The 72,089-nt window shown below is 31.3% G+C and overlaps 2 protein-coding genes, 1 long non-coding RNA gene and 3 pseudogenes across 5 annotated transcripts; 4 read left to right on the forward strand and 2 right to left on the reverse strand.

Moving 5' to 3' along the window:
- The first annotated feature begins 4,796 nt into the window (after positions 1-4,796).
- Positions 4,797-7,911, forward strand: LOC114181166 (cystinosin homolog). 2 transcript variants are annotated; one of them, XM_028067525.2, is made up of 8 exons: positions 4,797-5,019; positions 5,117-5,249; positions 5,339-5,428; positions 5,535-5,659; positions 6,253-6,295; positions 6,669-6,786; positions 6,873-6,922; positions 7,527-7,911. In XM_028067525.2, exons 1-8 carry the CDS (start codon positions 4,901-4,903, stop codon positions 7,716-7,718), a joined length of 870 nt encoding a protein of 289 aa, XP_027923326.1. In that variant the 5' UTR covers positions 4,797-4,900; the 3' UTR covers positions 7,719-7,911. The 2 variants fall into 2 exon arrangements, with proteins under 2 accessions (XP_027923326.1, XP_027923327.1); XM_028067526.2 differs by having other exon boundaries at positions 5,339-5,386.
- A 2,445-nt stretch (positions 7,912-10,356) lies between these two features.
- Positions 10,357-10,853, forward strand: LOC146886849 (uncharacterized; annotated as a pseudogene).
- Positions 10,854-39,602: 28,749 nt separating this feature from the next.
- On the forward strand, positions 39,603-49,100 carry LOC114180535 (disease resistance protein Roq1-like; annotated as a pseudogene).
- On the forward strand, positions 42,578-44,659 carry LOC146886850 (uncharacterized). 2 transcript variants are annotated; one of them, XR_014994281.1, is made up of 2 exons: positions 42,578-42,898; positions 43,047-44,659. It is a non-coding gene; the product is annotated as an uncharacterized LOC146886850 (long non-coding RNA). The 2 variants fall into 2 exon arrangements; XR_014994282.1 differs by having other exon boundaries at positions 43,495-44,659.
- Positions 49,101-50,385: 1,285 nt separating the features above from the next.
- On the reverse strand, positions 50,386-53,942 carry LOC114180536 (early nodulin-like protein 6; annotated as a pseudogene).
- Positions 53,943-54,310: 368 nt separating this feature from the next.
- On the reverse strand, positions 54,311-58,746 carry LOC114181719 (putative membrane protein At3g27390). Its single transcript, XM_028068251.2, has 10 exons — positions 58,517-58,746; positions 57,713-57,821; positions 57,427-57,622; positions 57,202-57,338; positions 56,088-56,376; positions 55,692-55,798; positions 55,472-55,616; positions 55,187-55,382; positions 54,824-55,070; positions 54,311-54,716 (listed from the first exon to the last, which is right to left on the reverse strand). The coding sequence occupies exons 1-10, from the start codon at positions 58,608-58,610 to the stop codon at positions 54,476-54,478; spliced, it is 1,761 nt and encodes a 586-aa protein (XP_027924052.1). The 5' UTR covers positions 58,611-58,746; the 3' UTR covers positions 54,311-54,475.
- Between the last annotated feature and the right edge of the window lie 13,343 nt (positions 58,747-72,089).

Below are 72,089 nucleotides of genomic sequence, written 5' to 3' on the forward strand. Positions count from 1 at the left end.
AAAGAAGATCAAAAGAGATGGTAGAGTAGATCCACTAAAGTACAATGGAATCAAGAGTGGTCCACTATTCGTGATCAATCTTAGTTCGAGTTGGACGTTCTTTCCCGGGTTGAGGGATAATATGGCGGAGAACTCTAGTAGTTTGAGCATGGGTTTCAAAAAGTTTAGCTCACATACCATAATGGTCATTCTCCTTTTCCAGTACAAAGGGCATGCTATTTTTGATATTAGAAATAGTGAGTGCCGGGTGAAATTCAGGCTTACCTAAGGATGATTATGGCGAAGTGACGGGTGAGTTGAGTGAAGACATGGTATCAACAGTGAGACACAAATCACGGTTGCGAGAATAGAAAGGGCAACGCGCAAGTTGAAGAAGAAAGGAAAGGAGGGTGTGAAAGCGGGTTAGTGGTGGAGGAAAGGCGCGGCGGCGTTTAGGAGCAGCGACAATGCAAGAGAGAGCCTTAGAGCGTGAGGCGATGCGACAAAGAGAGTAGTGCACGATGTCAAAAAATGTAAATAGGTGAGGTTTGGATCAGAGAGAGACTCGTGATACCATGTAAGAAAGATATATGATTTGAATGTGTGTCTTATTATGCATTGGAGATACGTTTTTATGCACAACATGATGATCTCCAAAAGGTATGTAATTATGCTATGCATAATTGTAGAATATTTGTTAATCCTAATTACAGAAATTTGATTAACATAATTTTAGAAGAATCATTTCTAATGGCTTAATTAGTGAAAAATAATATATTTTCTATTAGAGTTTGATAATAAAAAATCACAACAATCTCAATATAAATATGATAGACTTTGTTAATATTTTAATATATATATATATATATATATATATATATATATATATATTACTCAATTTCATTAAACAAATGGATAAAATAAGATTTATACTCAGTTATATCCTATAATTTAACTTTATCAAATTGATATAAAATTTTGTATGATAATTATTCGAATTAACATTGTAAAGTTATTCTTAAGGGAAAAAAATATAGCAACCTAACATTGAAACCATTCCCATGCACCTTATGAAGTTTCATTGATCTTGAAACCAAATTTGTAAGATGACTTCAAACACTAAAGAAAAAATAGTTTGTAGAGTCACTTATTTAGTGGCAGTTTAATTGAAATCCCACTAAGTTAAAAGAAATTAAAAAATTATATAAATTTATAGTCAGTTCACAACCGACGAGATATTTTAAATGTGTATACTGTAGCTAAATCTTACAAAAATTATAAAAAATGAGTATTCAGTGCCTAAATCAGTTTATTGGCGCGTTTTCGTTGCAAAGTATTTCACATAGCTAAATCTCTTCTTTACCTAGGTCATTTTTTTCTTTTGCTAGAAAGTATTTTCTTTCTCTCTACAAGTCATCTTCTCTCCCATGGAAGCCGTTTGTAAATCTTCTTCTTCTCGTGCAATTTTCTTTTTCGAAGTGTTTTTCTCCTCTCAGTAAGTTGATTTTTTGCTCCCATAAGTTATTTTTCTCTTCATCTTAGATTTTCTTTTGAAGTTTTCATAATCCCTAATTTCAATCACTATGCGTTTTTGTATTAGATTCAGGGCAAAGCTCAAGAACGACATTTAGGTTTTTCGTTCTCCTTCGCTTTCAATTTTCGATTTATATCCGTTTCATTTCTTTTTTCCTCTTTTATTCTCTTGTATTCGGTTATCTTTTTCCATAATCATTTTCATCTAATTTCAATCTAAGTCTTTCATCGGCACCACCAATAGAGGCATTGGACGGCTATTCCAGCAAGGTTAACTGCAATGGCATCCGAGTGGGCGATTTGAGGCACATGGATACTTTTCCCCAGAAGCTTGATGTTATATTGTCAGATCCAGAATTGAGGTTCAAAGATTTCAACTATGGTTATTCCAGTTTATGGAAAAAAGCTTATCTAATTGGATTACTTTGATAATAGTCAAGTTTTAGTGATGAATTTTAGACATTAATTGAAACTTAAATTATGTTGATAAATAAATTTTTGTATTGACAATATCTATTGTAATCTTAAGCTTTTCTACATCAATATTTGATACTCCAAGAATATCAAGCAATATTGGTATTATTCATAAACCATGACTTTGATGTGAAAGGTTCACAGAGGATTGTTAGATATTGTTGAAGATATAGCTAGACTTAGATTTTAAGCATATCTTATATAGCAATGGAAAATGCTTTAGTCACATTATTTTTGCTTCCTAGATTGGGAATTGGGACTATCACAAGGCTAAAGTGGACTTACATGTCATCACAAAATTTTATGTTGTTATGTGCAAAGATCTTAAAAGGAAGGATAAGATCATAAAAATAGTTGATGCTCCGCCATAAGCTTGTGAATTTACTTGATTTAGTTTTTCTTTTATTTGCATTTAGAACTTCGATGCTACACTTGTCCTTTATCTGAGACATATGTCACATGACTCACTAATAGCACTTGTAAAATTTGACAAATGTAGAAGTTCCTGGTGCATACATCATATTAATTGGCTTGTTTGCCTTTCACGTTATGGCACAAATAGGGTTGGCTTTTTATTTGCTCCCATAGTTTGTATGTGGCTATTCTGCATCAGTGCCATTGGTCTATAAAGCGTTATAACCTTTTCACTTCTTTACCATTTATAACTTTCATTTAGTTTGGTTTATGTCTAGTTTACATGCCAAAAAAGTTATCACAAATTAGATTATCTGATTTATTTGACGAGATTCAAACATATGCAGATACTATTGTATTTAATCTGTTAAGAATATTCATCTTCAATGTGTTGGGAGTCAATGGTCACTCTTCATATCAAATTGCTTGGTAAAATTCCTTAAGTGATGCAAATTATAAATTGTAGAGAATACCCAATGGTGTTGTTGTATATAAATTGTACTTTTTTTCTTTGTATAATATTTATCAATGTGTCTAACAGACAATTATACTAAGCAGTAAATTGTATACTTTGGCTTACGTAATGTGAATAAAATTATTCCTATATTACGATTAGACATTCTCTTTTTCTTTCTTTTATTTATATTAACTATTAGTTCACAAGCATGCCACTTAACACCACTTGATTTTTTAGGATTTAAAAATCAGTGGGAGAATAAAATTATTCCTATATTACGATTAGACATTCTCTTTTTCTTTCCATCACCTTTTAGTTTTTTCACTCGATGATGTTTCCTTTTTAACTAACAATCTCATTTTGTATCCCAAACAAATTGAGTTTTCTAGTTCCTTTCTATGAAGCTTGAAGCAGGTTAATTCAAGGATGAACATGAGCCCTAACATAGATGGGCTTCCTTTAAAAGATGTAAGTCTACCAACTTTGATGATGATCATATTGACTTCTAATATTCAATTAATTTCTGATTGCATAAGATTTAAACATCATGCAAAATTGTATGTGTTGGCTGCTGTCAGCTTTTGGAATAATGTTGAAGAAATTCATCCTAATGCTTTGTCTGGGAATTGTGTCTCAAATTATTCTTCTTAACTACTTCTATTTGAAAAGTCACAAACTAATAGGATAAAGTGATTTCTAACTTGTAAGTTTATGGATCTGTTTGTGACATTGTTCTCACTATCAGTTGGCAAAGATTAATTGAAGTGAAGTTGGTATGGAAGAAGCATACAAGGAGAAAAGAAAGAAAGGAATTGATGAAGGCATGCAAAACCAGTTTCAAGTTGGTATGGAAGAAGTAGAGAGGGAGAAAAGAAAGAAAGGAATTCATGGAGGCATGCAAAACTAGTTTTGAGTTGGGAAACGAATAGATCAGAATGGGAAAACAGATTATCAAAAGATTTCTTTTTTCTTTTTTAAATTAATTTTGCTGACGGTTGTAACTAGCGCTAAATATTAAATGATTTTTTTTTTAAATTATAATTTTGTTGGCAGTTATAACTGCCGTTAAATATTAGATAGTTTTTTTAAAAAAAATCATGATTTTGCTGGCGGTTGTAACTGTCACTAAATATTAGATGATTTTTTTAAAAAAAATATAATTTTACTAGCAGTTATAACTGCTGCTAAATATTAGATTTTTTTTAAAGAAAAGTTATGATTTTGCGTACGGTTATAATTAACTTTAAGAGTATTAGTGGCTATTATTCCGGTAGTTATATTAATCCAATAATATAATAATTTTGTGGCATTAAATTCTATGTTGATTGATTAAGTGACGGAAATAAAAATAGTGGCAGTTTTGATCGTCACTAAACCTCACACTTAATTCACGCTAAAAATCAATTTTTTAGTAGTTAAACCAAAGTAGTGGAGATATATTCTAGCTTTCTTAATATAAAGTTTCAACCATTTGTTTTAGAAGTTTCAACGTCTCAATACTTTTGAATATACTATTTAATTGCTTTGATCCTTAAACCATTCAATCAAGATAGAAAATTATAGGTAAAGGGCTCTTTCAATACTTTTTGTACAGTTATGCCAATTATTGAGCCCTGGACCATATCATCATTGATATTTTATTGGAAACTATACACCAATTTATACATTTATATGTGAATTTTATATTTTGACTTAAAAATAATATTAAGAGTAAAATATAACAATTTATATATACTAAATACGATAAACTCCTCATATGTTATAATAAATAAAAAATAATTATATAAAGAAAAAAGTATAATAAAATATAAAATAATAATTAAAAAATGTAATTTTTATTAATTATTATAAATGAAAACTACTTATTTCATTATTTTGTGGGTTAATAAATACAAGAATTCGACCAATAGAAAAGATAATATACATACACGAAAAAACAAATCTAAAGAAACAATTATTGTTATAATTATAATAATCAGATTGTAAAAATATGTAAACGATTGAGTCATCCATTCCTCTGTTGCCAGAAACAGAGACAAAGAAATGGTTCCTTGGAACTCATTTCCGTTAGAAGTGAGTTACCAAGTATTAGGTTGGTTAGCTTTTCTTTCATGGGGAGTTGCAGGCTACCCACAACTCATCTTGAATTTTCGTAGGAAAAGGTTGTCTTTTTCATGTTCTATACTCATTTTTTGTTGCTGTTTTTCCTCTGGGGGTGGATTCTTAAATGGTTTGGTTGGTTTTTGTGATCAAACTCAGTGTGGTGGGATTAAGTTTGGATTTTCAGATTCTGAGCTTAACCAAGCACTGTTCATATCTCATATACAATGCTTCCCTCTTCTTTAGCCCTCTTGTTCAGAAGCAGTATTTTGAGAAGTATGGTTATGAACAGGTATGTTCTTTTCAACAGAGACTTTAACTTTGATGCCCTCATACATAATTTCTTGTGCAATTTTGGTTGATAATCTATTATTACTGCAGATGATTCCTGTTGCAGCTAACGATGTTGCTTTCTCCAGTCATGCAGTGGTATTACATCTAATTATAATTTGCCAATTTGCTATGTTTGAAGTAAGTATTATCACAAGCTCTTAGTAAGAGATTTTATTTTCTTCTCATCACTATACTTTTAGCTCCTGATCTTCTAAATTCAGAGATAGTGAATGTTTATTTGCAGCGTGGAAATCAGAAATTCTCCATCTATACCATTGCAATAGCTGTTGCAGTGTGGTTTACTGCTGGTGTTTGCTTTTTCATTGCATTGCCAACCCAATCTTGGCTTTGGCTAGTTTCCATCTTCAAGTAAGTTTCACTCTTTACATGAAAATTTTCTTTGACCCTATTCACTAGGGTTTGCTCCTAGTTCTAATGATATAGATAAATATTTGATTCTTGCACTTTTGCACTTTCTAAGATTCACATTATGTGTTGGGGTAAGCAAAGATGCCACTGAACATAGAAAATTTAAGTAATGATCAAGCTCAAACTTGGTTTAAAGAAATTTCGCAGAACTATGAAATAGAGGCTGTGATTGAATAGTATGCAGTCTTTTCACATATTTATGACTACTGATATAAAAGAGTTATAGGAAGTATACATTTGAAGTGTGATTATTTCTCATATATATGAATGAACTACCTTTGAGGATTTTAACTTGTTCAAAAGGGACTGTGTTGTAAATTGAGTCTGGTATCGTTTTGGAAAAGTTGAGTCATTTCAGTGTATGACACAGTGCAAAGCATCAACATCTTGAAGAACCTTTGAATGGAATGTTGATATTCTTCTGTCTCTTCATATTTCTTTATTTTAATATAATTGTTAACATTATAGAGTTCTTTTTCTGTGCAATTATTCAGTTTCCCTATAATAATTTGTGGAAATCAATTATACTGCAGCATAATTCAAGCAATTATGACCCTCATCAAATACTTTCCCCAGGTTAGAATCCCTTAACCTCCTCCATATCATGTTCTATGTATGGCATGCGTTGAAAATTGATACTCATAAGCAAATAGCTTCCCTATTTTGTAGCATAATTGACCTGATTTCAGGCTTTTTTGCAATGAGTTTTCAAACATGCATATGAACTTAGAATTTGGCTGTTTTTGCATACTTCAGATTTTCATACTTATGCTTCACTCATTGGTGATATTCTGGCAAATATTTAGTGTGTTTTCCATATATACTAATCTTATTAGTTTCTTATAATCTTTGGAGTTTGACAGAATAACACTGACAAACAAAAAGAGTAAGGAAAGGATACTTATTTGGTGTAGTTACTGAGTAATGACTACTTGCTTATGAAATCTAGACACTCCTGAACTTTTTGAGGAAGAGCACAAATGGATTTAGCATTGGAACTGTCCTACTTGATTTTTCTGGAGGTGTATTTAATTATTCACAAATGGCTGTGCAGTCCATAGACCAAGGTTTGTGAAGTAATTAAGAATTAGACCCTGTCATCAGATTTTATCTTTGAATATGTAAAATGAATTTCAATTTTATCTGAATGTAGGTTCCTGGGTGAACTTCTATGGAAACATTGGGAAAGTACTTATATCCTTGGTATGAAATCCTATGCTACTCTATATCCTTCTTCTAAAATCATTCAATATCCTTCTTCAAACTTGTTCAACATATTATTATTTATTATTACATTCTTTTAGACTTTGAAATTATTTGAAGTCTCACATCGACTAAAGATAAGATCAATTTATAATATATAAGTGGGTACATATCTCTTACAGGCCGGTTTTGTAAGGTTGAGTTAGGCGTAAAGTCCACTACTTAACATTGTACCAGAGTCATGAGTTAAATTTTATCTTAACAAAATTTATTGTTTGTTGAGTCTATTATTTCACCCGTTATCGGTCTGCTATCAGATCATCCGTTAATGTCTAGTTTTACACTTGGGATGTATATGCCTAGAGATAAAGTCAACTTACAATATATAAGTGAGTGCAAATCTCACCTTATAAGTAAATCTTGTAAAGTTGAATTAGGTTTAAAAGTTCACTTATTTTTGTTTTTTCTTTATCATTTCTAAAAGTGTTTGTGAAGAAACTTATCCGAATTAACTAAAATTCTTAACATTTGTGAAAATTTATGCTAAGCTTACTAATTTTGACTGATGAATTCTGATTTGTTTCTTCTTCTGTTACCATTGCAGGTAACAATATCCTATGATTCTATCTTAATATGTCAACATTATGTACTGTACCCTGATAACAAGAAAGGGCTTCCTTCTAAAAATTCTGAAGAAATCAAACAATCACTAATCTGTGCAAGTCCAAGTCCAATAGATCAGCAACAAATCAAAGGTTCTGTTACATCTTCATATCAGTCTCCACCAGAAGTGTGAGGTATACATAACTTGGATCATGCAGGGTACAAATTTGTATATATATAATAAGAAAACATTTATTGAGAGAAGTGAGGTATTTCAAATCACCCATGTATATTCAGGAATTCATTCCTAACTTTCCATTCTGTATTGAAAAAATGTAATGTCCTCAATTCATACATTAAACCAATATTATTTAGCTAAAATGACAGTGATTTGTGTTTCTTGGTTAAATAGTTTAGGGTTAGAATTTAAGTCATACATTCTTCATATGAAATAAACGTTTAGTCAGCATAATAAGTGCATCAAAGGATGACAGTTCAGCAGGAATGCCGAAACCACAGCCATATAAAGCATGACATATATATATATATATATATATATATATATATATATATATATATATATATATATATATATATATATATATATGCAGTGCCTTGTGGCAAAATATATCTACTTTGATATACATATAAATGAATATTACATTTTAAAATAAATATAATTGAATAACAATAATAATATTTTATAAAATTATTAGAATAGCATATTATTTAGAAAAGTTGAGGTATATAAGTAATTCAAAAGCATAAAGTTTACGTACAGTAATATCCATAATCTATGATGAAATCATATTTAGTAAATGTTTACAAACTAGCATTTGGCATTTGTACTCGTGCGACGCACGGGCTTTTTAAAAAAATAAAATAAAATATTATATAAATTTATATTTATAAAAATATAATTAAATTTTAATATAAGTGTTTTATTATATATAATTAAATATCAAATGATTTTTTATTAATGTTTTCAATTTTATTTTTTTAATATATTTTAAGTTTGATCAATATTTTTAAAGGGTAATTTATTTATTATTGACATTTTACATCGTAGCAATCAAAATGATTTTTGTTAAAAGTTTAACTTGAGTATAACATAAATTAGCATTTAATATTTGTGGAGAATGACAATGTTGAAAAAATAAATTGTATATTATTTGTAGTAAATAATTAAATATTATTATGTGATAAATAATTGAACATTTGCAAATAAATATATAAAAATTATTGAAAAATAATTGGTAAGCACTTTTTTCATTTAAATTTAATGTTGTATAGTAGGGAGTAAGAACAATCGAGAATTATGAATAAGTTGTAAAAGATTAATAAAATTCATGAACCCTTGAGTAAATATTAAGTTAGATTTAAGAAAGATATAAATAATATATATATATATATATATATATATATATATATATATATATATATATAAGTTTATAATACATTTAAATATGTTTTCAATATTTTTGTGAAAAAATATAAAGTTGAATATTTTGGGAAAAGAAATATTTGGTCAATGAAAAAAGAAAATAAAATTCAAATGTTAGAAAAATACAAACAAATTTTTTGTTTGAAAAGACTAACTTTCAAGGCCTAAAAAGGAAAAACTCGAGAAAAAGAATATGGAATTAAAGATATAAATGAAAGTGATATTGAGGGTTCAAATCTTACACAAATAAACAATAAAGTTAAAATTCATTTCAAAAACACATTATGATTGGAGTATATGACAAAATGAGCAAGCGGATGATGAAAAAAATCAACCCAGTGCATTGAGAGAAAAAAATTACATGTGTTGTGTTTGGGCAAACTCAAGCATCAACGATTTATGAGAGAAAACAAAATGCTAAACGATTGGAGAAGGTGATACAATAAAATATTCCAAAAATTAGATCAATTTAAAAAATAGAAAAAATAGAGATACGCATAATTTAATGCTTCAGCTTGATAAAGTTTTTTTATTTTTATTTTATTTTTGGGTGAAAATTGAAATGTCCAATACATGTTTTTATGGGGTTCATTCATATAAAACACCTTTTTTGGCCTGTACACCAAATTTTGTAAATGACTAATATACCCTTTTAACTTTGATTAGGTTAAAAACCCTAAATCATACATCTTTCTCACATTTTTCCTTTTGGACAGCCGCTAATCCTTCCTACATCTCTTTCATTGCGCTGCTGAATTGTCTGCTATAATTGATGTAACAATATTTCCAGCTAGTTTCCGCATGTAGATAAAGAAAATAATTTTAGTGATTAAGAAAAAGTAACACATTCAATTTAACTTTATATATTTTAAAATAAGAAAAATTTAAATATTTAAATATTTTAAAATTTACTTTTAAAATATTTTTTTTAGTTAAGTTAATCTAATTCTGCATTGATTTTTTTTTATTTAATCACACCGTTTATCTTCATAGCATAAATTGAATTACCATATCATTTTTATCTTTGGAAAATAATATTCTAACTCCCAATTTTTGACTCTTTTTCTTACTTCCTGACCTGGCAGCTTATGTGCATTTAATTTTTTAATTTGTGTTTTATTTTGTAAAGACACTTTGGCAATGGGTGAAAAGCAAAAGGAGGAAGGGTTCGTCTATCCTGCAGACCACACTCACACAAACAATTAGGGTTTTTCTCTTCTGTAGAACATGAACAAAGGTGGAGAAGACAAAATTTGATTATGCCCATTTCCAACTATCACTTAATTGAAGCGCTTCCATTTTCGATATTAAGGTATGCTAGGTAGGAGTTGCATTTGTTAGTGATTTTGAAGTACGAAATTGCTTTCGGAATTCAACAAGTGTTTGAATGGCGATGACCGCGAACGATGGTGGTGTTGGCAGCAGCGGCGACAACCAAACCTACAAACTGTACCGTCACTTGAAAACCCTAACCGACCACGAAAACGTTGTGTCGTGTGTGAAGTTTTCGAACAATGGAACGCTATTAGCCTCGACAAAACCCCACTCATTTGGTCATCTACCATGCTCTCCTTCCTCCACCGCTTCGTCAGCCACTCTGAGGGCATCTCCAACCTGGCTTGGTCCTCAGACTCTCATTATATATGTTCTGCCTCTGAAGATTGCACCATCCGCATTTGGGACGCCACCAAGGACGATTGTGTGAAGATCCTTTGCGACCACTCTGATACAATCTTCTATTTGAATTTCAATCCCTAATCAAGCTACATCATGTCCGGGTCATTGGATGAGAGCATTAGGGTTTGGAATGTGAAGACCGACAAATGTGTCCAAGTCATCAACGACCACTCCATGCCCGTCACCTCTGTGCACTACATATCTTAGTTTTAAAACTTGTATTTATTACAACTTTTATGAAATTGTCATTGATTTATGGACAATTGTAGTAATTGTTATTGACTTTTTTTTTGGGATATAGTTTTTGGTTTATGAAAGTAGATTGGGGAGGATATAGCAAATTGTTTTTATAATTGTTTGCCATTGATTGGGTTCATTATAGAATATTGTTGTGGTCAGCAATCTAGTAAAACTGGTTTAGGGGATGAGTCCCTTACCACAAATCATATTGTTGTGCAAAATGTAATAAGTAGGTCACCATTTAATATGTCAGTGGTGAGCAGTTAATGAATCCAATTCACATGATGTTTGTGAAGTGTGAATTGTGGACCAATTAAGCCAGAGCAATTTTTATTATGTTCAATATTCCTTTCATACATGTTAAGGTCTTCTAATACAGTAAAAATGGTTTACATGTAAACTTCCTTAAAATAGAGCAGTAGTTATACTATTATTTAAAAAGTATGGGCAGGTCACCAATTAATATGTCAGTGGTCACCAATAATTCAATCCAGAGTTTACATATATGTGAGCTTAATTTATGGACAAATTATCTCCCACCAATTTTTATTATGTTCAATGTACATTCCACACATGTTAAGAAGGTCATGTAATTCACTATAACTAGTTTACATGTTCAGTCCCTAATGACAGGCTACGATTCATACTTTTGTGCAAAACGTAATGGGTAGGTCACCATGTAATATGTCAAGGGTCACTAGTTAATGAATCCACAGTTATCATGTCTGTTAGGTGAGTGTTGTGGACCAATTATCCTATAACAATTTTTATTAGGATTAAATATATCTTTCATACATGTTGTTAAGGTCTTCTAATACACTATAAATGATTAACATGTGAACTTTCTTAAAATAGAGCGGTGGTTATACTACTATTCAAAAAGTATTGGGAAGGTCACCAGTTAATATATCAATGGTCACCAATATTTCAATACAGAGTTTACATATATATGAATTGAATTTTGTGGACCAATTCTATCCCACTAATTTTTATTATGTTATTATGTTCAATATACCCCCCACACATGTTAGGAAGGTTATGTAATTCACTGTAACTTGTTTACATGTTCAATCCCTAATGACAGGCCACAATTCATATTGTTGATCAAAACGTAATGGGCAGGTCACTATGTAATACGTCGGGGTCACTAGTTAATGAATCCACAATTATCATGTTTTTGAGGTAGGGGTTGTGGACCAATTATCATAGAGAAATTTTTATTAGGATTAAATATACCTTTCATACATGTTGTTAAGGTCTTCTAATACATTACAAATGGTTTACATGTGGACTTTCTTAAAACAGAACAGTGGTTATACTAATATTCAAAAAGTATAGGGCATGTCACCAGTTAATATGTCAATGGTCACCAGTATTTCAATCCAGAGTTTACTTATATGTGAACTGAATTTTGTGAACCAATTCTCTCCCACTAATTTTTATAATGTTCAATATACCTTCCACACATGTTAGGAAATTCATGACTGTAACTGGTTTACATGTTTAATCCTTATGATAGACCACAATTCATATCGTTGAGCAAAACGTAATGAGCAGATCACCATGTAATACATTAGGGGCCATCAGTTAATGAATCCACAATTATCATGTCTATGAGGTGGGGTTATGGACTAATTATCCTAGATCAATTTTATTAGGATTAAATATACCTTTCATACATGTTGTTAAGGTCTTCTAATACACTAAAAATGGATTACATGTGGACTTCCTTAAAAGAGAGTTGTGGTTATACTACTATTCAAAAAGTATTGGGCAGGTCACCAGTTAATATGTAAGTGGTCACCAGTAATTCAATCCAGAGTTTACATATATGTCAATGATCACCAGTAATTCAACCTGTCACCACACACAACCATCGAGCTAAATCGAACTAACGGAAAGCAGCAATAACCCTAACACCATTCCAAGGACAACAAAAATCTTGGAACAAAATGGGATTTCGTTTAGGGTTCAAGAATAACACCAAAACTTAGAAATCTCGTCTTTCGTTTAAGGCTCAAAGCCCATGTTAGCAGCTCCTCACTGTAGAAATCACCAAGGCCGATTCGACACGAGTTGAAGAAACTAGTGTAGCCTCCATTGGTGGTGTAAGAATCGAGGTGGCCTCTGATTATGAGGAGAGTTTCATTCACGGGATCACCCTCGCGAACTAGGTACGTGTTCTCCGTGCACAGCGCCGGCTTCAGCCTCTCAAATCACATTTCGTCTTCTCCACACTTTGTTTATGTTCTACGGAAGAGAGAAACCTTAATCTTTTTGGTGTGGTTTGCAGGATAGACGAGCATTTTCTCCCTTTGCTTTTCACCCATTGCACAATGTTTTTGCAAAACAAAACACAATTAAAAAATTAAATACACATCAACTGCCAGGTCAGGAAGTAAGAGAAAGAGTCAAAAATTGGGAGTTAGAATATCATTTTCCTTTATCTTTTTAGAAATATTTTTTTTGTCAAACTGAAGTCAGAATAGATTTTTTCTTCTTTCATGTTTTAAGACATGAAGACGTATAAATATAAATGGTTAAACATTAAATAAATAAACATATTAAATAATTAGATAAAGTTTTAAAAAACAAAACAAATTCGTAAAGGGGACAAAAAGCGTAACAAAAAGAAGACGAAGAAATCCTTATCACCGATATAATCTGTACTTTTCTTAAAAAAAGCATAATTGACCAAGAACACTAAAAACCGTAAAAGGAAAAAACAAAAAGCAATTTTAGCCAAAATCTTTTAATATTAAGATAATTTGAGTCTTATAATTTTTAAATCATTATAACTTATAAAACACAATTTTTCTAGGATTTTACACTTATACACATTAGGTGCATCTATGGTACAAATATTACTTCTAAAAAGTTAAATTATTTTTATTATTATAAATTTAAGTTTTCAAAGATTTAATTGAAATTTAACATAAGCATAATTTAAATAATAAGATTTTATTATTTATATACTGTTTTAATAAAATAAATTATATTTAAAATGGCTTTAAATATTTAGTAGGTTTCTCGTAAGTGGATTTGTTTGTCAAAAAGATATTGAAGTCTGTTGAAAACATTTATATATAAATTACAAAAAAAAAAGTTCTAACTTTTTACCATTTTGTTTTCCTTTGGACGTAAATATTTTTCAATTTTCCACATATATATATATATACATATATATATATATATATATATATATATATATATTTAAAAAATTAAAAAGTATTTACACAAAAAGTTAAAGAAAATATTAGAAAAACTATAACCTTTTATTTTAATTTGAGAATCAAATTATTAGAAAATATCTCACATAAAAGAATTGTTTACACAAAAAGTTTAAAATATTTAAATTTTTAAATCATATTATTAAAAAATTATTTTTCAATCATATTATTAAAAATTAAGATATAAAAGATAATAAAAATTTCAAATTATTATATAAAACTAAAAAATATATAGTACAATTTTTTTTTAAATATTAAATATTTTTAGATACGAACATTGCATCAAGCATACACAACTTTAATTAGTGCTAATTAATTACGTTGAAGTCGTGTTTAACATTCATGACTTCGTGATGTATACAGAAGTTGTGATATTGGTATATATGACTTCACTTTTAAAATATTTAAATTTTTAAATCATATTATTAAAAAAATTATTTTTAAATCATATTATTAAAAATTTAAGATATAAAAGATAATAAAAAATTTCAAATTATTATAAAATTAAAAAATATATAATACAATTTTTTTTAAAATATTAAATATTTTTAGATACGAAAATCGCATCAAGCATACACAATTTTGATTAGTGCTAATTAATTACCGTTGAAGTCGTGTTTAACATTCATGACTTGTCATGTATACACAAGTTTTGATATTGGTATATGACTACACTTTTAAAATATTTAAATTTTTAAATCATATTATTAAAAAAATTATTTTTAAATCATATTATTAAAAAATTAAGATAAAAAAGATAATAAAAATTTCAAATTATTATATAAAATTAAAAAATATATAATACAATTTTTTTTAAAATATTAAATATTTTTAGATACGAAAATCGCGTCAAGCATACACAACTTTGATTAGTGCTAATTAATTACTGTTGAAGTCGTGTTTAACATTCATGACTTCATCATGTATACACAAGTTGTGATATTGGTATATGACTTCACTTGCATGGTTAGCACAACTTCTTTCACATAAAATTGTGTCACTTTAGCACGACTTAATTAACTTTATCCATAACTTAAAAAATAAAAGTGAACCCATATCCGTAATTAGCAAAAATAAATGGCCCACATGTAAAACTTTTTGTCTTCTTTTAAACTAGTTCATAGTCATGACCTTTACCAATATATATGAAACAATGTTATAGGCATTAATGATTTACATTTCAATCCTTAACTAATTTTGCACTTGATATTTTCGTAATCATTCTCATCTCAGAAATCCTCAATGACATATTCACACGGTCATCTTTAGAGAAATAATGATTCATGATCACAATTTGGTAAATAATATTTATTTTTCCTCCATGTGGATTATGAGATTGAGGATTCCTGTTATGAGGATGATAACGACAACATGAAGTGGTTAAAATGGTTGAGGATGTGCGGTTCACCATTATGCCTATAACATGTGTTAGACTTCAAAAAATGTTATATGCAAATATATATATATATTAGATATTAGGTGAGTAACTTACCTAAAATCTTGAAATATGTAATATTAATTATAATAATAAAAGAAACCTTAATATTAGTGTTAGTTTTATCATTTCTTCGAATTGAGATATTTTATATTACATAAAGACAATATAAGATAAAGACAAATAATGTTTGTCATTGTTTTCCATTTTATAAAGAGTGTCAAAAGTAAAGGGAAAAAATGATACAACTTTGCATATTAAATACATCAACAACAAAAGTATTGTGCAAAGAAACAATGTGAGTTTCTAACCAAAATCAATATTCATTTTAACTCTTCACCAAAAATATAATAAGTAGGTATATGCATGTATTTGAATCATCTCAAGAGTCACCTCAAACTCCATAAATCAACTTACTTTTCATTTTATTTAAAAAAAAAGATTACGAAAAAAGAGGTGAACTCATAACTATGGGTACCTACAGAAGAAACAAACTTAATTACATAAGAATGATCAAAATTACAAGAAAAAAAATCGTGATAATAATAAAATACACAATTTTATTGTTTCTTTCCCCACCATCTTGTACTTCTACCGACAACTTACAAAACTTTTAGCAATCGTAAATAATTACTAAGAAATCTTACGTATGGAAATTTTGTTCTTCAAAAATGAATGTTTGAAAATTCAAAAGTAAATGAAAGTGCATTAAAATAAGAGTCAAAGATAAAGAAAAAACAACCCAGGAATGATTGGTAAAACACCAATCATTGTTACAATTTGACCCTAATCACCCTTTAGGAAGATCTATGGAGACGAAAACCTATTTTTACTTTTCTTTTTCTTTTCATCCACTCTATTTGTGGGTTGCAAGTTCTCCACCAACATCAAATGGACAACTACTACATCGCTCTCTAGAAACCTTTACAAGTATGTGAGAATTTTCTCGTACTCTGTTGTTGTTCTCCATTTCTTGTGCATTTATAGCATTAGATTGCTAGTTGTTAATGTACAAGAAGACGGCCGCACCCAACAATTATGTGAATTAGGGTTTCAATCGTTTTTGTGTACAAGTTCAACTTTGATGGGCTTAGCCCAATTTAAGATGGGCTCTTTTATCTTAGTTTTTTCTTTCTATGATGAATTTGTGTTGTCATTTTTATATAAGTTGGAATGATCGTATATGATTTTTTAAAAAGATTCTAAATTTCAAAATGTTATATTTTTGCAAGCATATAATGAATTCATGATATAAGAATTAGTTTGACATCTTATGATAAATGAAACACTTCATTTATTTTTGTAATATTTATATTATAACTAAATAAAAAAATTATTTATTCATATTTAAGTATTGAATATAAACAAAAGTAATTGATATTTTATTATTAATAATGACTTATAAAATATAAATTATTAACCAAGTTTTTGTGACTTAATTAAAATTAACAATGAGATTTGTAGGTAGAAATTCCTTGTTGTTATTAATTTAAAGTTTATTTTTTGTTATAGGTTTCAAATCCGTTGATTTCAGATTATGTTGTTCCTTGGAAAAGAGTTTGTTTTGTATGTTTTCTAACATGGATTTAGTTTGATTTCCCATGTTTTTTTAATAAATTTTTTTATATGACATATATCAAAGTTGATAAAAATTAAAATAATAATAACAATGCTAATAAGGAAGTATTACTATAGATTAAGTTAGATATACATCTCTATTTATTTTTGGATACATGAGTTACAACATTTTAAAAATATTAAAATTTAATAAAATAAGGATAACTTAAAATATCGATGTACAAATATATTGTTAAAAGGCTTTTAACAAAATCAAATTTAATCACACCAATAACTTATAATATTTTTAGTGACAACTACCGTTGAAGTCATGTTTAACATTCATGACTTCATCATGTATACACAAGTTGTGCTATTGGTATATGACTTCAGTTGCATGGGTTGTCCATAATGAGCACGACTTCTTTCAAATAAAGTTGTATCACTTTAGCACAACTTAATTAACTTCATCCATAATTAAAAAAAAAAATGAACCCATATCCATAATTAACAAAAAAAATGAGCCACATTTGTAAGAAAAACAATATTGATTGTAGTCAATTCCTTTCCTTTTGACTAACACCTTCTTACAACTAAATGGTCCTAGTATCCAATTGCTTCAACTCTAGGTGACCATTCTTTATTCTTCTTAAAGACTATTTACTAGGGGTGGGCAAAAAATCTAATTTTCTTGATCCAATCCACTTTTGCTCCAATCCAATCCATTTATAATCCATTTTATTAAAAATTCAATCCATTTAAAATCCATTTAATGGATCTGGATTTCAATCTAATATACATTTTATATATCTTATGGATTGGATATACATTTTATAAATCAAGATTTTTAAATGTGGATAATCCAAAAAATCCAATCCAAATTTTCAATTTAAATTTTTAGTTGGGTTAGACTAAAGGTTGAGATGGACTATGCTAAATTCAGACTTGGATGGACCTTGCTCGACGACCTATACGGATCGGGCAGGCCCGACGACCATAAGAGGTTGGGCGAGCCTAAAGATATGAACGGGCTAGGCGGGCCTAATGACCCGAATGGGCCCAACGATCCAGAAAATTCGAGTGAACCCGATGACCCGAACGGGGCAGGCGGGCCCAATGACCAAATGAGCCAGGTGGGCCTGAAGACCCGAACAGGCCAAGCAAGTTCGAAGATCCGAACGGGCCAAGCAGGCTCGATGACCTAAACGGGTCAAGCGGGCTTGAAGACCCGAACGGGTCAGGAAGGCCCAAAGACCCGAACGGGTCAGGCGGACCCAAAGACTCGAACGGACCAGGCGGGACCACTGACGAAAACAGGTAAGGTAGCCCAAAGACCCGAATGGGTCAGGCAGGCCCAAAGACCCGAACGGGCCCGACGAACCGAACAGGCCCAAAGATCTGAATGGGGCGGACGACCTAGATGGGCCCGGCGACCCGGACAGGCCTGATGACCCGGACGGGCCCGACGACCCGGACGAGCCTGAAAACCTACACGGGCCTTACGACCTGGATGACAAGACGAAACGAAGACCCAGACGGGCATTACGACCCAAACGCTCCCTACGACCCAGACGGGCCCGACGACCCAAACGGGCCTGACGACCTTGACATGCCCGACGACCCGGATCGATCCGATTACCCGAACGGGCCTGACGACCTTGACGTACCCGACGACCCAGATGGGCCCCACGACTCGAACGTGCCCGACTACCTGATTTGGCCCGACTGTTTGGATGGGTCTATCCGGGTCGTCTGGCCTGTCTGGCCCATCCGAGTTGTCAGACCCATTCGGGTCGTTCAGCCCGTTCGCGTCGTTGAGCTTGTTCGTGTTGTCGGGCCCGTCCGATTTGTCAGGCTCGTCCGGGTCATCGAACCCATTTGGGTTGTCGAGCCCATATGGGTCGTCCGGGTCGTCGGGTCCATCCGGGTCATCCGGGCCTAAATGACACAAGTTTTAAAAAATTTAATTTAAATTTCTTTTATAAAAAATGAATTCTGGATTTTGAACTTGATCCAAATATTTGAATTGGATTTAAATCTTGATCCAAATATTTGGATCTGGATTTTAAAAAAATCCAAACTACTTTTGCTAAAATTATGTATTTGGGTCAAAAATCTAATCCAATTATTTGGATCTAAAATAGATGTGGATTGGATCATTAAAAATCCAATCCATGCCCACCCCTACTATTTACAACCAACATTTTGGAGGTTTCACTAGTTACCAAGTTTGGTTCTTGTTAAGAGACTCCATTTTCTCACCCATATCAACAATCTACTATGCACCGACAAAGAATCCATATAGATTGCTTTAGCTAGAATTCTTTTGACAACCCAACATTAGAAGGCATGCAACGAGCTCTCTTTAAAATAGTTCTATTCATATCTTCTACAAAATCGTTTTTCTTAAGCTATCTTTAAATTGACCTTCACAAAACTCTAAACATTGTCAGTTCGAATATGCTAAATATTTTTCCTAGTTTAATTTTTTATAACCACTTTCCACTTTTTACAAGTGGGAACGACAACATTATTGTGGTTAAGAACAAAAATCCAAACTTTTCTTAAATAATTATCAATGAAAATTCTAATTCTTCATACCTCATTATGTTACTTGAGCTAAAAGGGGTTATTTACTTACAGAATATAATCAATTAATGCATTATAAGTGTCAAATTTATGTGGAAATTAAGGTATTCTAGACACTTATCACTTACCCACCCTTATTTTACATTTCAATTCATGTTTACATTGCCTTAACTTCATACACAAGTTATATATTAGTACGTGCTTTTGTTTGTTCAATCAATTCAAGAAAAAAAATATTTTACTTTATCATGTGGACTAGTAACAAAACCAAATTTGAAGACATATTACGTTACATAAAGTTTTACAAGTAAAATACTTACAAAAAAGTATACTAGACATGAATCAACTTTACCATGCCAGTAATATAGTCCTTTTTAATGTTACATGTAACACTCCAATTTTGGTATGTCATGAAAAGTTAGAAAATTACCGTGTTAAGCAGAAAAGGATTATCATTGAAAGTGTACTAATAAAAAAACTTTTAATTTGATTTAAATTACATAGTTCAAAATGTCAATTTGTCAAAAAAATTCCAATAACAATTGCGAACAAAAGAAAATTACATAGTTTCTAGTATCTGATTTAAAACAACTAAATAAATTATAAAAACTTCCGAGTTCACCCTAGCCTCTCATCGATCTACTCCATGCCAAAATCATCTGCATTATCATCTGCTCCTGTATAACACACACTTTATACGATCATCACACACAACAAACACATAAACAAACAAATAGGGGTAAGCTAACCATAAACAATGATATATGAAAGAAATTCGTAAATAAAACATGGCAATTAATACTCAACATCTCATTCAAGTAACACATAAGCATTATGATCATAATCAAACTTTATTTTGAACACACAACCTCCAACATCCAAACAACCATGTCGAACCAATAGACTGTTCACATTCATCTAAAATCCTTAAACATATTAATCACAATCAAGCTTTGGTTTTCTATGGCCTTTTACCCCACAACAACATCTAGTTTCCTAGAAATAGACGGTTCGATGTGTACTGCTGTCGCAGCCAGACTGTCTCCCTTATTTCTCAAGGAATTATGAGTGAAAACGTCGATGCATCGTACACCGGACACTATACTCGTAACGAGCCGAAATAAGGCGAAACATCTTTCCTCTCCCCACTGCTTCGCACAGGCGAGAGAGTACAACACTCAGATCAATCTTCTACCACTGCTTCACACAGGCAAAAAGGATCCCTTTCCACTGCTTCACACAGGCGAAAAAGTCATAACTGGGTCTCTAGGTACGGAAAACCTCACACAACATTTAATTCCACCAAGATTCTTCAAGCAAGGCAAAACACTCCCAATATGCAACACATGAGAATTACAAATTGCCAACAAAATACACACCACCACATCATGCTTGAAAAATAAAGTTCTATAACAAAAACCAAATTCATATGTCACATGTGTAAGTAAAGATAATCAAATAATACAATGGTATTATTTAATACTATCATGCATCAAAACATTTACTACAAAAAGCCAAAGTAAAGAACATCCACGTTAAATGCCAAACGTCCTATCAAACACCAATGAACCAAACACCGAGAGATAGCTAAAAGAGGAAACCCATGGACCTTGCGTGTATGAATTAAAGAGGAGCAACATGTTGCAACGCTCACAACTAAAGTTTGGCTAACAAGTCAAGCTAGATGAATCTTCTATTTATGTTGGGTTTGTACCCAAACATGAACACAAAGTATTGAATAAAAGGCATGTGAAATTACTCCTAGAAGCTCATAACGTATGGATGTCCCATCACAAATAAGCAAGTACTACACCCTAATACTTTTACATTGCACCAAGTGCTGAAAGAAGGAAAAAAATCATTATATGTTGTGTGACTTTTCTTCCAACCAAAAATAGAAGGAGAAACCCCAACAACCTCTCTACCCCACCCTTAATGTGAAATTAAAATAATATACAAAGGAAGAAAAGTACTGCACGTAAACTAATGTGACTATGAACCAAAAGAAGAGACAATAACTAAGGAAAGAGAAAAGGAATTCATGTAAAGAAGCATAAAGCCAAAATCATATGTGGTAAGATTTGTTTAAGAAAAGAAACCAAAATATATAGCAATGCTCTTATGTGATATGCACCTAAATGACTTTTAAGAAGGAGAAAAGTATATTTATATGTGGTAAAAAAATAACAAAGCTGCGACGTTGAACCAATGAAACAAAACTAGAAAGCACCCTAGCACTCTATTACCATGCAAAAATAATTTGCACCTTTAACAAGTAGGGTCCTACATCAATGCTATACATCCTATCAATGAATAAGGGTTTTGACCCATTAAATGTGTAAGACCCGTAGAATTTAATTAATTAAATAAATAAATATTTAATAAATGCGGTTAAGAAGAGCATTTATGACATTAAATTCTGATTAATATGATGTGAAAAAGTACTAGCTCAGGTGGTTGAGAGTACTTTAATTGTGTGAGACTTGGGTTCAAGTTTGTATATGCCAATTATTTATGTGTTATTTAATTACTATTGTTTTAATAATATGATTGATCACGTTTCTTATGATATAATGCTTGAATTGTATTAGTGAGCAAGAAACATGAATTGACATGATGGTTTGACATTGACTTGGCATTTGTATGGTTGTGGGTTCAAACCTTGGAGAACCTAAATTAAACCTTTATTTTTGCTATTTTTGGTTTTGGATTGAATATGAAAGGGTAGAGGAAAACCCTAGCAGCCAAGGAGGGCTAGAAAACCATCATAAGACAACCAATTAAAGGACATTAACCATAATTTAATTGGATTTTCGTTTTATGTCATTAACTCACATTAAGGCACTATTAAAAAGGTAAAATTTAGGCTGGGAGAAAGGTTTTGCAAGGCTGTTATTGAGGTGAGAGAACAAAGCACGAAAATTAGAGAGTGGGGAGAACTTTTCAATTGTCAAAGCTTTAAGCAAAGGAAAACCAGGTTAGGGGAGCTTTACGAATTAAGTTTATGTTTAATTTTGATTGGTATGATAATTGGAGTACCTTACATGTTAAACTTATTCTAAATGTGATTGGCATGCTAAAATAGGGTAATTTCATGTGTTGACTATTTTAAGTCTGATTGACATGCTAAGTATGGTATGATTATGTATGAATTGTATATTCTATTTTTTAAAGTTTGTGATACTGGAAAATTTTTCAGAATTAGTCTGGTTGGTGGTGAACTGCTGCCATACTATCTTTTCCGTGCTAGGCCATTTAGGGTTCCTGCAAAGGAACCACCTGCCAAAAATAGTGTAAAGATAGTCTGTTTAACCAACTATGACCAAGCCTTGCCAGAGTTGGCTGGTTGACCAGTTTGACTCATACGGCCGCCCATTGAGAAGCGGACATGTGGCGGTACACTTTCTCTCTCCAGAATTAGAGTTTCCCATGTATGTTTCTTCCATGGTTGACGGCCGCTGCGAGGAGGACAGATCAGACTACCGTAGATGATTCGCGATGACTTCTGTAACATCCCTAAGGAATATTACTGATATTAAATAAATAAAATTTGAAATACAATAAATACCGCATTGAATAAAACTATTTCCCAAAACAAGGGAAATTTAAAACTTTAATATGTAATAAGCTATAAAACCAGGAGTCCATAATTTCATAAAACTGAAATAAAAGTCAATGGCTCCCGCCAGATTTACATGATATTCTCAAAGCTAAAATGATAAAACATAGAATATATGTATATACAAAAACATCCACTGCTAGCCTTCGCTCCGGTCTAAGCATCTCCTGGCCCACCTGTCACGTCATCTGCTCCCGGATAACAAGTTATCCGATCATCGCCACACACACACAGAAAGGGTGAGCTATGCACAATAAAAATATAAACAGATATAAGAAATAAACATGTTTTCCCAACCCAAAAATAGCATTACTACAATTCTCATACTTTTCAAAACACCCAACCATGACCTCATAGTCCTTCATGAGTCATATGCATGAACTAGATCTTGGGACTTCACTGTGCTTCCACGAAACTAACTCATTCGTGGTCCAACCCTATGAGCCTATCCCGCTCATAGTCTTGCCCTACAGACTCATCGCCTGTAGTAAAAACATCTAAGTCTCATAACTTGGACCTTGGCATGCACGCAATCACCATACTATGGACTCCTCGCCCAATAGTAGCCGACGGGAACATAACAGTTCCTTGCCCATCGTGCGCCCGACACATGCAATCACCATACTAAGGACTCCTCGCCCATTAGTAGCCGACGGGAACTCAACTAGTTCCTTGCCCATCATGTGTCCAACCACTAAGCACATCCCAGACCCCTATTGGACTTAGTCCTTCAAGCCCAAACACCACACCACATTCATATACAACCTAACCTTCATATAAACAGCCAAAACACACTCACAAGCATGTAGAAACATAGTAATTCGCATAAACTCGCTTAAGCTAGGGACTTCTCGCCCGAGCTAAGCCCTCAGCCTCGCCTAGGCTAACCCACCTCGCCTGAGCGAGCTTAAAACAATGACCACACCACGTTATCTCGCTTAGGCGAGATCCTCTTGCCTGGACGAGTCACACCTTCGCCCAAAACAACACACAGACCTCGCCTAGACGAGGTTTCAACAAAACATCACAACTAATCCTGATATCTCGCTTAGGCGAGACCTTCTCGCCTGAGCGAGACCCTAGTTCGCTCAAACCTCCAAACTCCCTCGCCTGGGCAGAAAATCGTGCTCAACATACCTGATCTCATCGCCTTCTCGCTTAGGCCTAAGCGAGGGTATCACTCGCTCAACACTAAAACAACTCGCCTAGACGAGCTACAAGACCTCTAAACCAGAAGCGTAGCTCTGCAATTCTCTCTTAGGCGAGATGGACTCGCTTGGGCGAGACTTGCAGGGTTTTGCCTCTGTACACACTCTCAATTCACCAAAACCAATACCAAGACACTTCTAAAACACGATCGATACAATGAAATGGCACATCAAATCCAGAAGCATGTTTTATACTCATTCAATCCACACAAAATACAAAACCTAAATATCCACCTCCATTCATTACCAAAAACCCTCATTACCAATAATATCATGCTTTGCAAAATTATTGGCACAACATCAATCAATTACACATCCAATTCCCAACAACATACACGAATTTCGTGCCAACCAGTAATATATTGAACAACACAGACCCAAAAACCATAACACATGTGAAGCAACTTAATCGCATAAGGACAACCCCCCTAACCTGAATTCTTGATTGAATTTGCGAAGAGACTAGGGATTCCTTGGTGTACCAAATTCTTTGCTTCCACCTCTTTCTCTCTCTCTCACTCAGTCCTCGCACTCTCAATTCAGTCTCTCACTCTCAAATTTCGCTCTCCTCACTATAGGCAAAATAACCAAATGCAGAAACCCTATTTTCACTTCAATTTTGCCTTTTATAATTGCCTCAAGGTGGGTTAATGCAAAAAAAAAAAAAACAAGTTTTGCTTAAGTGTGGGCTTAATGGTTATTCAAGCCCCTTAGTTGGATGATTTTTCAGCACCTAATGTTTACCCTTCTGCTAGGTTTTCTTTGTCCCTTCACATTCATATCACAACTAATAACCAAGGTTTGAACCCGTGACCTTCCACTCATAAGGCCATAGCACAACTACTATGCCAACTCACACTTGGTGATACCCTCCAACCAAAAGCAGTTTACATCATCAATCCCATACTCATACATATTATTAAAAATTAATAATAAAATAACAACTCATAATTGACATACATAGGACTCGAACCACAGTCCTCACACATAATCAAAGTACTCTCAACCACATGAGCTAGCACTTTTTCACGTCACACCAACCAACAATTAATGCCATAAAGGCTCGTTTTACTCACATTTATTAATTAATTAATTGTTTAATTAATTAATTTCACGGGTCTTACAACTTTGAATGCATTTTCGACGAGGCGCACGGTGACAGTGTGGTGGTGTTCAGTCTTGTTCGAACAAGTGTAGATTTGTGACGATTAGAACTTGCGCGCAGATGCGTGAATGGCTTCATCCCTTCGTATGCATGATGGCAGTGTGAGAGGGAGGAGAGATTTGTGTTGGTGAAGCACTGCTACTGTTGCAGGTGCAAACTCATGATGGCTTCGGGTGGAGGACGGAGCTTGTTGCAGCGAGGAAGAAGATGACCTTGCTGGTTCATGCAAACGACCTTCGTGTGGCTTCCATGGCTGACAACGTCGCGCATGGTGGCTTCAAGGGGAGAGGATGGGGGCGTGAGAACGCTCGCGTTGGCTGTTGCAGGTCTCGCTAGTGTCGCAATAATGGTGTTTCTGACATGATGCAAAAATGGGGGTTGTGGTTCCGGTGTGAGTGCGTCGGTGGTAGCTTTGTGATGATGGAGGAGACGCGGTGACTGGTTCATAGTGGCGCGATGGAGGAGACGCGGTGGTGGCTCGGGAGGCACGGAGAAGACGATGCAGTTATCGTGAACCACTGGTGTAGCAACGGTGACGAGGTTTCTGACGAGGGCACGATAGGCGGCTGCTTTCCGACATGTGTAGTGGTGGCCGGACGTGATCGTGGTGGCTACGGAGTGGGTTGGTGCGGAAGAGAGAGAAGAAGGAAATTAAGGTTAGGGTTTTCGTTGTGTGAAGGAGAGAGAGAGTGATGAAGTGGCATGTTTTGATTGGTGATTTGAGTTAGTGGAGGATTGATGATGTGGCAATCTATGAGTGGTTATTTTAGTGAGTGGGGGATTGAGGACGTGGAAAGTTTTAATTGGTTAATTTAGTAAGTGGAGGATTGCCACGTGGCACAATCTGGTGGACTAGAGTTTAAGTGATATTAGGGGTGTAAGTTACTAAAAAGAAGGGGTGCAGAAAAGAAATAGGAAGTCCAATTGCAGAAGGGGGTGTAAACCTGAAAACATGGGATGCAATTAGCTCTAGAAATGTCCTTTTTTAGAAATAGATAATTCAATTGGAAAAAGGGGGTGTAAACATGAGTATTGGGGGTGCATTTAGTACCAGAACTATTTTTCTCCATAATTCTTATTTTGAGACTTATTTTATGACTTAAAATATTCACTAATTACAATCTTTGGGACCTAAATTAAGTTACAGTTGCATTATTAAACTCAAGAATATCCCATAATATAGTATGCAACTAAATATAAATTTTAGGCGCAAAAATAATATTAAATTCCAAAAATTTAATTATTGAATGTGAGCCAAGGTTCGACTCATCATACCTTCAAGGCGGTTTGGAAGCGGGCAGTGCCTGGCGGTACGTGTCCCCCGCCAGGTGATTTTACTATAGCAGTATTGATGCTGTTGATTCTGTAGGCGTGATCTACGAGGCTTTTGGTGATGCTTCAAAGGTGGGATTGCTGGTGTTCCTTGAGTTGTGGCTCGAAACGTATCCTTTGAGTTGTGGCTCGGGATAGGGGTTAAGCACGTGGTATTCCTTGAGTTGTGGCTCGGGATGGCGGATGAACACGAGGAACGCTTGAGTTGTGGCTCGGGTTGGCGAGTGTTGCCGGTGTGAGTGTGCTGGTTGTGGCCAGTACGGATGGGTCCAGATAGATTGCCCTTCTCAGTAGGTTGCTGATGAGTTTGGTAGTCTTGGGACGTTACGAACTATGTTCGCATTTGGGAACTCCACCTGGCGTTACGGTGTATGATCTGTAGCAATGGTTTCTACACGTGCTCTATCAGTTGTGGCCGATAGGTATGGCAGCAAGTCATCTTGAAGTATTCACTAGAAGATGTAGAATACGAATAACCTGGTTGTGGCCAGGTAGTATGAATTTAAAAGATGGAATTCATTTGGGATGGATGTGTTGCCGATATATATATATATATATATATATGTGTGTGTGTGTGTGTGTGTGTGTGTGTGTGTGTGTGTGATTTTATATGCTTTATCTGTTAAGCTCACCATATCTGCTTGTGATTGACGATGATCATGTACGCGATACACGTGAGCAGATGATATTGATGCAGGTGGTTCTGGTGAAGCTTAGCTGCAGAGAGGGGATAGCTTGGGAGTTTTATCTTTATTTATATTTTCTGTTATTGGAAATAAGTTATAAACTCTTTTGAGACTTATTTTGGATTATTCCACTTTTGTAATTATGGATTTCAATTTTATCATTTGCATTTATAAAAGTTTAAATTTCCCGCATTTTGGGAAATGAAGTATTATTAAATGCGACGTTATTATTTATTTTCTTCATTTTATTAAAAATTAGTAATATCCGGACGGGATGTTACAAAATGCATGGCCAATCAATTTGTGAGTGAAAGCAACATGAATACTATATTTGATGAGTGAAACAAAGGGTTTCATGTGGTCTATACCTAAACGTAAAGAAGGAAAGCAACATGGCATGAAACCCATGGTAATCAAGCAACATGTTTGTGAATAATACAAAAGAGTGCAAACACTGCACTACCCTTCTACCGCCCACCCTGCACCACCAAATTAAAACTGGAACCCGCTATGCAATCACTAATCTTTGTTTCTTTTATTTGAGGAGAAATCACGTGAATAATAATATCATTGTTCGCTGCTGCACTGAAGAAAAAAAAAAAAGAGAAAGAAAGAAAGCAACTAAAAGGGCACGTGATTCACAAACATAATGAGGAGAGAAAAAAAAAAATCATAAAACAAGTGAAAACAAACACTTTCAAAGTGACCAAGTTCGAACCTACGTCCTTACACACATCATACATACAACAACCATTAAGTTATATGCTTAGCCACAACACACTACACACTATTACTTTATACGCACATACATTCCATATTTCATATTTAAATAAAATAATTAAAATAAATAAAAAATAACTTAAATCACTTAATTAATTATTCCATATATCATAATTTTATAAAATAAATAATTTAAATAGATCAATAATTAATTAAAAAAAATCAAGACATTGCTTTTTCCATATGTTTCTCTTTATTCTAATTTTTCTCGAGTCTTACATTTTTCTAACTAAGATGTTGTATTTCTTTTTACTACGCTTCCAAATTCACTTACTAGAATCTTCCCTTCCAAATTAAAAGTATTCCTAAAATATTATACTTCAACAATATATCTAAAACAATGTTATAGGCATTAATGATTTACATTTCAATCCTTAACTATTTTTGCACTTGATATTTTGTAATCATCCTTATCTCAAGAATCCTCAATGACACAATTCACATGGTCATCTTTAGAGTAATAATGAATCACAATCACAATTTCGTAAATAATGGTTATTTTTTCTCATGTAGATTATGAAATTGAGGATTCTTGTGATGAGGATGATAGTGGTGAAAAAGGTTGAGCATGTGCGATCACCATTATGCCTATAACATGTGCTGGACTTTAAAAAATGTTATATCCAAAGTTATATATATATATATATATATATATATATATATATATATATATATATTATATTAGGTGAGTAACTTAGCTAAAATTTAATATTAGTATTAATTATCATTATTTCTTTGTTATTGAGATATTCTATATTACATAAAATTAAAAAAAACATAAAATAATGATTGTATCTTGATTTCGTGATTGATATTTAATATTTTAATATGAGAATAAAAATAATAATTTAGTTGAGGATAAAATGGTCTAAATGTGATTAAAAGAAAGGGTGATAAATATTGAGCACATATTACCTCAAAAATCAGATTATAAACATGATAAAGACCAATAATGTCTTACATTGTTTTCAATTTAATAAAGAGTGCCAAAAATAGAGGCTAAAAAGGATACAACTTTGCATATTAAATACATCAACAACAAAAATATTGTGCAAAGAAAGAATGTGAGCTTGTAACCAAAATCGATATCCATTTTAATTCATAACTGAAAATATAATAGGAAGTTATATGTATGTATTTGAGTCATCTCAACAATCACCTCAAACTCCATCAATCATCATACTTTTCATTTTATTTTAAAAAAAAAAAGCTACTAGAGAAGAGGTGAACTCATAACTATGGGTATTGTGCCAGTAATATAGTCCTTATGAATGTCTTTCCAACTAAGATGTTTTATTTCTCTTTCCTACGCTCCCAAATTCACTTACTAGAATCTCCTTTTCCAGATTGTAAGGATTCATGAAATATTCTACTTCAACAAGTATAAGTTCCTAATTTGAAAAATCCACACAACTTACATACATGTAAAACTTTTTGTCTTCTTTTAAACTAGTTCATTGTCATGACCTTTACCAATATATCTAAAACAATGTTATAGGCATTAATGATTTACATTTCAATCCTTAACTAATTTTGCACTTGATATTTTCGTAATCATTCTCATCTCAGAAATCCTCAATGACACAATTCACACGGTCATCTTTAGAGTAATAATGATTCATGATCACAATTTGGTAAATAATGTTTATTTTTTTCTCCATGTGGATTGTGAAATTGAGGATTCCTGTGATGAGGATGATAACGACAACATGAAGTGGTTAAAATGGTTGAGGATGTACGGTTCACCATTATACCTATAACATGCGTTAGACTTCAAAAACTGTTATATGCATATGTATATATATATATATATATATATATATATATATGTGTGTGTGTGTGTGTGTGTGTGTGTGTGTGTGTGTGTGTGTGATATTAGGTGAGTAAATTACCTAAAATTTTGAAATATGTAATATCAATTAGAACAATATTGTTAATTTTATCATTTCTTTGGAATTGAGATATTCTATATTACATAAGAAAAACATAGAATAGATTGTATCTTGATTTCGTATTTGATATTTCAATATGAGAATAAAATTAATAATTTAGTTAAGGATAAAAATGGTTAAATGATATTAAAAGAAAGGGGGATAAATATTGAGCAGATGCTACATATTATCTAAAGAAACAAATTATATATAAGATAAAGACAAATATAGGATAAAAACAAATAATGTTTGTCATTGTTTTCAATTTTATAAAAAGTGTCAAAAGTAAAGGGAAAAAACGATACAACTTTGCATATTAAATACATCAACAACAAAAGTATTGTGCAAAGAAACAATGTGAGTTTCTAACCAAAATCAATATTCATTTTAACTCTTCACCAAAAATATAATAAGTAGGTATATGCATGTATTTGAATCATCTCAACAGTCCCCTCAAACTCCATAAATCAACTTACTTTTCATTTTATTTAGAAATTAAAAGACTACGACAAAAGAGGTGAACTCATAACTATGGGTACCTACACAAGAAACAAACTTAATTACATAAGAATGATTAAAATGACAAGAAAAAAAATCGTGATAATAATAAAATACACACTTTTTTGTTTCTTTCCCCACCATCTTGTACTTCTACCGACAACTTACAAAACCAGGAATTTTGTTCTTACGCATGGAAATAATTACTAAGAAATCTTACGCATGGAAATTTTGTTGTTCAAAAATGAATGTGTTTGAAAATTAAAAAGTAAATGAAAGTGCATTAAAATAAGAGTCAAAGATAAAGAAAAAAAAACCAGGAATGATTGGTAAAACACCAATCACTGTTACAATTTGACCCTAATCATCCTTGAGGAAGATCTATGGAGATGAAAACCTCTTTTTACTTTTTTTCCTTTCCATGCACTCTATATGTGGGTTGCAAGTTCTCCACCAACATCAAATGGACAACTACTACACCGCTCTCTAGAAACCTTTACAAGTATGTAAGAATTTTCTCGTACTCTATTGTTGCTCTCCATTTCTTGTGCATTTATAGCATTAGATTACTAGTTGTTAATGCACTAGAAGACGGCCGCACCCAACAATTATGTGAATTAGGGTTTGAATCGTTTTTGTGTACAAGTTCAACTTTGATGGGCTTAGCCCAATTTAAGATGGGCTCTTTTATCTTAGTTTTTTCTTCCTTTGATGAATTTGTGTTGTCATTTTTATATAAGTTGGAATGATCATATATTATTTTTTAAATAGATTCTAAATTTAAAAATGTCATATTTTTGCAAGCATATAATGAATTCATGATATATGAATTTGTCTGACTTCTTATGGTAAATGAAATACTTCATTTATTTTTGTAATATTTATATTATAACTAAATAAAAAAATTATTTATTTATATTTAAGTAGTGAATATAAACAAAAGTAATTGATATTTTATTATTAATAATGACTTATAAAATATAAATTTTTAACCAAGTTTTATGACTTAATTAAAATTAACAATGAGATTTTTAGGTAGAAATTCCTTGTTGTTATTAGTTTAAAGATTTTTTTGGTTATAGGTTTTAAATCCGTTGATTTCAGATTATGTTGTGCCTTGAAAAAGAGTTTGATTTGTATGTTTTCTAACATGGATTTAGTTTGATTTCCCATGTTTTTTTTAATAAATTGTTTTATATGACATATATCAAAGTTGATAAAAATTAAAATAATAATAACAATTCTAATAAGGAAGTATTACTATAGATTAAGTTAGATATACATCTCTATTTATTTTTGGATACATGAGTTACAACATTTTAAAAATATTAAAATTTAATAAAATAAGGATAACTTAAAATATTAATGCACAAATATAATGTTAAAAGGTTTTCAACAAAATCAAATTTAATCGAACCAATAACCAGGGGCGGAAGAATGAAGTGGCAAGGGGGAGCCACGACTCCCACAACCATTTTTTTTTACTTTATTTTCTATATATTTAAAAAATAATATTTATAAATTATTACTTTATTTATATTATCTTATTTTTATTTTATTTTATTTTATTTTCTATATATTTAAAAAAAAAAATTATATATTACTACTTTATTTATATATTATTGCTTTATTTATATATTATTACCTTATTAATATTAATTTAGTTTGAAAAATCTTTTTTAAAATTTAAAAATCACGTTTTTTTCTCTATTATAATTTTTTATTTGGTTTCTCTGTTTCGTGCCTCCATCTCTTTCTCTCGTTTTATTTCCATCTCAATTATCACCATCAATTCCTTATTATTTTCAAAATCAAATTGCACTACGACAAAACTAAAGAGTTAAGGAACATTCTGAACCGAACAATTTCTTCTTTTGAGTAAGTTCATCTTTTCCTTCTTCTTTTTTCAAGCAATATGTTTCCCTCTTGTATGTGGCTTTTCTACGCTCTAGGCATATCTCTATCTGTTTTAGAGATCATAAAATCATGCTTTAATTGTTGATCAAACTCTTCTTTGTGTAGATAAAGCTTTTTTAGGCTTTGAAGTTGTATAAGGGGAGAATAATATTAGGAATCTACTCTAAGGTAAGGGAAGCTAATCATTTAGAAGTTATTAGTTTTCTTAAAATATTGAGTCTTGCTTTTAAGATTTAATTTGGGGTATTCATAATTTTATCTTTTTGTAAATAGGTAAGAGATGAAAAATTTATATTAGAAAAATTATGATAAAGAGTAAAAGAATTGATTCTTTTTTCAAGAGGAAGGCTTGTGATGCAGATGAAAAAAATGCATCTACGTCACCTAAATTTGAGAAATTTTATGAGAATCCAAATATTGAAGAAAACGAAAAACAACTCTCTAAGGTTCCTAAAGTTGCATATAATGAATTTGAAAATACTTTAGAACGTGATCTGGGAAAGCGTCTTCAAATTTGGCAATACCCACCAAATCAAATTTATGAGATGCCTAATTTTGGGGCTTCTTATGTAGCAAGGCAAGGACGCTCTCGTCCCCAAAAGGATCATATTATAGTGGAGCATTATTTCAAAGTTGAAATATTCTTTGTTACTATTGATAAGCAATTACAAGAGTTAAATTGTAGATTTAATGACCAAGCAATGGAGTTATTAATTCTAAGCTCTGTTTTGGATCCTAAGGATGCTTATAAAGCTTTTAATATTGATAAAATTTGCACTCTTGTGGAAAAATATTATCCCATGGATTTCAATGAGCAAGAAAAAATTAATTTGAATTTTCAACTTCAACATTTCATTATTGATGCTCGTCAAGATTCAAATTTGTTGAATTTATCAACAATGCAAGAGTTATGTACATGTTTGGCAACAACAAAAAAGTTTAAAGTTTACTACTTGATAGATAGATTACTTCGTCTTATCATGACTCTTCTAGTTTCTACAGCTACAACTGAAAGATCTTTTTCTACAATGAAAATAATCAAGAACAAGTTGAGAAATAAGATGGAGGCTGAATTTTTAGCAAGCACTATGATAATCTATATTGAAAGGGATATTGCAACTAGCTTCAACTCTGATTCAATTATTGAAGATTTTAAGGCATTGAAAGAGCGTAAATGAGCACTCTGAATAAAGGTAACTTTTGTTTTTTTTTATATATTATTGTTGATGATAAACTTTATGTTACTCTCTCATATATATTATTATATTGTTTGGATTCTATTGTCATGAGTGCTTATTTTGAACAAAAAAAAAATGATGCAAAGAAATTAATTTTTTTTATTAAAAGAAATTATTATTTTTTAATTAAAAAATAATAATTTATATATAACAAATATAATTTGGCCCCCCTAAAATTTTTGGTCAAGTTCCGCCACTAGCAATAACTTAAAATATTTTTAGTGACAATTATTGTTGAAGTCGTGTTTAACATTCATGACTTCATCATGCATACACAAGTTGTGCTATTGGTATATACTTCAGTTGCATGGGTTGTCCATAACGAGCATGACTTCTTTCAAATAAAGTTGTCACTTTAGCACAACTTAATTAACTTTATCCATAATTTAAAAAAAAAAGTGAACCCATATCCGTAATTAACAAAAAACAATGACCCACATTTGTAAGAAAAACAATTTTTATTGTAGTCAATTTCTTTCCTTTTGACTAACACCTTCTTACAACTAAATGGTCCTTGTATCCAATTACTTCAACTCTAGGTGACCCTTCTTTATTCTTCTTAAAGAATATTTACAACCATCATTTTGGAGGTTTCACTAGTTACCAAGTTTGGTTCTTGTTAAGAGACTTCATTTTCTCACCCATATCAACAATCTACTATGCACCGACAAAGAATCCATATAGATTGCTTTAGCCAGAATTCTTTTGACAATCCAACATTAGAATTCTAATCATACCTTCTACAAAATTTTTTTTCTTAAGCTATCTTTAAATTGACCTTCACAAAAATCTAAACATTGTTAGTTCAAATATGCTAAATCTTTTTGTACAAGTGGGAAAGACAACATTCTTGTGGGTAAGAACAAAAATCCAAACTTTTGTTAAATAATTTTCAATGAAAATCGATAAGTATATAACACTATCTTTTGATAAAATAAAGTAGACCCATTAGCCCCATTTTTATTCTTAGTTGTGGCAAAAGGTCTGGCTTGATTAGCTAAGCAAGCGGCTAAAAAAAATAAACTAAAAGGAATAAAGGTTGGAAAGAATGAAGTAGAGGTGAATAAGCTACAATTCGTTCATGATACTTTGTTTGTGTGTTAGGCTGATATTCACAATATAATGACTATAAATAGAATTCTCTAGTTCTTTGAAATAACATCAAGGTTGACAGTAGCAATTTTCAATAAATTTACATTCATAAACATTCACATACAAGCGTAGGAATTTTAGTGCATTCAAAAACATCACAAAACTCCAAAAACTGTAGAAATCGAACCATTCGTGTTCGTGTCGCCTGGCAATTCTTCCTCACCGCTAGGCGGTTCTACGCAAAACCCACAATTTTGGGTTGAATCACATGAGTCGCCTGGAAAGCCATCATTGTCGCTAGGCAATTTCTAGAAATTTTCCAGAAACTCAACGAAATCATAATTTTTCAGAGACAAAGAAAACACCCAATGCACCCATATGATGGGTCATTATTTTCCCTTATCCCATTGCCTTTTTGTGCCATTCTTGATGCTTTTTTAGTGCTTAATTATCTTTTGTTAGGGCATTTTCCTCAATTGAGCTTCATTGGGTCATTATTCCAAATTTTGAGTAATTTGGCATTAATTGGTCTAATTTTTGTCTCTAAATTGGATGTAATCAAAAGGTCAAGAGAGAGTTGCCACGTGATTTCCAAATCATTGCCACATCTACGCCATGTCAATCAGCATGTCCACGTCATTGGGCAAACATTTTTAGCGTATAGTGGCATTTTTGTAATTCTACTGACTAGAATGATAGTTTTGTAATTTTGTAGCCCTGAGTGACATTTTTGTAAATAGGAGAGGCAGAATTGAGGGGAACACGAGTGTTTAGGTCATTTTTGGTGAGGGCAGCCACTTCTTCTTCCCCATTCTTGTTTTCACGTTCTTAGGACAACACCCACTTAAGGTTTTTCTTTTTTTGGTGATTTGAGACCATTGAAGCACCACCCAACTTTTTTTGAATTTCATGTCTAGCTAAGGTTTTGGTATTGATACCTTGAAGAAATTGAAATGAAACTATGAGGTTGTTGTTCGTTTTGAATTTCTGTTCTGGTTTTCCCTTCTTCAAGTTGTGTTTCATGGAAAAATATGAAATTGATGGATGCTCAATCTTAATTTTGTGTTTTTGCACCTAAAGTGACTTATAATCATGCTTAATGAGTGTGGGTTGTTCATAGTATGCTTAATCTGTGAGTGTCAATTGCTTGAAGTATGCTTGGCTTAATGGCATATTTAACTCGTGTTAACTATCACTTGATTAATTTTGAGTTTCATGAGAGCAAATTGGATAGAACAATTAATTGTGTAATCTATGATTGGTGAAATTTCAGTTGAATCAAGGAATCATTACGTTTTGAAATTTGTTTAATTAAGTTTTGCAATTACGTTTTGTTAATTTTTTGTTTAAAACTGAATCTGCCAAACCAACCCCCTTTGTGTTGAATTGCAATTCTGGAAGGCTTTGAATGAGAGGTTGGTCATTGAGAGACGACCTTGGTTGAACTACCGAGTATATTACATTTTCATGTTTTATTTGGTTAGGTATGACCTCAATCATAAATAAAAGATACAATTGCAACCATACATCATGTAATTACATCGAAATAAATAAAAGATACAATTGCAACTCCCCTAATATGGATTTACTTGCTCTAAAAGCCCTTCTAGAGTTTCTTTTTGCTCCAAAATGGTTCCAACCCCTTGCCTCCACACCAACGCTCACTAGCTCTCTCTAAATTCAGCCTAGTGCTCTCAAAATTTCTTTTCCAGTTACCTCCCTAGTTTTCTTTCTTCCTTTATCTTTAAACCTTCTCCTTTCTCATTATCCAACCCCAAATTTAATTAACTTAATAAAAACGAAAATTACATTAAAATGGGATTAATGTCCATTTAAGTGTTATTACAAGATGGTTTCCTAACCTTTCCAGTTGCTCCTATGACAGGTAGGGTTTCTGAACCTTCACATCTATACAATAATTACCAAGTGAATGCACAATCAACCAACCCATTCATGTTTCGTGATAATTCATACACATATATGATTATATTATCACGCTCAATGGTCAAGCATATATGCAAAATAATTAAACCATTAAATTAACATACTAGTGGCATATATAGAACTCAAACCCAAGTCCTCTCCACACCATCCACATGCTCAACCACTTGAGCTATTACTATTCCTTATCATAACTCCCCGCATTAAATACTATAAAGATTCTACTACCCGCATTTATATTAAATAAATATTTATTTATTATTTAATTTCTCGAGTCTTATAAGAAGATACAAAGAGAAAATTGGTTTGATAATAATATTTCCTGGTATAAAGGCAGAGGAAATAAGATCTTGCTTTGGAAAGACAAATGGCTAAGTGGGGTCACTCTTCTAGAAAAGTATCCAAGGCTATATGCAAAATCTCTTTCTAAGAATGCAACAATAAGGGAAATGGGTTTTTGCAACAATGGGTCTTGGGAATGGAAATTGGAATGGCGAAGAGAATGGTTCGAATGGGAGAAATCACATATTGATATTTTTATGAATGAGTTAGGAAAACGTACAATAGTCATAAGTCGTGAGTGTGTCATGTGTGGGAGGGGAGAAGAAACAATTCAACACTTATTCTTTAATTGTACATTAGCAGAGAAAATTTGGAATATGTTTGACAAATGGACAGAATTGTCACAACACATCATAATATAGGAAAAAATCACTTCCAACAATTTTGGCTACATGGGCTAACCAATAAAAATAACAATTTTTGGAAGTGTATGTGGATTGCTATAGTCTAGGCAATATGGACACATAGGAACAATATCATTTTTAGGTCCTTTGTGCCAAATATAGAGGAGGTATTCAAATTAGCTAAAGTAAAAGCTTGGATTTAGATTACACATAAAGTCCCAAAAGCTGGGTTTTCATACCCTAATTGGTGTTTTGTCCAATTTTATGCATAAAATCCTTAGGTTATTTTGTTTGAAGGTAGAAATACCAATTATTTAAATCTAATCAAGTCTTACATATTGTCCTAATCATTCTCTGACTAAAAAGTCAAGAGCTCTAATATTGTAGGTTGGAGTGTTGGTTTTACACTTTCTTCTTTTCTCATTATGCATCTTGTGAGAGAATTTTATACCTTTTCTTTCGCATAAATATGTTTGGCAAAACATACATATAATGTAAGATCATGCTATTGTTTTATTTTTTTAAGTTACCCTTTTCTTGAAAAGTCTTAGTGATTAGAAGGGTAGAATTTATTGTTTTGCTTTTTATTTCTACTTTCTTGTGTATATTTTAAATGAAACATTTTTTGTTTCATTAATATATTCTTTATTGATGATAAAAGAAATAGAGCTCCACATACAGAGTGAATATAATCAACCATACCGAACTTGGCTCTAGTATACTTCCCATATGCACAATGTTCAAAAAAGACAATTTTTCCCAAGGTGTCAGTCCTTTTACCAAATGGGCGCCCCTTTGAATACAAATTTCTAAATAGACAAATTCTAAAATTATTACTATTTCTAAGTTATAGGTGGTAAAAACAACTTATTTGCAAACAATTTTAATTCTTTTAAATCCAAAGTCATAGACAAAAAGTAGTTCAATTTAACTATATTTACATAGAAGTCGTGTTGTTGTATGACGACTTTCAATTTAATACATAAATTTAGAAATCGTGCCCTCATAACACGAATTTGATAAAAATATTTGAAATAAGAAATTGTTTCCTGGAAAAATGACTCTTAATTTGACATAGAAAATCAGAAGTCGTGCACTTATGGATTTAGCTCAAATATGAAATGAGAAATTTAAGCTCAAGTGTATGAAATCTAGTAGTATTGGTTAGTCATAATGTAGTTTATATTTTAAACGAAGAGATCCATTTAATCATTCTTCAACTTATGTAAGCACAAGAGGCAAATTTTGCAGCTTTACCTTAGTCCCTTTCTCACAAGAACCCCACCTTCCTTTCAACTTCCCAACTGTAACCGTTCGAATCTCCCCAATTTCCTCATTGAAAGCAGGTTGAGTCCTGGTGAGATTCTGCTACGTATAAGGCACAAAACCCAATTCACTAAGATTAAGCCCCCCATTGTTAGCCCTTTGAAAAAGTGTTGAGTTTCGGTGACGTGTTGGAGGAGTGTAAGAAAGGATACCATTTTTTTTCAATATTTTCACCAAACTCACTATGAGGATACCACTTCTAATTTTAGCAAGACTTCATTGACCTTACAAGACATATTATTCCTCATAAGGACGACAACACAATTCATAGATTGGTAAGTAGTAAACCAATCTCAATTAGGACATGTGCAGTTAGGGAGCCCAAAATTAATAATCCATGCATCACCCTTGTATCTTACTTTGTGATTTTTTTTCACGTCAAACTTACCTTAGATTTTTGACAAATACTAATAGTTTATAAACTTGTGTTCTTATATATCATTCATGGTTAGAATTCCTAATACCTTTCTTTTCACTTCTCATGCCATGCAATCATCTCTATCTTCCCTCTATTACAAATTCCTATATGATGTGTTCCTCAATTTTCGAGGGAAATATACTCACCAAGGTTTCACAAGAAATCTCTACAAATCTCTTTGTTATAGAGTGTCGCAACCAGGGTCATGACGGGACGGCGAAAAAATCATTTTAAAATAATATAGGAGTCGCCACCATAGTTTATTAAGGAAAACTATAGAAAAAACTTAAAAAGAATAGTCTTCGAAACCAAGTTTGGGTTCGAAAGTCAGTTACGTGTGGGGAAGGTATTAGCACCCCACAACATCCGTCCAAAAACGGTTTCCTTTAATTAAATATGCAAACTTAATGTAATTTTTAAAATATTAGTTTTCCCCCAAAAAATCAAACAGACAAACAAATAAAAATTGGTAAAGAAAATATTGTTGAAAATTTTAGTTGGGCCCGACAAGGATTGACCTTGCTTCTACGTATCTCCATTCGCAATGAAGAATCAAAGTTACGTAGTTCTTAAAAACTATTTGGATAAAGATCTTAAAAAAATTCAAATTTTTGGGAGGTAAACCCGACAAGGACTTGACCTCGCTCTTACATATTTCCATTCAAAATGGAAAATCAGGGATCACATAGTTCTAAATAAAAGATGTTTGAAAAAGATGAAAGGGTTTGTAAACTCAAATTATTTTAGAGAAGTTTTGTATGTTGTAAAAATTAGTTATCAAGCAAGTCCGAGACTCAAAAAGATAATTAAAAAATATAAAAAAACTAATGATTATCAAGTGAGTACGAACATGATAATTAATGTTTATGAAAAATAATGATTATTTAGCGAGTTTGAAACTCCACATGATAATTAATGTTATGAAAATAATGGTTATCAAGCGAGTCTAGGACTCGACATGATAATTAAAGTTATGAAAATTAATTATATCAAACGAGTCTGGGACTCAACATGATAATTAAAATTATGAAAAATAATGATTATCAAGCGAGTCTGAGACTCAACATGATAATTAAAGTTATGAAAAATGATTATCAAGCAAGTCCGAGACTCGACATGATAATTTAAATTATGAAAAATAATTATTATCAAGCGAGTTCGAGACTCAACATGATAATTAAAGTTATGAAAAATGATTATCAAGCAAGTCCGGGACTCGACATGATAATTAAAATTATGAAAAATAATTATTATCAAGCGAGTCCGGGACTTGACATGATAATTAAAGTTATGAAAAATAATGATTATCAAGTGAGTCTTAGACTCGACATGATAATTAATGTTATGAAAATAGTGATTATCAAGTGAGTCCAAGACTCGACATGATAATTAATGTCATGAAAATTATGATTATCAAGGGAGTTCGAGACTCGACATGATAATTAATGTTATGAAAATAATGATTATGAAGTAAATTTGAAATTCAACATGATAATTAAAACTATGAAAATAATGATTATCAAGTGAGTCTGAAACTCGACATGATAATCAATGATATGAAAATTTTTATTATCAAATGAGTTTGAGACTTAACATGATAATTAATATAATGAAAATAATGATTATCAAGAAAGTCCGGGACTTAACATGATAGTTGATGTTATGAAAATATTTTGAAAGATTTTAATTATCAAGCAAGTACGAGACCCAACATGATAAGTAATGAGAAATTTGAAATTTTAATTATCAAGCAAATTTGAGGCTCAACATGATAACTAAAGTTATGCGATTTATCTATAAAAAACAAAATAAATAATTGATAATATTTGTAAAATATTATATATGTATTTTAGAAAAGAATATCACAAAAAAAAATTCTCAGTTAATGTCTAGACATATTTATTATTCAATAACTATCTCAAAATTCTTTATTCAAGTATTCATGTTTAGTGTGTATCTTGTGCATTATTTTGAAACATCCAATATAAGCAACATATTATATTACCCATTAAAATCAACACTCGCATTCCGATAAAAAAAATTAAGGAAAAAGTATAAAAGATTTTGATTAATAAACTAATGTACCAAAAGAAGCTTTCAAATGCAGAGATTTATATATACATATAAGGTTTATGTTTCTTTGACACCTTTTATGCCCACACACATGCATCTTTCATCTAATATTATTGGCAATAAAGCTCATCTCAGATTTCGCATATTACATAACCAACAATTTCTTTTGACATAACAAACCTACATTATAAGAGACAATTTCATAAAAACAATGATAATTAGAAAATGTACATATAGTGCCATGACGAGTCCAAGCTTCAATGTAAGAGAAGGAAAAAAGAGAAAAAATAATCAATATGTTCGGTGCTGTGATTTCATAATAAATATCACAAGTAAATATAGAAGGAGAAAGAAAAACCTGGATTTTTTTCACACCTGTTTGATGATTTTTTCTTTTCACTACTAGAAATTTATCAATTACCTACCAAAGTTATTCTAAATTTTTTTTTACATGAATTTCATGCAAAATTTGTTATGAATTTATTATTATATGATTTTTTTTCCTGCAAATTTAAATTTCTAAAAAAATTCAATAAAAAATTTATATTTGTTGCAAATTTTTCTGCAAATTTAAATTAGTAAGAAAAAGTTAAATATTTTATAAAATTTGGCAGGAAAGTACTAATTTTCTTTTGCAGGAACTTCACTATTTAAAATATTCATATTACTTGCCAAATTTTTTAGAAAACTTTTACTCATAAAATATTTATAAATTTTGATATGAGTATTAATTTGAGGCAAAAATATTTTTCAAAAATTCTTACAAAACTTGTTGTAGTTTACTTATTATTTATTATTTTATTTTTGGAATTAAAAAAAGCAGGAAAAGCAGCAGATTTTTTAAGTTTTATCATGCATATTTTCTTAGAAAAAGAAATTCGTAAATAAGTTTTATGGTATTTTAGAATTTGCAAGAAATCTATCGTCTTCCTATGATATTTTTTCGCAACAAAATAAATTAAATGATCGATTATTTTTGTTTTTTTGGTAACAAACCAACTATAACAGCAACACTTGACCTTACTTACTCATTTTTCACAATTCAGCTCTAAATCGAAATCGAATATAGAGATCTGAATTCAAATGGAATCGAGAGATAGCATGTGAGAGTGATTGAGAAATGAGGAAATTGTCGGTGGGACTCAAAGGCAACGACGTTTTCTCTGCAGCTGCAAGCTCTGCTCGAGAGACTCAAAGACTTCGATCAGGACGACTCTTTTGGCCTCTGGTACGAGCTCTCCCCGAGGAACGCAACCATGACATTCTCCTCAAGGATCGTCCAGATATTAAGGTAACTTACTTTCCTCGGATCCAATTCCCTCTCTTCGCCTCCGATTAAAATCTGAAGCTTCAGATTCACCGTTGGACTTCGTCGTATTTCTTATTTTTGGATGATTTTATTTTTTTGTTTTGTTTAATTATTGTGTTCCGTGTTGCAGAGTTTAGATCTTTTGCGAATTCACCAGATTATTCTATGCTCGCTGCGATCTTAAGGTTTTGATGTTAATTAGTAATTGCGTGTTTGTTAATTAATCCAATGGATTTCTTCGGTTTATGTGCATGAGTGTTAGTTAGTGATTAGGTTTTTGCCTCCTATGGCTGAATTGTAATTGTTTGCAAGGGTTGTCGTCGGTGGTCATTGAGATTGTGCCGAAGAGTAGTGTGTTTATGGGAAAGAAGAGAGAAGCTAGGAGGATCTTGAGAGATGGTAGAAAATTTTGGTTCCTTTTTATTTACTTTTTTGTTTTTTTATAATTGTTGGTTTGAAGATCCTGTCATTCAAAGATACTAAGCTTCAGTGCATTCCTAGCCGATTTGAATTAGTGGCAGAGTATGTTAGAGTATTTGAGCCTTTGATTATGACTAATGTCGTGCTCAACTTCACAGTATTTGAGAAGAGTCAACAGAAAAACAATGTCAAGGGATACTCATATTATGGTGCGAGGGAAGGCTATTTTTGCTACACTGCGTTTCAAACATTTTTGTTGCATTGAGTTTCATATGCAACTATGAAGCGAGATGTGGTTTGGCAACTAATTTTGATTCCTCTTATATTTTACGGTAATTATTCAAAGTACAGAATTTGTCTCATGCAGCAAAATCTACAATACTCTTTAATCTTTATGTGATTCACATCTAGTGGTAACCTTAAGTCAGTAAAGCCTACACTTCACATAATCAGTCATGCAATGATTAACACACAGTTTCTTTGTGTATAAACTATTTCCTTTATGATTCTGAATTACATGTTTTAATTAGCCAAGGAAGTATAAAATGTTTACGTGATGTTTATGCAATAATTGTAATGTTGATAAAACATGAATGCTTGATATAATCACTATGGGAGAGAATATAAGTAGATTTAGACATCATTGAATCTAATCTGTAGAATGTAATAGAAATAAAAGCCAGAAAAAAAGGAGATATCTATCTAAAACAGAGCCAAGTGTCAAGTGTTGATTGATTTTGTATATACTGGAGAAATTTATATTGTTATTGATGCATTAATGATAAATTTTTTTACTAGCTATTGCTTAGAAATTTTTCTTATTTTCTTCTCTTACAATGTTTATGAAAAAATTTATCCATATATTATCTGACGGGTAATAATCAATCCTTATGTTCTACATTAATAGGTTTCAGATAGGAATTGGGAGACTCATTTTGATGTTGTAGTGCAAGAGAAAATATTTCTTTTGATTTATTAATTTATGTTAATTTGCTTGTGTTTACTTTCACTCCTTCTTCATGACTTTGCTCACTCTACAATGCTCCCAAGAGGAAAGTAGGTCTGCTGCTATTGGAATGGCATGAATGGTCACATAGAAGAATGCAAATCTGGTTCAAACACTTGGAGGGAGCTATGTTCGAAATGAAGACAAAACTCGCATTATTGTGTTTTCTTAATATATAATTTATGTTAGATTTATTTACGATTAGAGTCTAATTACTATGTACTCTTAATATAAAAAAGTTGTTTATAGTGTTAATCATTAAGAAATTATAATTAAAAAATTGATTATATATGATAATTTGTTGGATGATACAGAAACTGTTTTACGGTGAGTTACATTCATTTATGAACATCTCTTGTACTGCGGAAGTAGTTACAAAAAATGTTAGACAAAAAGTTATAGAAATAACTACATTTGGAATAATAGAAATGTATAACTTGTTTGATGTGTTTGTTTCTCATAAATAATAAATGTTAAAATTAAGGATTATTTAATTTTAAGTTAGCCGATATGAAAATAATTAAACATGACTCATCTATAAAAATAACTAAATATGACTCATTTATAAGTTGTTTTGTCATTTAAAAATAATATAAAAATAAAAAATTATATATATTTTTTAAATTTATTACTTTTTTTACGGAATTTGTTGCAAAAATATTTGTAGAAAAAACATTCTTACAAATTCACAGAAAATATTACTTGCGAATTTGAAAACCCCAAAAAAATTACTTGCAAAATTTAAATTTGTAGGAAAAAGTACCTGCCATTTTTTAAATTGATTTTTTTGCAAGAAAAGTAGCTGCGAATTTTATTTTGTAAGAAAATTTGTTGCGAATATTTTTTGTAACAACATTTGCAAGTAATTTTTTGCGAATTTTAAATTCCACGGTATTAATTACCCACGAAGGTATTACCTACCGATCAAAATTTGTAAGAAAAATGGTAAGAAACACTTTTCCTACAAATTTTTGTAAAAATTCTGCAAGAAATATAAAAATTTCTAGTAGTGTTTCAAAATCAAAACAATGTTTGCAAGTGTATCTCTTTTATCTTCTCAAAGCTATCTCTCTTATCTTATTAAAGCTCTATGTTTTGGTGGCTTTGCCCCTAGAAGTATTTTTCAGGTGCTTAATCTTTGTGTTTGGTATCGAGGTGTATGATCCCTTAATGTGAGTTATTCTAGAATGATCATTAATGGAGGGTGATGAGAGTGAGATCCAATAAAGATATTTTTGACCTTGGGAAGAAGATGATAGTGGATAAAGGAGAAATGTCTTCTTTTGTGTTGTGTGAAAAAAATCTCTCTTTAATGAAGTGGAGAAAAGATAAAAGAACTCGAGGGATGAGCGTAAGAGATCATGAGATCCTGAGACCTCTCTTCTCTTTTTTTTTATCATTGTATAAGATATTAACTGTATGCGGAGGTTGAGAGAAATTGGGAGAGAATCTAGATTGTGGGAGTATAACAGTACTACAAATTCTCATATTACATGGGAATTTTCTTGTAAATTTGTTAAAGAAATTTGCAAGAAAAGACTTTTTCCTGCTATTTTTTCTAAGAAATTTAATTGGCAGGTAATTCCTTCGTGGGTAATTATTTCCTACAAAATTATAAAATTTGCAAGTATTTCTTACAAAATTTGTTGCGAAAAGTGTTTTATACAAAATATTTTGCAAAAAAATTGGCAGCAATTTCTTGCAAATCTTTTTTTCATAACAAAATTTATAAGTATTTTCTACAAAAAAAGTTTCAAAACAAAATTGGCAGGAAATATGAATAACGGTAAAATATAACCACTTTGAAAAAAAAAAACTTTTCTTACTTTTCCTAATTCCAATTTCAATTTCTTTAGTAGAAACTATATATATCTTTTTATTTTCTTTTATTTTTATTAGTTTTTTAATATACTTATTAGTCTAATATATATATATATATTAAAACAATATTTTTATAGTTTTTTTACTGTTATCTTTTTTCCATTCTTTTATAAATTCAAATTTATTTTATAAAACAATTTTGATTATTTAAAAAACTATTTTTTCAATTTATATTATTATTATTTTTTATTATAAAACTTTTTCATTCTTATTCTTAGTCATAAAAATTGTTTTTATGTTTTTTTTTGTTTATCTTTTAAAAACTTATTTTCACTATAAAAATATTTTTCTTATCTTTTTCTATTTCGTTTATTTTGCTAATTATAAATTTAAATTAGTTGTCTAGGAAATAAGAAAAATAAAGTTATTATTATTAAAAAATTGTTTTTATTTTATTTAACTTATTATTTAGTCATCCGGACGAAATTAGGTGTTGACATAGAGAAATTCATAACTTCATTGATGACCACCATCTTCCTAGAGGGGACCAGATTTCCTTTGAACTTGAGAACGCAATCCAAAACTCCAAAATTTTCATCATTGTCATCTCTCAAAACTATGCATCTTCCTCCTTCTAGTTAAATGAACTTGATTACATCTTCAAGTTTATTAAGCATAAGGGTCACTTGGTTTTCCTAGTTTTTTATGGAGTTGACCCTTCTAATGTGAGACACCACAGAAGTACTTTTGGAGAGGCATTAGCTCATCATGAAAAGAAGTTGAATTCTTATTACAACATGAAAAAGCTTGAGATATGGAAGATGACTCTACATCAAGTGGCTAGCTTGTCTGGCTACCATTTCAAATATGGGTACACCATTCCTCTCCCATTATTTTCTTTTAAAACTTTTCATACTGATAAATTTGGACCACAAACTTTGAAAAAGCATGTTATAAAGAGTTCAACTTCACTTTTGACTAAATTGTATGATTGAATAGGGAAAGATGTGAATATTATTGAGAGCATTGTTGAGATTGTCTGCAGCAAGATTAACCGTGCTGCTTTACATGTTGCAAATTACCTAGTTGGATAAAGTCACAGGTGCTACAAGTAAAGATGCTTCTAGATGTTGGATCTGATGATGTTGTCCACATAGTAGGGTTTCATGGATTTAGTGGAGTAGGGAAAACGACACTTACTGTTGCAGTTTATAATTCCATTACTGATCATTTTGAAGCTTTATGTTTTCTTGAAAACGTGAGAGAAACTTCAAGCAAACATGGGTTACTGCATCTCCAAAGCAACCTTCTTTCTGAAACAATTGGAGAAATTAAGTTAACAAGTGTCAAAAAGGGAATTTCTGTAACACGGCACAGGCTACAGCAAAAGAAGGTTCTTTTGATTCCAGATGATGTTGACAAAGAGGAACAACTATAGGCACTTGTTGGAAGACCACATTGGTTTGGTCTAGGCAGTAGAGTCATTAGAACAACTCGAGACAAATAGTTGCTAAAATGTCATGGGGTTGAAAGAACATTCGAGGTTAAATAATTGAATGATGAAAATACTCTTGAATTACTTACTTGGAAAGCTTTTAAGTTTGAACAATTTGATCCAAGTTACAAGGATGTTTTAAATCTAACAGTAACCCATGCCTCAGGCCTTCCATTGGCTTTGGAAGTAATAGGTTCCAACATATTTGGAAGAAACATAGAACAATGGAAGTGTGGTTTGGATCAGTACAAGAAATTTCCTAAAATGGATATCCAGGATCAGTGAGTTATGATGCTTTGGAGGAAAATGAATAAAGTGTTTTTCTTGACACTGCTTGTACCTTCAAAAACTATGATTTGGTGGAGGATGAAAACATACTTGGTGCTCATCATGGTCATAGCATTAAACATCATATTGATGTGTTGGTTGAAAAATCTCTCATAAAGATTAGTTTGGATGATAAAGTGACCCTACATGATTTGATAAAAGACATGGGTAGAGAAATTGTGCGGAGAGAATCACCCAAAGAGCCTGGGAAACGTAGTAGGTAATGGTTCCTTGAGCATATAGTTCAAGTTTTAGAAGACAATAAGGTGAATAAGTTTCATTCATGTGCATTTTTGGCTTTTCATCTTTAACTTGGAACTATCCCTTTTAAATATTATAAGATTACTTGTATTGTATGCTTTATAATGTGTTCATTTCTCTATCTATGCTTGTCGAAATCCTAATATTGAATCTTGTGTTGTGGTTGTTTAATGATTTTTCTGTTGAAAGGGAAGTGGTCAGATTGAAACCATATGCATGGATTTCCCTTCGTTAGAAGAAATGGAAATAGAATGGGTTGGAAATGCCTTCAACAAGATGAAAAATCTCAGAACACTTATTATCAGAAATGGTCAATTCTCCAAAGGTCCAAGACATCTCCCTAATTCTTTGAGAGTGATGGAATTGTTAAATTATCCTTCACAGAATTTTCCATAGGGTTTTCATCGAAAAAAACTTGTTATATTCAAGTTACCAACTGTGAGTTTACATCACTAGAGTTGACTGACTTAATTTCCTTGTTATGTTTATATTCATAAATTCTCTTTTACTTTCTTGATTTTCTTCTTTTTTTTCTCTATGTGCAGAAGTTTGTGAATATGACAAGTTTAAATTTTGACGAATGTCGATATTTAAAACAGATACCGAATGTATCTTGTCTCACACATTTGGAAAATTTGTAATTTCGATGGTGTCCAAAGTTATCTTCACTTCACTACTCAGTTAGGTTCTTGAAAAAACTGAAAATCTTAGATGTAGAAGGTTGCTCCAAGCTCAAGAGTTTTCCTCCAATCAAACTAACCTCTATTGAGCAACTCAAACTTTGGCATTGTCACAGTCTTGAAAATTTTCTAGAAGTATTAAGAAACATGGAAAATGTAAGAGAATTGACTTGAAAGAAACTACTGTAAAAGTATTCCCACTTTCATTTCAAAATCTTAATCGACTGTAAAAGTTACATTTGTGTTTGAGTGTTCGAGTGATGAAAAATGTTTTTGATGGGGTTCCCCTTTCAAGCATTTGCATGATGCCAGAACTAGTTGATATTGCATCAAATGAATAGGAAGGTGGGCTTTTCCGTGAAGCCAGTGAGGGTGGAGAAAAAGTGAGCTCAATCTTCTCTAAAAACGTTCAATATGTTTAACTTAGATGCTGCAACTTAATAGAAGACTCTTTTCCAACACTTCTCCCATGGTTTGCTAATATGGCAAAACACAATTTTGTGCAATAGGGAAAATTGTCCAACATCAGTGTTTCTCATTTCTGCATGCCTGAGCAATTAACGGTTACTATGAATAATTCAACTTAAAAAATTCTTTACATAAAGTTGTTTTAAGTTTTTTCAATTAAGTATTTAATTTTTCTTTGGTTTCAACGAAAATAGATTGCTCCATATTTTGCACTTTTTTCCTTTTGTACATTAGTGTTTTTGTTCCAAAATTTTGCTCCATATAAATGTAATAAAAATGTAAATTGTTTGATGTATTGTTTATGTGTATTAAGAGCAACATAACATGATGTCTATTTTCAAACTATACTAAAATATTAAATAAGATTTTAATAAAATGAATCAGATCATTTTACATAGTTTTAATAAAATTTAAAATAATACTTACAATAATATGGAATTATAATTTCAATGTTATATTGACAATTTTTAATTTTAATATAAAAGTATTAATAAACTAATATTTATCAAAACCTTAAACGTAAAATATAGCGAAATAGAAAAACATTTTGTTTTCCTTTACCTATAGGAAACAAAAGAAAAATCTAACTAACAATGCTCAACAACTCTTGTATGAGTCCTAATTTGTTTCACATTTTCAAAATTCTTTTGCATATGCTGTGAAATGTATTTAATGATAACTTTTACACTATATTAACTGTTAGTACACCATTTTCTTCATAAAATAATCGTTACTATGCATTTGAAATTTCTGATTTTGGTTACTCAAATTGAAGGCTCATCATCTCTACTAACCAATTATAAACATGGATAATCTGGCTACTCAAATTGAAGGTTCATCAAATCCAATACTTCTTTGGTAAAGGACATAATATTCCTAACTTGAATTCTCATTTTCTTTGCTCAACAAAGGTAAGAAATTACATCCTTTAGAAGCAGTTTTGAAATCTATGCAAAACCTTAACTATATAAAAGTATATGAACATGCCAAAAGAAACTTAGACTACCTAATCACTTAGCTATAGAATTTTCCTAATCACTTAGACTACCTAATACATGCCAAAAGAAACTGAAAGAAGAGCACTTGAGACACCCCAGTTGGAGAAATTGCAATATGGTAACTAGAAGACTTAGCATGTTGAGGAAGAGACTCATCCACCATGACCCTCACAATCATCTTCTGTCCCATTTCACAATGCCCTAAAGCACCACTCATGAAGTAGAAGGTCCTTGGGTGGCCAAGCTTCAACTTGGTGTTGCCACTATTGGAGAAGAGTATAGGGTTTGTCACCTAAAAGACTCAATCAAAACCAATTTTCCCTTAAAAATGTAGTATAGGGAGAACCTTGGGAATCAATAAGTGGACATGGCTAAAGTCAAATGCAATATTGGTTCATTGAATTGTGGTGGAGAAATTTATTCAAACACAACACTTAAAAATAGAAAACACAAAATCATCAAATGCAAGAAATGCTATGAATTATGCATGAATGCATGACTTGCAATGTACAAAATGGTAGGAAATGATGAATTAGCTAATCCTAAATGCTCAAAACATGTTTAATGATCAAAACTATACTAATGCAATCGTTAAATTGATCCAAATTCATCAAACTCGAAATCTGCTCAAAATCAAAAACATGTTCATGAGCCAAGTGCATGATAATCTAAGATTGGGATCTTTTGATAATACAATTGAAAATGTAATGATTCATATTGATTATAAATGATTCCAATTGCATTTAAAAACTAGAATCACTCGATTTGGTACACTACATCCAAAGTTCCCAATTTCATAAATCCTAATTTTCAAATTTGAATAGAAATGCGATTTCGATCAATTCGACCAACTCGTGCAACGAAAATGCAATTGAATGAGCATAAAGCTTTGTCATGATGCAATGAATGAAACACCCAAATCAATTTGCATTAAAAATCATTAAAATTGCGCAACCATTGAATTATGCATAAACACGAATTGATGAAATGCAGAAATTCGAATTCGGTGATTCATGGAAAGAAATGCGAAATTGATAATTCAAATCACTTGGGGAAAATCCAAGGATGGTGAACGAAGCTCAAGAACAAATCAAAAAGCTTAAATCATGCGAAATTCGAATGGAACGGTGATTATGAGTGAATGTGAACGAGGAAAAATTACAGAGCATGTGAATTGATGAAATGGAGATGGAATTGGTTCTGAGATGGTTGAAATGCTCGGGAATCATCCCAGGAGTGTACATGAATTTACGAAACTCAAAATGATTAAGAAATGAGTGAGAAATTCAATAAAATAGTAACTATGGTGTGTATGAGCATGAAAATGGTGTAGAAATGGAGTTTTGGTGATTTGGTTGCATAAACTCAAAATTAAGCTTGCAAACAGTTAAAGAAACTTAAAAGTGATGTGTGTGAACTGGTGGAATGAAAAGAAACTCGAAATTGTAGCAAGAGTACAATGAAATGGAGAAATATGAGTGAAATGAACTTGGCTACTACCATTGATCTTGAACCTAGGCCTGGACACACCATTGAGCTTGGCTACTCCGAAACAATGATGTATAGAGGTCTTTTGGACACACCAATTTTATAGGCCTGGTTCCTGAACTTAGATTTGGTACAGTAGGGTGGAGTTCAAGCTCAAAAAGTGGTACCAAGGTAGTGGTTTAGTGGAAAATGATGATGAACATTATGAAACTATAAACCAAATGAACATTACTGAAATTTTCATTCATTGAAGCTCAAATCCAGATTAAAATACAAAAAATGAGTACAAGGAGTTGCCTCAACCTTCCTCTCACCAAGACTTGAGCAATTCAAGGTTCCAAAAGAAAAAATGGAGTGAAAATGGGTGATTTTTGAGGGAATTTCGGGTCTGCTGCAGGAGATGGTGTGTTGCTGTCAAAACCTCCTCTCCATAGACCAGAGAATGTGCAGAAACGTGTTGGAAGGCTGTTGGGTGCCACCTCACCAAATCTACCCAAAAACCTACCCTACACTAAGCCACTTCTCACCGATTGAGCCCAAACTTCAATATGCAATCCCCTCTCAGATTTTTGGCAATATCAAGGTCCAAACCAGTCAACTTTAATGTCCTAAAGTACTCCAAATGATTGGCTCTTGATTTGGGGTCCAAATGGCAAAAGTCAACTCTAAGGTCAAACATGCCACTTTTGCACACTTCATGCTTTTCCAAAGTGCAGCCCCCTCTCAGATTTTTTGCAATCCCAAGGCCCAAACCAGTCAAATTTAGTGTCTTAAAGTGCTCTAAATGGTTGTCTCTTGATTTGGGATCAAAATGACAAAAGTCAACTCTAAGGTCAAACATGTCACTTTTGCACACTTCATGCTTTGCCACAAACTTGACCTTGCTACTATGTGAATTTCTAGACCTTCAAATCTTCAATTAAACCTTTCCTAAAGATAGAGGACCTGCAAATTGATCAAAAGCTCCAGTGGAAGGATTAGCTCTACTTAGACACTAGAACAACTAAGCTAAATTGACAAAAAACATGAAAACTAAGAATTTTGCTCAATTGGCCCTAAACCTCAAATTTTGGTGTTTGACCACTTCTAACAAGTGTAATTAGGCATTTATAATGATTCCACAAGGTCAAATCACTCAATTTGGAAGAATTTCAGAAAGTCAACTCTAAAGTCAACTATGCATGGTTTAAAGGTTGAATGAGTAAAATTTGACTCTTAACACTAGGTTTGACTAACCTAAGACCCTAGGACTCAAAATATGATGCAACCACATTCAAATGATGTTTAAAAACACTCTACAAACACTAGTTCTATGAAAATGCGAAAGTTGCCCTGAGTGAGAAATCTAATCTAATATTCTCAAATTATCTATTCTAGAATGGAGAAATGAACACTTTAACTAATGAAAACTAACAAAATTCAAGACACAACAGTGTGTGGCTATTTAGTTTTTGTAATCACCCTCATCCACCTTCATCACTGAGTCCTTCTTGTACTTAAAGCCTGCACTTGACACAGAAAACTACTAAAAGACACATACACGAATTACCTCTTCAAGATTTTCTAAAACATTGTGGTTTCCAAAATATTAAAGGTAGCTATGAAAACTGTAACACATTTTATTTAGCATGAATTTCTAATTTCTACAACTTTCTGGAGTCTTAAAATTTGTTTCAAGCAGATTTTGAAAACTGGTTCATGATGACGATTATAGTCACAAAATTAAGGATTTTGTAGTCTGTTACGTTTTAAAATGTGGTGGACATAGTTGTTTGTGATTTTCTACAATATTAAAGATCACAATGAGACTGGAAGTTAAACTCTTTTGTACTAATTATGAATGGGGATTTAAAGTGCTTATAGAGGGTGTCAGAGGGTGTCACCAGCGTGGAACCTGTTGTGGGAAGCCCATTCATTGTAGAAGTTGGTCATTTTGGGGAGGGACAACCCACCCATTTGAGCCACCAACTTGGAATTCATTGGAAGCCACAAAGCAACATGTAACAGTGAAAAAAATGGCAAAGAGAAGCACTGATAGGGAAGTGGAAGAAGAAGAAGCCATTGAAAGGATGAAGCAAGAGCAGAGTGAATGTAGAAGTTTGTGGTAAAACTTTGAATTTTTCCGATTAACTTGTAAATTTGATTCCAATTCTCAATTAAATTAACACGGTTGAAATTTCAGATAGGGAATTTGGTGGGAGAAGCAAAAACATACGCAAGAAGAAAAAAAGAAGAAAAATGCTATAATCACGGATCATGGGTCATGGTAGTTCACTGGCTCATTCAGCATTGTTTTAAGGTGCTACTTGTGTTGGTTTCCTAAGCATATAATATAAAGTACGTAGACAATCTTCACTTCACATATTACCTTTCTCAATAAACTAATTGATCTCATGAGTGAAAAGAAAATTGCACTTTGCTTGAATTGTCGCTACATTTTTCTGTCATATCTATGAATGAGTAGGGGTATGTAGGTGTACAACAAACAAACACAAAAGGGTCAACAACTATCAGTGACACAAAAACAAAAGAAAAAAGTAATGATTTACATCTGCTTTGCAGACTAAAACTATGTAATAATATCACATGATGTTGCTATAATGAAGTTTCCAAATCTCTTGTATGTTCAGACTCCTCCTGACCAGAATCATTTGATTTAGATGTTTGGCAATTGAAGGATCTCAAACTTAGTATCCGAGGAAAAGCACTTTTTGATCTGATTATTTTGGAAGCACCATGCTTCTCAGCAAGCTCATCAGAGAGTGTGTTTAAGATAACATCAAAACGCCTCTTGTAGGTAGGAAACCTTGTGATGAATTTGGTGATCCCTTGAAGTCTTTGTGAAAGATACATGAAGAAAAAATGAGGGGATAAAGCCTTAGTGGAAATTTAGTGCAGAAGTTATTACAAAAAAAACTAAATTGATTTTGGTTTGATATGTACCTTCTTGCCAATGCATGAAGTTCAGCACGTTTACGTTCAGCAAATTCAGTACCTTCTTGCCTTATAAATGATTTTTCTACCCTGGTGGGATCACCATTGAAGAGGACTAGTTTGCCAAAGTAGTCCTCTTCTGACACATTAAGATTTTCAGCTTTGATTTGTTCTTTAATGACCAAAAGGGGATTAAGGAACCATTCGAAAAACTGTTCTTTCGGTTTGTTTGATGTAGTTAGTTCAGTATCCTCACCTGCATGGACAAAGTGTAAGCCTGATTATTTCTTGATAAAGCTTTCTTTATACAAACAGTAGATGAAAACTAAACACACACAAATGATTACTAGTAGTGCAACAATGATCCCTTACTTATCAATATACCAGAAGAGTTGTGTTTTACGGAACGAAAAAGTGCTTGGAGAAGGCAATAAGCTGGCAAGCCAATTCTAATGACTCTACCCCTTTTGCCAAACTTTGCTTCTTGTATGTCTTCATGTGTTATTAGCCCTTCAGAAATCAGTGATTCTCCAAGCTGATGGCATTCCTTGAACAAGCCATCCAACAGCTACATAACTCATGCAGAATGTTTATTTAGTACAAATGCATAACATGAACACAAAAAATCATATTTGATACCTCGGTAGCAAAGAATACCTCAAATGGTTTGAACTCGGGTATATTTTTCAGTGATATTGCACGAGAGAGTGTCTTTGTTAAGGAGTTTGTTTTTGTGAGGGAATTTGAATGGGGAAGTGTCCTTGGTGATGGTTTCAATTCAGCCTTTTTTCGATATTGTGGCCTATCAAACACAATCAAATGCATTAACTACAAGTCACATCATCAACACGTATTAGAAAGCATAGCAGAATGAGACCTTGGGAAGAAGGATCCATCTTTCATGTCAAGAATATCATTGCTGTATTCATCATAAAGGGACACAGCTGCAACAATGTACCTTAGGCCAAACCAAAAAGAAGACTCCTGCAATCATTAGAAACAAACAAACACTTCTTGGATTAATTTAACATAAGCTTTAATATCATTTTAGACTTTAGACTCTAGACTCTAGACTTAAATCTAACTCAGTCTTACAAAATCAACACTACTGGGTGTGTGGATTAATTCAAGTTTAGTTAGTGATCTCAAGTTCAAATTTTAATATACGCAGATTGATTAAGGCTAACATAAGCATGCATAACATAACATGGTACAGTAAATTAGTAACAATAGTCTCAATAGATAGATACTTAAAACTTGTATGAAGATTGACCTGATAAGTGATAAGACCTGCATAGGCACCAAGAAAGAAACTAGCCAACACAGATGCCAGAACCGCCCCAGCAACAGCCAATGGCCACAGAATGATGGCAAGGCCTGCAAAGGGCACACATATTGTCTCCAAGAAAGGACCTTCACGACCTATAAGATCATGTAAAAGACGGTTCCACCCTTTAAAAAGCATGTAAGGGGCTTTACATGTAGCAATTGTAGATATAATTGGTGTGTCAACTATGACCCCAAGAACCATAGCCACAATAGCTCCAGGAAGATATTGCAGCCTGCATCAAAACGTTTGCTTATCAATCTAGAAAACCTTTGATGGCCACAATTTTGTTTTGCTTTGAGTTCTCAAAAATATGCCAATGAAGCTCACTAGTTGATTTTGGCGAATAAACCTTTATGTGAATAAACTTATTCAGTTCCTGTATTGTTGTTCCAGTCATGCTATCAACAACACAATTCATAGACTCATATTTCTCTGACTGTTGTAGTAAAAACAAACAAAAACGGCTACAAATGACTAACACATTAACTACCATAAAACTCCAACTACTAATACATTAACTACCCATTACACTTGACTAATTCATTAACTACCTATAAGACTCCAGTGGCTAATTCATTTAAGTAGTTTATTCCAAACCTAACCGTTGAATCATTGGTTTAATCTAGCATGGACAAAACATACAATGAAAAACATGAAAAATGCACAAAAAGGAATGAAACATAAACAGTTTAGTATCACCTTCATAGCAAAATTAGTAAGGAGAAGGAAACTTAGGCGGTACCCGTTAACAAGGAGTCATTCTAGTCACCGAAGTTTCCATACATCAGATTTTACTTGTTAATCGGAACTATTTACCCCAGGTGAAGATTTATAATTCAAAGATTCTACCTGTTAATAATACCTTTTGTTAATATTTTGACATGCAACTGCATGGGTTAAAGCATCATTACAACATACTATAGCTATTCACAGCACAATAAAACCCCTGCTTCATAAAACCAAAGATTTGAATGCATTTACAACAAATTCCAAGGTCTGGTTTCATTAAAGACATAATGGTACAGCAAAAACCAAACTCAGAATGTAATGACAAAACCTGATGTCGTAATATTTTCCATCTGGATCCTTTGGTTGCAAGAGGTCATCCATAACCGATAAATAAGTATCGTAGCATTCATTTTTCACATCCTTGACAATATCAAAGGTCTTTGTAATAGTAGTCCATGTTCCATCCTGAAGATGCAATATGAAATTCTGTATTGAGTGACAACAGAAGGACAAAATTAACGAGGATTTTAATAACTTCAAAAATGAAACATACAATGAAACAATGGAAAAGTTTGTACTCTTTTCCTCCCTCTACAGCTTCAAAAGTAGCAAATATTGGTGCAAAAAATCCATAGGCTGCTCCACCTATAACACTTCCAACAATGCCAACCAATGGCCATAACATCAACACCAAGGGTAGTAGACATGTGCATGCAACAAACTTCAGTGCAGGTCCTAATTTTTCTGATCTGTGAGTTAATGAAATCAGTACAAGAAACGATAACAAATCTAAAACAATCAGAAAATCAAATTTGAGAGACTGAAGCCAAGATAAGTACCTAACTACACAGTAATATGTCCAAATACAATGTATAGGCCAAAGACCACATATGATAGCTGAGTTGGCAATTGTCATTATTAAGCATATCAGTGGGAACAAAATGACACCTAAAGTCATAGCAGAGATTGAGAGTGAGTGAGCTTGATAAATCATAATCCTCAAGCAGAAACTCAGAAACTTAGAAACTTCACTTATAACTCTTCTACCATGGTAAGAACAACAGATAGATTGTGTAAGAAAAGGGAGAGAGAGAGAGAACAAAACAGCTATTGTATTCTTTAGAGGGAAAAATAAACTGCTAAATTCCTTGTCATGGTTGAAACTTTGGAATACCACATACTTATTTGTCATGTCATTTAAATAGTTTCCTTTTCTTTTTTTCTTTAACTTCCAGAACATAAAATTTGTTGTGCTTAATGAACAAAACTACAAGATTGATCATCAAATGGGATTTAATTGTTTTCCCATGTTAATAACACACAATCATGGAAACATCATTCAGTGTGAATTTGTCACCAGCTACATAAAATGAGTAAATCTCCGACAAATATGTATTAAAATGGAAGACATGCTATATTACGTACCAATCTTCAAATGTTCACTTCACCCTTGTCAAGGGAAAAAAGTATCACATTAAAATGAATAACTATCTAAAATAACTTGTAACAAAAGAAAGTTTGCAGAGGTAGGAGATTCCATCTCTTTTTTTAAGTTCAACTTGTATTTCTCAATCAAAGCATATAAAAAAAAGAACAGCTGAACTAACTCAGAAAAATGGAAAAGTAATCATGGACATCCTCACCTTTGATGTTGCCAAGAAGCCAAAGACCGATGAAGAAAGGTAGAAAGCAAACAAAGTTCCATATTGAAGCCCAAAATCCTGTGGGAGGTTCCATTGCTCAGCCCCTCAAGTAGAAAAGATTCAAACTTTAACAACTTCAAAGATGATAAGGATTGAAAACTACACACCCAGATGAAAAAAAACAGTTTTCTGTCATCACAACTGGCTATCTCAACACCAAAACCCAATTCACTCTTCATTCTGTGAGTTGCCATAGCTGCAGAAAACCAGCAGGTGGGTCAATCTCAAGCCCCATTTTCTCCTCTATTTTAGGACTTCGTGCTGTAGCCTTAAAATATTTGAAAAGGGTACAGTGGGATTGTGCTCATATTTTATTTTGAGAATGGTGAGAATCATGAGAGTTATGCCTGAAATGAGAGGAACAGTTACAAATATAGTTAGTTTTTCTTATGAACGAGCATCCATCATCACATGATGCTTTGCCAAATTCTCATTCATTTTTTTTTTCTAATCACACTCCTTTATTCTGAGCATCTCATATTCCTTTGTGCTCAACTTTGGCCTAAAGCAAAGCAAAGAGTATGTGTTTTGGTGACTTGTGATGTGCGATTTGTTTTGATTTGCGAAAGGAAAAGTAAGAGACCACTTTGAATGTTATACAACAAAAACACAGTTCCATGGGACCTGAAGCTGATATATATATATGACATGCACGCATCGTTAGTTTTTACATTAATTATTACAACACTTCCTATGAACCAAATCTATACGCAGGAATTGGTACAGTGAATTAGAGAGCAACACAACAATTTATGGTTATGCTTCATCATTAAAGAAATACTTAAAAGATATTTTGCATTAATTTATTATAATTTTATTCAATTTAATATGATCATTTTCTGCAAAGAAATACGCAGTGTTAGAGTGGGGGATTTAGTCTGACACAACGGGTTTGGCCTAGTCCATGTGGTCATGTGGGTCGGAGTCAAAAAAGCTCACAAGATTAAAAAGGTCCCAATTAAAAAAATCCTTTGGATCAAGGTTAATCCATAAATTATATATATATATATATATATATATATATATATATATATACTATTAAATTTTTGGTTTAGGTTAATTTGGCTCGATAGTCGACTTTGGATCACAATTATATCAATTGGCTTGATCCGGCAAATATCGGTTGTTGGGATTGTTAATCTCGGTTGTTGATCCGACCCTCTCGGTCATTGGCCCGGACCGACCCTTCTCGGTTGTGAGTCTATGTCGACGCTTCTTTACTGTCAGCTTGGGTCTGTCCGTCTCAACTATGGGCCTAGACTGGTCCATCTTGTTTGTCGATCCAGACTGGTCCGTCTTGTCCGTCGACCTTTTTCGTTTAAAATATTCCTTCTCGTCTTGGTCATTAGCCCGCAATGGCCCATTTTGGTTTTAACTCCAGACTGACCTATCTTGATCCTTGGTCTTATTTGACTTGTTTGTCCAGTTACGACCTTCAATCCAAATCAACCCGAAATGGTTTGACTCTATCTTTGACTCAAACTCAAAACATTATTTTTAAGAATTAGTTAAAGTATTTAAGTATGTATCTTAATCCCTTAGACACCGAAACTTTTTTTGACCTCATCATTTTAGGAGCCCCTCAAAGAGAGCCAGCAAGAAATGGATTATGACCGATAGGGCCATTGGCCAAATTATAGTCTCTAAGTTGTGTATATAAAAAAAATTTGGATACTTGACAGTGAAAAATAATGATGAAATGAAAAATATTGATGAAGAAAACACGTATTTGTGGATACTTGACAGTGAAAAGTATTGATGAAAACGTTTTCCGTTTTTGATTTTATATATTCAAAACGTTTATATAAGATATAGCAAAATAAAAGTGGTTTTATAATATCTTCGTTTTCATTACATATTGTTTTCGATATTTTACCTTTTTCCAAATAGCTGAATTTAGTTTATCGATTATATATATATATATATATATATATATATATATATATATATATATATATATATATATATATATATATATATATATATATATATAGTGGCGGATCTTGATTAAGAATGTTGGAGGGGCCAAAGTAATATGATTATTTGATTTTGATTGAATCATTAGTATAATGTTTTCAAAAAATAACTTATGTAACTGAATAATTGAATCATCAAATTGAATCATTAGTATAATGTTTCAAAATATGTGAAGAAGTAGAATCTATGTTGTTTTTCATCGTAGTTTTTCTTTTATCACTTTTAAAAAAATATTTATTATTTTATTCTTCATCAATATACTTTTTTTAAATATATTAAAAATTAATTTGTTATAATCTAATAAAAAAGTGAGAGACATAATTATTAAAAGAGAAATATATGGTAGTCAAGTCACAATTAAAAATCGGTTATGAAAAAACACATAATACATTATTCTTTACTTCTATAATAATAAAAAATGAATATACAAGATACTCATGAGAAAAAAAAATTAATAACTATTAAACTAATATTTCATTATCAAGTAAGACAAGAGAGTTAAATCTTGTTATTCGAGAAAAAAAAGAAACAAATAAGAAATAAGAGCAAAAATAATAAATATAAATATATATATATATATATATATATATATATATAACTTTATTTTTTCTTCAAAAAAAAAACATGAGAGTGAAAAATTAAAAAGGCAATGAGAAAGAAAATAAAAAATATCTTATTAAACATTTTGTTTAATTACTCTTTTGGTTATTATTTCCAAAAATATTAAAGTCTTATCATTTTTTTAGTCTCAATTTGATTTCAATTGTTTAGTCACAATTTGATATTTTTAGATGAAAACATAGATAAAATAATAATTAAACATAAATATTTGTATTCTTTGTTATATTTGATTTTATGATTTATTATTTATTAGTATTAAATATTTTATTTTATAAAAGAAATAAAAAATATATAATATAATTTTCTTCAATTTCTAAAATAAACTATTTATAATTTAAAAAAAAATTAAAATTCTTACAAATTTCAAAAATATATATAAAATATTTTAAAAAATCAAAAATATTTGGGGGTGCCAAGGCCCCTCCCAGAAGCTCCGTCACTATATATATATATATATATATATATATATATAGGGTTAAGTATGTTTTTAGTCCCTGAACTTTGGTCAAAAATTGAAATTCGTCCCTGGTCGAAACTTTGATAAATTTTGGTCCCTAAACTTTAAAAAGGAATGAATATAGTCCTTTTAACCCAATTATGTTAACTTTTTTCAACATGTCGAATGTGTTTACTGTTAATATTGGAGTTGTTTATCCCGTTTGACACATTCTCGGCTCAATATTTACTGAGAAATGCGTTCGAAACTTAAAAAAAAGTTAACAAAATTGGGTTAAAATGACTATATTCATTCATTTTTAAAGTTTAAGGACCAAAATTTATCCAAGTTTCGGCTAGGGACGAATTCCAATTTTGGGTCAAAGTTCAGGGACTAAAAACATACTTAACCGATATATATATATATATATATATATATATATATATATATATATATATATATATATATATATGAGATTAAAATAATAGCTAATCTAATAATATTAAATTTTATTTCTATTTGATCTGAAGTATTAAATTACAAAATGAATCAAACCACTTTCTAAAAAATAAAATCTCGATCAATAAAAATATGTTGATCATTTTAATCAACTTTGGGTTATATTTTATAGGTTATGTTTTCGTTGTAAATATTAAATATAGTTTCTCCTAAAATAAACATGGAATGGTTGAGGCTTATTCAAATTTGTGATTTTCTTTGAAGAGAAAACAAACAATTTTTTCACTTCACAAGTTCATATGTATGTAAGATAAAATCATGAATTCTATCGAGAAAGACGTGTCAACCTTGTATTTGGAAAATGTGTGAACAAATTATATTTGGTGAGAATCGTGTTTATTCATAGGATAATGATATTTTAATACACTTTTTTTATCTATTTTTAATTTATTATTTTAATTATTATTAGATCATCACATCACATAACTAAAAAAAATAAAATAGATGATTTAATGGTGATTGAAATAATAGATTAAAAATGGATCAAAAAATGTAGATTAAAATATCATTATCCTTATTTTTTTGTTTTTTCGCTAGGAGAAATTCACGTCTTCATTTCTTGTCAATAGAATTTATTTTATTCAAAATTATTTTACTACTTTTATTTTGTATCAATAATTATAAAAACAATTTGTTTTTTTAATTAAAATGAGTTTAATAATTATACGTGTCAGAGTAAAAATTGTCAATTAATTTTATCATTTACCAAATATTTCCCCTCCAAATATTAAACATATTTGTATTTATAACTCAAAATTAAAATTTCTAATCAAACTAACAAAAATTCACGATCTCCAACGTTAACGGTGTGGTAGTTTGTAATTGGAAGATTCTATAAAATTATTCACTTTCGGCATGTGAACAACCTATTTGTTTATAAAAGTATGACAATAGCAGTTTATTATTTTACTATATCTTAAATAAACTTTTAATAATAACGTAAGTTTTTATAATTTTTGTTCAGACTCCAACACTTTCACTCCTTAATACTTAATTAACGAGCTTATTTTGATATACTTAAAAGTATAACTTTTAGAGAACAGATGATAATTACATGTATCTGTCTTTTTTAATTTATTAAAATATTTTATAAGTAAAAAATGTGAAAGAGGAACAAAATTCCAAAAGGAAAATATACGTTATTTTTCTTAATCTGTTAAAGTGCCTTTTAAAAATAAAATTATAACATAAAAAAGAGGTTTCAAAATGAAAACTAAAATTAGTAGAGAAAACAAATATTATTACTTCTTAATCTTTATTTAAGGAATATATTTTGATATATACCTTAGAATTTCATTTTCAGAATCATAACCAAGATGCTTTTGCAAAGTAAATTATAACAAAAATACTAACTTTCAAAATGGATTATATATATATATATATATATATATATATATATATATATATATATATATATATATATATATATTTCAAAATGTTTCTGTATTAATTTTTAAAGTGTTTTTCAAAGAAAACAACTTCCAACAAAGTGTATTAAATAGTATACCCTTATACTATTTCTCTTGGGCAATTTTCTAATATGAATTGTACCAAAGTATGGCTTTATTCAAACTCTCTTTATGCTTTAATTTAAAACTTAGGGCAAATCCAGATGGCATCGTTGGCGTAGAAATTAAAGTTAAGTTATTTCATTTTATTTGCTTTTATTATGAGAGGTGGATTGTGATATATGTATTATATATTATCCAAATATATGTGTTAAGGAATCACTATTCCTATTAGACAAGTAAAGGGTTCCTTTTAATGCTAAAAGTAAAAGAAAAACAATAAATAAAAGTAAGGGATCACCTTGTAGATTGTTAAAGCATTATTGGGCATGTTGATTGTAAGATGAGACACTTGTTATGGTTTACGTTATTTATTTATTTTTTCAAAAAAATAAAAGGAAAGAAAGAAATTGCCCTTAATTAGTTTGGCCTATCACTACTATAATGTTTTGTAGAGCTTTGAAAACTTTATCAAAAAGATTTTTTAAGTATTATTTTACAAAATTAGTTACGATAATTTATCAAGTAAATATCTGAAAAAAAATGTTAAAGCATAAATTTTATATAAACTACAAAGTTGAATAACTTATTCTACCTTATTTATCTTTATTCTTAATGAAAAAATGTTTCATACTAATTAGTTTTTATGTATAAATATGATACATACTATATCAAGTTTATCATTGGAAAAATAAATAAAAAATTATTGATAATTAAGATATCACTTTTTTTATTTAAATTTAAAAATGTAGTGGTCGGAATATCAGAATTTAATTGTAATTTAGTCTATTTACTTTGAATTTGTAAAATGAATTTTGCATCTGCTTATATATTTATAAATGTACTTATTATTGTTTAAGATAGATTTGTAGGAGTATCTAAGTGTAAGATGCATGATTGCAAAATGTGATTGATGCATGGTTGAAGAATTAATGAAGATATCCATTCCGAGGAACATGAATGGGCAGGTGTTATCCCTCAAACCTCATTATCAAATATTCAACACACTCACGTCTCTAGTGCTAACCAACAATACAACCACCCATAAAAAACATCTCAAAAAGTATATACCAAAAGTTAGTACATGAATATATATTTTTATTAAAATGAGAACTGAAATGAATTATTGATTTGAATTAAATTATCAAAACTTCAGTATTCATAGTACAAATTATTTTACTTACCAATTTAGAGAAAAAATAATAATATTTTGATACTTACCAATAATTTTTAATTTATAAATTTATATTTAATTTGCTCACTATAATACCTAATTATTTTTTATTATTAAAATTAGTTATCATAATTTTTTATTTATTTATTTATATATATATATATATATATATATATATATATATATATATATATATATATATATATATATATGTATGTATATATATAAAAGTAGAGATCACCTTCGTTACGCAGAATTTGTGGCCTCATGTCATGAAAGGGGGGAAGCATGGTCATGCATGTTTTTCTTTTTCTTTCTTTTTTTGGACATATGCACGTAGTGATTTTACTTTCTAATATTGAGTCATTGAATTTTTTTTAGTTAGATGTAGATTCACTTATTTGCTGACTATGTTTTAACTAGTAAGAATATTCTTAAATTTAGAATTAATTTAACTAAAGACTGTAATTTAATTTATTTTTAATATTTATTTAAATTAGTATCATTTTATTTTAAATTACTCTAATATAGTATACTATTTATTAAAATTAGTATTAGATAATATAAGCTAATTTTATTTAACTTTAATATCTATATTTATTTAAATTACATTTGGTTTAATCAGTATAATAGTTTTTTTATTCAACAATAAAAAATATATTAGTGGAACAAATATGGTGTTCCATCCAAAAATTTATATACACAAGAAAGCATAAATAATAAGCACAACATTATAATTTCTACCCTCCCAATATCACTATAACTTTTCAATATATAAACAACTATAACTTTTCAATACATAAACAAGTTTATTGTACATCAAAATGGTGACCTTCTATTATATATTTTTTTCGTCATTCAAATAAATGCAAATGCAAATGAAGTCGTTCAAATAAATCTCTCACAAAATCTATAATGAGGGAAAATGTATATGTAAAACATTCACCCCAACTATAATATTAGAGCTCTTAACTTTTTCGTCAAGAAATGATTAGGACAAATATGTAATACATGATTAGATTCAGATAATTGATATATTTATCATTCTAACAAAATAACCCGAGGATTTTATTCATAAAGCTGGACATAAACACCAATCAAAGTATGAACATCTAGCACTTGGAACTTTATGTGTAATCCAAATTATTAAGCTAAGTTAAGTACCTCCTCTACATCTTTCACAATGGACCTAAAAATGATATTATTCTTATATGGTGATTCGTACGAGTAAGATTTGCACAAAAGAGAGTTTAAGAATTTTTTTTCTCACTTACTTTTTTATATAAACGTCTTTAAATTAAAATTCATCATATTTTTCTCTACATAAGATGGAAACTCCTCTCTCAAAGGAGGAAGTCACTTTATCATAAGAAGGAAGTCACTCTTCTACCAAAAGTTGTTCTTGATCTTCATTCCAACCTTCTTCTCTAGTGAGGAAGTCACACATCAATATGCCCTATTGTAGCATGTTATACTTTTCTATCATAATTATATTATATTATGCATGAAATATAAAATAGTTTAAAGTATATCTAGAAAACTTAACACAACTAATAAACTAGGTAATCACAATTTCTTAGATATTCACTAGTGAAAATTAATGATTTTACGTCAATATTTTACATCATTTTCTTCAAAACTGATTTAATTGCATAGGCTGTGACATTTTTGTAACATTGTGGACATATATTACATTAATTAAATGGGGGAACAAATGTGATATTGGGGAGCAGGAGGCTATTACAATGATTATAAGTAGGAACCAATGTAATCAACTCTATTTTTTTTCATCTTGACTCTTTCACTTTGACTCTAATTTTTCACATGTTGAAGCTTTCTCTTTTGTGCACACACTTTCTCCATTGGTGCTTTCGTTCTCCATTGTGGTGCCTTTTGGTTTGCTTATTTTATGTTGCCTAAGCTTGAACTAGTGTGGGATCCCCTTATCATTGTTTAAGTTAGCTTCTTCCTTAGCATTTGGTCATTCTGGCATTGTAGTTTGGGAGAATCGTCAATAGTTTCTTTCGTTCCCTCTCAAGCTGTAGTGGCACGTCGTTTCATCTGTAGTGGCTTCTAGTTCGTGGTCCTATTTTTTCTGTTCCATGCCATTTGTTGGTCTATGTTCATCCCTTATAGCATTCTCCAACCTCTATGACTCTAATCTCCACGTCGTCGTTCTCGCTCAAGCTGTGGTGGCATGTTGTAATAGATCTGGTGGTTCATCTTTCCTTGTCCTATTTTTCTCTGTTCTCATGCTTGTTGTCGATCCATGTTCGTTCATAGAAGATATCTTAAACCTATTCACATCCAACATCTTTGGTATTTTCTGGCACTTGTCCACCATTTCGGGGAATATGAATAGCAAAGTGACGTCGTCTTTAGTGATTTCAGTGATAATTTCCACTCCGAGATGCTACAATGCTTTGCATACGAGAAATTTTTTAAAATATTAAATTGGCTGAGTTAACCAATGTAAAATATGTCTAATTTATTACATCGACTGGATCTATATTGGTTTTGAAATCGATGTAATATATCTTAAACAATTGATATAGTTTGTCATTTTTGGAGTAGTGATTTAACATGAGTTTATTCAGTAACAATATTAGAAATTAAAAATTAATTTAAAACTTAGTGATGGAATAATATTGGATTAGGACGCTACATACAATTTGCTTAGCCAATAATATACAAAATAAGTTTTGTTGACACTACTTAGAGATCCTTCAAAAGTCAACATTGTTAGAGTATGTTGTATGTGTGACTCGAATATGACATTATTAGCTAATTAGTGTCAACTTTACTAAGCTAATGCTATCTATTTTCTTATAGTATAAGGATTATTTAATATTTATAATTTTTAATTAATTTTTTTATGATTATAATATAATTGTTTTAATTTGTTAAAGGAAGATACAACTAGTTGGAAAAACATATAAATATTAATATGATTGACACATTTCAAATAATATATCAATTCTAGTCAGATCGAGTTTATAATTTCTTACAAATGTATGAAAATAGTCTCTACTTTTATAAGAATTTCAAAAACCTTAGACCGTAAAGTTTATCTTGATAAATAATCTATTAGTATTATAAAATGATAAAGCAAACTTATCTTTACATTGATTCACCTAGCCCTTATAATGACATTTAGTTTTCTTTCAAAAATTTGCTTTAGGGTTATACTATGATCAAAATTTATGGTGACAAGTATTCTTCCATGTCACTTATAACTCACATAAGTACATAATGTTTCTTTTTGTTCCCACAGAAAACAAATAAGAGATGTTAGGGACACAAATATTGCCTTACCTTAATCCTCGACCTCTTGAGTTGGCTCCTCCTCGGTTTCAATACGCCATCTGTCGATGTATATGGTTTGCACCCTTGAGGAGTTACCTGCAGAGAGGGCTCCAACGATCAAGTCAGCGAAAAGGCTATCAGAAAAGTAAAATATCTAATTAAAGGATTAATGAAAGCGTACCTTTAATTGTTGGGGTCCACGTGTATTTATAAAGTTATTAATTACGTATGCCTTTCTTATGAGCTGAGCCATTGTTTGGGTCCTAGATGGGTCTGGGCTAAGCCCAGGCCCTAAGGTAGTGTTTGTTGGTACCAGGGGCCTTGTCTGCAATATTCTATGTTTGGAGTGGTCGACAATGACGTCCTGTTTTCTGAAGTAGGCGGCCTAGGACGCTATGTGCTTTCGCTTGACCGGTTACTCACTTGATAGTTTTATTTGCGGGGTTATATGTAGGCGGGCCTGTCCGTACAGTTTTACTAGTCCACCTAGGTGCAGTATAGAAATGTATGGATAGTTTCCTTGATCCGCATAGGTGCAATACACTTTTAATAAATAATCGCAATCTCTTTTAAGATTATGAATATAAAGTATTTTGACACTAAGTTCTTCCAACTTTCACAAGTATTTTTAGTTGCATGTCTTGGTTAAAAAAATTGTTCAATAGAAACCATATATATATATATATATATATATATATATATATATATATATAAAGAATGTAAAATTGAACACTTATCTTTATTAGATGAAGTATATAACACTAATTTCTTTCAAATATGATCAATCAATATAACACCTTATATGCTTGATGACATTTTTGCTAAATATATTAGCATTGTTATTATTATTTTAATTTTTATCAACTTTGATATATGTCATATAAAACAATTTATTAAAAAAACATGGGAAATCAAACTAAATCCATGTTAGAAAACATACAAAACAAACTCTTTTCTAAAGAACAACATAATCTGAAATTAATGGATTTAAAACCTATAACAAAAAAAACTTTAAACTAATAACAATAAGGAATTTCTACCTAAAAATCTCATTGTTAATTTTAATTAAGTCACAAAACTTGGTTAATAATTTATATTGTATAAGTCATTATTAATAATAAAATATCAATTATTTTTGTTCATATTCACTACTTAAATATAAATAAATATTTATTTTTATTTAGTTATCATATAAATATTACTAAAGTAAATGTTTCATTTATCATAAGAAGTCACAAATTCTTATATCATGAATTCATTATATGTTTGCAAAAATATGACATTTTTAAATTTAGAATCTATTACATATATAGAAAATAAGATACTACCAAAATTTCTACCCCATTTTCTTTTATTGACATGTGTTATAAAAATTAGTTTTTTCGTCATTTTTAAACTCTGGTACAAAAGTACCCAGGTTCAAATCCTACAAAAGTCAATTTGTTTTTGTTTTTTCATTTATTTATGATTTTAACTATAATATTAATTATAAATAATATTATTTGTAATATTTTTATAAGTATTAATATTTTTAGTTATTAATAATATTATTATTATAAATATTATTTATAGTGGTAGTAATAAAATTATAACAAATATTAGTATTATTATATTAATAACAATAATTGTTATTATTATTATATGTTACTATTATATATTATTACTATTAGTATTATTAACATTATTAGTAGTAAAGTTATTATTCTTATTTGTAATATATAATATTATTACTATTATATATTTTTGTTAATAATTATGTCTCAATTTTTATTAGATTATGATAAATTATTATGTTGTCTTAAACTTAAAAAAATAGGTATATTGTTAAGTATATGATTAGTTTAAAATTTCACTCCAACATTTCATTGTTGATGTTCATACCTATTCAAATTTGAAGAATTTTTCGACCATTATTGAATTATGTCAATCTTTGTGTAACATCCCATTTAATTAATAATCCAAATTAAAAAAAACGTCACATAGAATAATATAGTAGCGTGGTCCTAGAGTATAAATACAATTTCGTACGATAACCAAGGCATACCACGATGCCAAAAAGAAAGCATAAAGGAGTAACGACAATGTTTTCAAAATAAAGCCCAAAGGCCAGACAGTACATGGGCCATTGCCCTAAAAGAAAAGCCCAAAAGCATAAGCCAGTCCAAAGGCTAAGTAGCGGAACCATCACCTCCCTGTTGACCACGGGTGTTCCTCGCATCTGCTCACATCAATAAATTGATGATCATCGCAGAAGGAGAAGAACCACACACAAGACAACAAACAAGCAAAAGGGTAAGCTAGAGCCAAAAATACTTTTATCATACAATCATATATATTCTCACAGTCAATTATACATATGTCACCCAAACATGTTATGACTTTCCAAAAATACATTAAGACTCAACGTGACTCATCCGGATACGTATAATTTAATCAGATTCAGTGGATGTTTGCACTTGTAGTGGATTTTCTCTGCTCACCCTCGAGCTGCTTACCCCCGAGCTAAGTGTTACAATGTCTCGATCCCCCACACACAAGGTTAGCCCTTAATGAGTTTCAGGCCTCCTGCTACTCTCACCACAAGAGTCAGTCCGCTCTATGTGAGACTAACTAACTCCTTAGAGCGTTAGGATGCAACCTTACCTTGAATCCTTACTAAATTATATAGATGGAGCACCACCAAGAACTCCTACTAGCATGGGTCATGGAATTATGTCCCGACCACTGAAGCACCTCCATGAGGTCTCACCTAGAGGCCCATGGAATTACGTACTGACCATAGACCAATCATATTCAAACAACCAGTAATATATATCATGCATTAAAACCTCATGCCAACCTCTATAACCAGACCTCATTCATATCACATGTGGAATCCATACCAACTCATTCTTCCCAATCCATGAATATAGAATTTCCTCTCATACTAATACCATGCTACTTTAATACTAACCTTTTCATTTAAATCACATGCCAAGATCATACCCAAAATTCATTATTTCTCACCCATGAACCATTCCATATCTCATATCAAATCCATACCAAACTCATCATATTCAATCCATGAACCAATCCCATACATGCACATTATGTATTTCATGCCTTAAACAAATCAAATCGCCCAAACATATAGCGACCATACAGAGACAACAGAGAAAACAGAACCTGGTGCATTCTTGCCTAACTTTTTGCTCAGGCAGAAGAGTCTCGCTCAGGCGAGAGCGTTCTCTCGCTCAAGCGAGTTCCCTTCGCCTAGGCGGGAGCTCGAAGAGGGAACAGTGGTGTTGTCGCATTCTCTCGCTTGGGCGAGACCTCCTCGCCTGAGCGAGATGTCCCCTCGCTCAAGACTGGACCTCGTCGCCTGAGCAACAATTCGAGCAACACTAGGGAGGGTTTCCTGATACTCTCGCTTAGGCGAGTACCACTCGCTTGGGCGAGATTATCAGGTTCACTCCATTGTTCACGTAGGCCAACATATAGATTCATTCATAACAGTCCCACAATACATATTCATTCATTCGAATCATCATTCAATCATCACGAACACGAAATAAAGCTGTAATACCAACAATATACAATGAAACACAAAAAATAGTAAGGGTCCTAGCTTCCCTTACCTAGAATGAGCTAACATAGGACCTTGACACCAACCACTAAACACAACAGCTCTAAGAATAGGCTTAGAAACTGGAAAATAGCAGAAAGATCAAAGGAATGAGGTTACTATGGAACCCCAACAGGAAAGGCGAGAGTATGCTTTAAAGAAGATTGGTATAAGCTTGGGAATCACTTACATGGAGTGGAAAATGAACTAAACTTGAGCAACCTTGACCAAGATCGGAGTTAATCCTAGCAGAGAGTTTGTGGCTGCTCTAGAAAGGAGTAAGGGAACAAATTTCTGAAGAATGAATGGAAAGGAGAGTGTTAGGGCAGATTAGGGTCTAGATCCCCTTTTGGGTCAGCCCTAGGCCC

The sequence above is a fragment of the Vigna unguiculata genome, chromosome 4 (assembly GCF_037176805.1).
Source record: "Vigna unguiculata cultivar grain cowpea cultivar isolate G323 ecotype 2 chromosome 4, ASM3717680v1, whole genome shotgun sequence".
NCBI lineage: Eukaryota > Viridiplantae > Streptophyta > Magnoliopsida > Fabales > Fabaceae > Vigna > Vigna unguiculata.

Bases quoted from the DNA above. Each gene is read 5' to 3' on its own strand.
- LOC114181166 (XM_028067525.2), top strand. From the start codon at position 4,901: ATGGTTCCTTGGAACTCATTTCCGTTAGAAGTGAGTTACCAAGTATTA. The intron at 5,020-5,116 runs GTTGTCTTTTTC...GATCAAACTCAG, and splicing joins TTGAATTTTCGTAGGAAAAG to TGTGGTGGGATTAAGTTTGG. The intron at 5,429-5,534 runs GTAAGTATTATC...GTTTATTTGCAG, and splicing joins GCCAATTTGCTATGTTTGAA to CGTGGAAATCAGAAATTCTC.
- LOC114181719 (XM_028068251.2), bottom strand. From the start codon at position 58,610: ATGGAACCTCCCACAGGATTTTGGGCTTCAATATGGAACTTTGTTTGC. The intron at 55,071-55,186 runs GTAAGGGATCAT...TTGTCCATGCAG, and splicing joins CTCTTCTGGTATATTGATAA to GTGAGGATACTGAACTAACT. The intron at 54,717-54,823 runs GTACATATCAAA...TCTTTCACAAAG, and splicing joins CTTCATGCATTGGCAAGAAG to ACTTCAAGGGATCACCAAAT.